The sequence below is a fragment of the Dermacentor albipictus genome, chromosome 2 (genome assembly GCF_038994185.2).
Source record: "Dermacentor albipictus isolate Rhodes 1998 colony chromosome 2, USDA_Dalb.pri_finalv2, whole genome shotgun sequence".
NCBI lineage: Eukaryota > Metazoa > Arthropoda > Arachnida > Ixodida > Ixodidae > Dermacentor > Dermacentor albipictus.
This window is the reverse complement of record NC_091822.1, coordinates 159191405-159263493: the sequence shown is the minus strand read 5'-3', so window position 1 is coordinate 159263493 and position 72089 is coordinate 159191405. Positions and strand designations below refer to the sequence as shown.

At 48.1% G+C, this 72089-nt stretch overlaps 1 protein-coding gene across 1 annotated transcript; it reads right to left on the bottom strand.

Annotated features, from left to right (window-relative positions):
* Positions 1-18322: 18322 nt before the first annotated feature.
* LOC139055789 (probable splicing factor, arginine/serine-rich 1) lies at positions 18323-25724 on the bottom strand. Its single transcript, XM_070533335.1, has 3 exons — positions 25442-25724; positions 24489-24796; positions 18323-18451 (listed from the first exon to the last, which is right to left on the bottom strand). The coding sequence occupies exons 1-3, from the start codon at positions 25722-25724 to the stop codon at positions 18323-18325; spliced, it is 720 nt and encodes a 239-aa protein (XP_070389436.1).
* Positions 25725-72089: the final 46365 nt, after the last annotated feature.

The following is a 72089-nucleotide window of genomic DNA, read 5'->3' as shown; positions in this document are numbered from 1 at the left end:
CAACAAGCGAGAACTTCCCATAAGCTTTAAAAAAGAAAGAACTTGATCTCGAGTTGGCAGCAGTCAAGTTTAATGTTTCGTAAAGCGCTGGTTGTCTTGAGGACGCACAGCGACAGTATGAAACAAATGCGAAAGTTAAGGTAAAAAGCGCTGTAATCAGGGTATAAGCGCGTGCAGTGTCACGGGAAAGGTTGGGCGTCGCCGGTGACACCTGTCCCCCCCGCAGAGTTGCGTCATCACGGGAACAAAAGAGGAACCGGAGGACGACGCAATCGCGGTGTCTAATAATAAACGAGCGCGCATATTGTATGACCCGCGTTGAAAGGCCCAGTGACGCACGCACGTGACAAAGGTGGGCGTAAAAAAAAAGAACGAAAGAAAGAAAAAAAGCCACTCCTGCGCGGCGGCAAAGTGGCTGTGGCGTTCTGTTGCTGAGCGCGAGGTAGAAGGTTCGATTTCTGACTGCAGGGGGCACATTTCAAGGAAAACATTCAAATGCAAAAAAAAGGAAGGAAGGAGAAGAAGCTCTCAAATTTTGAGTCTTGGATGCATGGTAAAGAAGAAACCCGGGTGATGAAAAGTAAACTGGAGAGCGTACTCTCGGCTAAACACCATTCACCCCCCCTCCCCTTCCTCCTTTCGTGACGTTGTCTGTCGGAGTGACAGTGTATCTGACATTGGGGTGGAAAACCCTGTGCCTTAATTTTGTGTCGGGTTTTAAGGTGCCTTCGAATTTCGGCCACCGAAGCCGAATTTCCGTCGAAGCTAAGGGGGCCTAAGGGCCGTATTTCGCGAGGAATTCATTTCATTTGCTGTTCTTTTTTTCAATTTGGTGTCGTACGGTGTGTCCAATCGAAGGGATAATGGCGGTACGGCAGCGTGCTGGCCAATGACAAGGAGCGAAAAGTATGAAAAATGGAATTGGTTGTTAGAATACGATGGCCTTCATACAACTTAGGTTGACATAGACAAAGCACTTTGTTGCAACTATACGCGCAAGGCCACGTGATTTTACTGACGTCATCGCCGGAACCTAGTGGTACGGCGGCTGCCATTGCGACTGTGGGAAAGCATGAAGTGCAATTGACTTGCCAAAAAATAAAAGAAATAAATTTGTCACCGTTTGCTGGGACGCCTGCCACTTGTCACTTTTTTAATTATATAGCTTTTTATTACGGAAATTCTTACCTTAGATTATAGATATAACCAAGGAAATGTGCCGCACTGTGTGTAAAAGTATCTCTCGAAAGTTTTCAGTTGAAATAAAGTCCTCGGATATCTCTCGTGTGTGCAGTTTGGTTTTAGACGCAGGAAAAAGGCACTCAGAGAAGCGTTCAAGGTATTTAACCCTTTCTTGTTAGAATACTTTTAAATAAACTGAAAAGTTTATAATGTGTGCATGTTAACAATAGCGCTCCGGGAGAAATAAAGAAATAAAGCACCCTGGAGGTTGTCAGCAATGAGCTGAAGCTTTTTTTTTTCTTTTCATAACTGCCAAGAAACTCGTAGCGTTGTAAGGAGCACGTCATTCGGCAGACTTCTCAATTCGCATTGACAATGGTACGAATAATATCCTGAGATTATCTTATGACCATTTTCGTACCTGCCGAGGTAGGTTCTATGCTCTAAGCGGCAGCTTCCAAGGATCCGGAGCATAGGTCTAACCTAAGTGAGATGCAACACAAGGACGTTTGTGGAATATCAGGGCAAGCATGTGTTTATCTACGGCACAGAGTCTACAAATTGCGTAAGTATTACCCTCGCTGACGATAACATTTCTGATAATAATTTGTTTGTTTTTTCTCAGTGTCAGATATCTTGCACGAAACATTACGATTCCTACAGGAATCATGGTAGAGGAAGGGTGAAGTAATTGCTTTGTGATGCGTTTTTTTTTTTTATCTGTATGGCACAGGTCTTTTAAATGGCCTCACCTACACAACGATGATGAAACGTCTCTTGAAATTACTGAACGTAAGACATCTCACGCGCTCGTGAACGGCATCGCAGCGGCGAAACTGTCACGGCAACGATGTGACGCTCTGTTCGACAAATGGTCAACGGCTCGACGACGGTGCCTTGCAGTATGTACGTGGCGAAGGTGTATGATGGGGAGAACAGGGTTTAGTTGGATGCCCTACACACTTAGCTCGAGCCGTTCAGTGTAAGCCCATTTTTTTCCCCCACTCCAGTTAGGCCGGCGAATTCAGTGACACACTTTGAGCGAGTACCCTTCGCGATAGCAAGGGTCACTTTGGCGACGCGCTGCTTTACTTTCTCTTGTCTCTTTGCCACCGTCCTCGCTGTATCCAAGTCCACTCAGGGCCTGTGGAAGACATGATAATACCTCTGATGGACCGTGACTTCCTAATTCTGTTTCGTTTCTTTTGTCTCTCTCTCTTTCTTTCTTTCTTTCTTTCTTTCTTTCTTGCTTTCTTCAGTTACTCTCAGAGCGTGAATGAAACGATAAGCGATTTGAAAGCTTAGGGTGGGGGATAAAAAAAAAATGGCTGTGGCTTAGGTAAGGTTAAGCCCAGGATGCGAAGCATACTAGCCTTTATTTTAGTTGTTGAACCACTGTTTAGCCTGGTGAACTGCTGTTGCTTAGCTATATTTGGTTCGGCTAGACGAAGAAACAACTCATGCATTACTGCTTCGCCTTCAAGAGTGGAACGCGACAGCGTTCCCGTCGACCCGCCAAGGGGTGTAAGACAATGGGCTACAGGGCAGCGACTACGCGCCCCTCATTGGACGCGGTGAGCGTCGAGCAAAGCAGCGTTCGGCGCGGCAACGAAATGTGCGCCTGAGCAAGAGACGCACGCCTTAGAAACAGCTCGTTTCTAAGGCAACACCGCATTCACTAGAGGCGCTTTTGTACCGCTTCAAAGCGTCGTACTCGTGGCTCAGTGGTAGCGTCTCCGTCCCACACTCCGGAGACCCTGGTTCGATTCCCACCCTGCCCGTCTTGCAAGAGTTGAGCCAAAGCCACTTCTCCTCTGTCGTGACGTCACGGTGTCACGTGGTTTCATGGCGACACCGCCGCGCCTGAGGAGCTGGGTTGAGCTCTCGTAATATGCTTCGCATAAAAACAAGGACGAATCAGAGCTAGTGGTAGAAAACTGCGACGAGAACCGGAGCGAAGTTGAGCTCAGCGACAAGCCGTTTGTCACGTCGGCGTAACTCCGGAAACTTGTCGCAGCTTTACTAAGAGCCGAAGTTTCTCGCGCAAAAGAAATTGATGACCAGCCTTGCGAAAGCGAAACGTGACATCCATTTTAAATCCCTGCTAAGCAGCATAGTCGGTTCGTTGCAATCAAACAAAATTGAAATTTTTCCGCCTGGTAATAACGGACAATGCCTTGTGATAGAAGATGCGATAGAAGTTAGCCAGTGTGGCGGCTTCGTGCGCGAGAGGCACGCCTGGAACACTGATGATGCAAGATATGCAAAATTGCTCATTGCAGAAACAGAAGGTGTTCGCAAAGTACGTAGAACGCCGAATACGGTGTAAGCTAAAAGCCCACGCACTGAGACACACCCGCTCCCTGACGTGTTCGCAAAAAGTTCGCTGGCCTAATTGATGAGGTAAGAGCTGTTTACGACGTCAATCGCTGCTGTGATTGTCGTTGATCGGCAAACTGCAGTGACGGCGTACAGTGCTCCGCTATTTCATGCCTGTTGTTTACTTCCGAAAATCATTATCAGTGCGGGAGCCGACACGCTAGATGGCCCACAGGTTTCGGGGCTCCGTCTATGAGTGCCCACTGGTTGTTTCAGTACGTGCGCACCACCAGACGAGCAGACCACCGCTATACGTGGTTTATCACTGTACACTACGTACTTCATTTCGAAAGTGGCCGTCTGCGACGGCTTTACACCTTAGAAGAAACTTCGTATGTCACCAGGGTGTGAAACGAAGTCGTGAAACATTGGCGCCGACTGCAAGCACTGCCACTTTCTCTCCATAGTGACACCATCGACATGGTTCATCAATACCGGCCTTCTCAGCGACTCACTGACTATCGAGAATCCCTTGCTAATCTTTCAAAGTTATCATGCCGAAGAGCCACCACAAAGAAGCAACACACTTTAACGAAACACGACACATATTCTGTGTCTTTAAGCTGTGTCGCATCGTTTACGCTTTCTATTCGTTATGATGAATAGCAAACACATATAGTTCACACTTGTATTGTGCTTCTGAATTTTGGCACAAGCAGCCAATAGCCTCTTGTGCTTCCCTAACTAAAATTCTAGGCAGTCTCTTACGGCGTATTCAAGTGGTCGCCTTAGAGTACCCCAGCACAGCTACAAAACACGTGTAAGGCGGCAACTATAACCATTATTAAGGCGAAAGCCATAAGTGGATCATAACCCCGATCATCTGGAAAACGCGGCCTGCGGTATAGGAAGTTATGTGAGCTCGCCTCACGCAGCCACGCGCTCGTGCCACAGCTCTCGCGTTCGTCGTCGTCGTCTTCCACAGCTGGCACCGATGCCGCTAGTCATGACAAAAAGAGGCAAAGTTAATTAATAGAAAGTCCATTAAGGCATTCGAAATAACACGGCCTTTGGCTGGAGAAAACAAGTAATAAGATGTAACAACGCATGCGAATGAGAGTGTCAAGCAATGTAATTAACGTCTCTTGAGCGCGCAGACTTTCGCCTTCAGCCTCTTTGGCGTATGCTAAAGTGACTACCAACTTTTTCGAGACAAAGCGAGTGTCACTGCTTATGATGAAGATTGTTTTTACTCTGTCAGTAGACGCTCATGTTACAAAATAGTTTTTTGACGCCATTCCTTGCAATCTCTCAGTGCTCTGAAACGACCTGTCGAAGGCTTCATAAGATATCTACTTCGCATCCGGTCGGTATGCATAAAGCCTGCTATTGTCCATCGTGGTGAATGCCGTCTCCCCATCGCGCCGATTGCTATCATGAGTGTCAGGCACCCGTGAACGCTGCTTTATTAATAAACGTGCTTACGCAAGAGAACATTTATGGATACTTACCCTAGTATTCAGAAATGCATCTTCAATTGAAGCCCATGCTTTACTTGACCTAAATGACACTTGCCGTGAACGTGCCCAAGATGCTCATTGAATTCCTTCGGCGCTTTCATGACGGCCGTCATTTCGATCAAGTCGAGGATCGACTTCAATTTAAGGCGCCTTTCTGAATATCGCAGTTAGTCTCTGCCTTGTGGAAATCGCGTGGTCATATGAAAGTCATCTGTAACCAAGAGCGCCCCCCTACGTTCCGTTCGAGTGCATATCGCTCGTGTGGTCCAGTCAAGCGTGCTGTCGTCTGCGCAATAATGACGTCATTTGCAGACGACACGACGATAAGCAAATAAAGCAAAGCGCTCATCAGCCTTATACATCTACGCATCTCTCGAAATCGCGGATCGTTCGCGCAAAGTGCGACCTTCGATCTAACACGAAAGCGAGGTCGGCACCCGAAAAACTTCCAACGAAACTACGCAGCGACTGCTCCGGCCGACGCGAGGATCGACCAAAGCCGCAAGGAAGCAGCCTCCCCCCTCTACGTTTGTCTTGGCCAAACAATCGCCGTGCAGCACACTGAGAGCTAAGAGGTGGCGGTTATTCGTGCAGTTGCTACGGTGCGTAGCAGTTAGTACAGCGCCGTCCTTCAAGGTTGGACTGCACTGCAGGCGTATTAGTCAGGGAAATATATAGGTTGTCGTCTAGGGAAGCAGACGACCCTGGCACACTTTTAGGCCTCGTGGCACTCGCATTTCCAGCGTCGTCTGCATGCTGTACACGACGGCAGGCGACGCAGAACAGCTGATGCGCATTCATTCGTAGAAGAGCGCACTGCGTAAGCACGTGGGCACGCTGGCTTTTCTGTAGTGTACCTCTAACGGCTCGCTTTCTAAAGATTTATGAAGACTCGCGTTCTATGAGTACAACACGGCTACGAGAGTCGTCGAAGGGGGGGGGGGGGGCGTTTCGGATCGACATTAACCTCGTGAAGTTAACTTGTGCTCGGCTGGCAGAACAGCCAAAGGTAGTCCCCCGTTTGTTAATGCTGCACTCATCTAGAGCGGCAGGTTGTAACTAAGCCTCGCAGATGAATGACCATAGGATCGTTCCTAACTAACGTGGCAAGACAAATGATTCTCCTCGACGTAAACAACCCGGTTAGTTGCCCCCTTCCCATCTTCTGTCGAAAGAGTCAGCGAAAACGTAAGGAGGAGAAAGCTTTGGTGCTAGCGACACCAAGGTCTCTGCACTTGTTCTGAATAAGTAGAAGAAAGAAAGAAAGAAAGAAAGAGAGACCGTTTTTGTGACGACGCAGTCAATATTTCGACTCGGACTACTGCCAATAACTCTTCTGTTATAGCCCACGTTCACTCAATCTGGGTGGAAAACTGTTATCGCCGGCCATAGTAACTCTCTTGCAGGGTCGTATTTTCTCTTAGGAAACCATCTTCGCTTTTCACAAGCAATTATACTGACCATCGCGCTGACACGGAGGATTCTGATACACTATAGGACATCACAATGTGTAGATCGGAATCGTGTGCACCTCCATAGAGATTGAGACAGTATGTGGATTTCATTTTCACGCTCCAGTGACCAATCGTTCTGGAGAATAGAGAGAAAAAATCTCGAAGTCTATGCTTTCGCTAAAAACATGTGCCCTAAGCAAATTGGGACCCGGAAACACGTCACGGACGATACGTTTTGGGTACTAGCTATTGCGAGTTCCACAACGGCTGTGCATATCCCCTAAAGTAATACACTACAATGTTCGTTGGTGAAATGGCGTTATTAATTGTACTGGTGATTTTCGCGCAAGGATTGACGTCCCTCCCCTTTTGCGAAGCTGGAGTCATGACAAAATATGCTATTCTGTCTCCAGTATCCCGTTTTTAACAATCGGAGGCGATAATCGAGGAAACTGCACATAAGGATCTTTTTTTTTCTGTAGATCCGTAAACTACTTGTATGTTATTGTTTACTTTACAAGCCGCCGTGGCGTTTCGGCTTTGGCGTTACGCTACTAAGCCTGAAGGCGCGGAATCAAACTTTGGCCGCGGCGACCTCATTTCGAAGGGGGCCAAATCCAGGAAGAAATACGTGTGCCATGCATGGGGTAGACGTTAAAGAAACTCATGGCAATCAGAATTAACGCGGAGTCTCCCAATTCGGCAGGCCTCGTAAGCATTTCGTGGTTTTGGCCCGTGTAATGCCCGGATTTCAATTTTTTAGTACATTTGGCAATTAAACGCAATAAGGAGAGGGACACCAAATACGCATACATCGACAGCTAATGCTCTGTGCGTTCCCGTTTTCCCTGTCCTTGTTGCACTGAAATTTATTTGTAACGGTGCCGGGGTAAATGAGAAAAAGAAAAAGATGCAGCTAGAAAAACGATGTAAAAACAAGCACAGGCAGGAATACAAACTCATCGAGTGGGCAAGAATTCATCGCTTAAGACAAGTAGCTCCCTGCTACGTGCAGCTGCTTGAAGAAAATTGGAAGCTGTTTAAGGTAAGGGCGTGGACGCGCTCGTGGCGCAAGGCCTGTGCACGTGTAATCACTGCCTCGCGTTTTTGATGTACGGTACGTTGCCGAATAAATCACGGCTTCGCGAAGTGATGTCTTCGTGTTTCGGAATCGTTAGGAGATATTGCGCATTAAAATGTGGCGTTACCGTGTAAGAGGTGCTTAGGCTACAGGCGATACATCTAGGGTGCGATCTTGTACGCGTTCCAAAATAGAACGGAGGCGGTCCGTTCCACCGAGCCGCACACGGTTGGTCAAATTGAACGGTGACGAACGCCATGACGTCAATTGTGAAGTGATATCTGCTGTCAATCATTCCGTGTTGTCTGCTATCGGACGAACGCAACGGAACGGACCGCCAATTTCGCGACGGAAAGAACGGACCGCCTCCGTTTGATTTTGGAACGCGTGCAAGATCGCACCCCTTGTAAGACTGACATTGTTGACTTTGAACTGCGCAACGATACAGTGTGAGGAGGTAGTTCACTGAAGTACCGATGAACAAGCGAAAATAAAATAAATAGCAATTCACACCCTGCGCATCTGTGACTGCCAGTCACATATGAAAGGAAGAGCGTTGTGTTCACATTACGTTCAAACATTTGGTCTATGTGGTGTTAGCGTGAACATTGTTCTTATCACATCTTCCAGATAACGCCTAACAACTGTATCATCATGTCAGGGGGGAATCAGCCGGGCAAGCACCTCCATCTCGAAGCACTCCCATAAAAAATTGTACTTCTGTTCTGCTTTGCGATTCATTAATGTCTAACTGTGCGCTTACATATAGGTGGCTTGTTTTCTACTTCCAAATCGCTTCCGGCTCATGAAGTCAGCAAAAGCATAGCCTTTGAGATTTGCGTCTGTCATCCGGAGAGAGCCACCACTTGGGCGTGGATCTGGACACCACCTATAGGTCCAAGTAGTAGTCCAAGTTCGTGAGATCGTGCGGAAGCTGGTGTTTCTGGGAAAACAGGATGTGTATGCGGAGTGATCGTTTTTAGGTTTACCGGAATTTTTAGAAATTTCCCGTGGCAGATAGCATAGTTGTTGTCCTTGAGCTGGATCGTTAAAAAAGACGGGCATGACTAGCAAGAGAAATCGAAGCACATAATAAACTAATTTTAAAAAACTTGCTAATTAACGTCTGAATCGTTACTTTACGGCCTATCCTGCAATTTGAGAATTGTAGGCGGTTGATTGGCAAGACGCATCCACTTGCAATGATTCTCTAGGATGACACCAGCGTCGAGACATCATTTCCCAAAGTTTGGTACAGAATACATGGGCGTTCCAGATACTTTTGTGCTTGGATGCATAAAAGAGTGTTTTGTTTAAAAAGTAAGGGGAGCAACAGCGCATTTTCAAGGCGAGTTTGATGGAGCGTGTCTCCTAGCTGGTGTTATTGAGGAAATTCATTCCAAATGTATAAGCCTTGCATATTGCAACCTATAATTCGTAAGTTGCAATATGCGCCTTGAAGAAATCGGTTAACCACTTCATTAGTTATTTTTTATAGGTTTATTATCTGTTTCGATTTCTCGCGAAAGTAATTTTCGCTTCTCTCTACAATCCAGCACATGGACCAGAATTGTGGTATCCGCAGCAGGTGATATCTGTAAATTCTAGGAAACTTTAAAATTATCACCCCTTATTGTGCTCAGTGCCTTGGATATATTATCGTCCTGGTAGCACTGTACTAGAGTTCGAAGTCGCTGCTTCGACCCCGTCTTCCGACGGGGGCCGGAGTCCAGAAACACTCGTGTACTGGGCATTCAGTGGATGTTAAAGAGACCCAGTACGTCAAATAAAAAAAGAGGAAAAAAATCCGGGGCTCTCCCTAGAACCGTGAGCCTCATAATCAGGTTGTAGTTTGGGTACGCAACCCCCTGTTCTCAATTTTAATTCTTCCGCACACGAGTGAATTTACTGAAAAAAAATGAAGCCACACAACAAGAGCGCAAAAGAGCGGGGAGGGGGGGGGGGGGGGGGTTATTCTGTAAGAGTCCACCTACTGCACTGTCCATTTTGGCCGATGCTGATTGGCTAGGGCCCCTCCTCTCCTCCTCCCTCGTACAGCTGCATCCAATCAGCAGCGGCCAAAATGGACAGTCCACCAGGTGGACTCTTTAAGAATCCGGAAATGCGAAACGTTGCACATACATACACGTAACTGCACATATCTATATAACTTTACGCATCCACATACATTTACTTCGAAACAAACCTAAACACCGATAACACATATACGATGTGTTGCATTAAAGTAATAATTAAAAGAGCACCGTGCTATTTTCACAGAAGAGAGAGACAGAAATGGAGGTTTACCAGGAAAAAATGGCCAGTTGCTACCCTGCATAATTTGAAAGGGAAAGGGACATGAAGAGAAAGGAAAAAGAAATATTGGTATCAAAACGAAAGTGGTTTACAAAATTATGCGACAGACCTAAATCTTGTATCGCTTCTTTACTGACGTATAACTTCCACAACAGAGGGGTATCATCTCCCGCTGGTGCCTTAATTCAGAACGATGGCAAACAGATTGAAGCTTAACTCCTCCAAACATTTCATGATTTTAATTTTCTTTTTTTCGTTTTTGCGAATGATCGATCAGACGCACGCGGTTCATTTGAACCGCAGACATACGATATCGACGCTCCTAGTTTCGACACGAATAACCCTGCAGTTCAGGATGTGCGCGTTTCGTTGTCCGTTTGAAAAAATGAGACGTATAATCTCGTGAGCTTATCGTTTCCCGTTTTCAAACTCGGCTGCAGAGTTCGATCACATGTAGCAGACAATAACACCCTTGTTATAGAACTATAAATTCGTCAATCAAAAAAGAAATGACAGTATATATTTCAGGTGAAGTTTTAATCTCTCGATGAAGAAACAAGATAAAGAAGATAGTAACACAGAATTACGTATGAGAAAAGTGTATGAGAATTTCGAAATGGCTTTACGTTATAGCGCCCCTGCGCACAGAGGCGGCAGCTTGGTCGTTTTGTTTTAACGAAGTATGTGCTGCTGTAGCTCCGTAGGACGCTGGCGTACGTGACTGCTACACGAGTCAAGTTGAACTTTCTTTCTTATGTGACAATGAGTTCGTCCGGGGTAATGACCCGAGAAGTACTGGGTCTCTACGTTTGCGGGTGTAAACAAATGCGTGGCATTCTAGTTCTCATATTTAACATCGTAGAGTCAGCGGGAGCCGGAAATTGGCGCCTTGCGGGAAGGAAGACAACTGGACGACGGCGATGTCCCATTGAGTGAAATGTTTCACGGGACACGGCAGTCGAGCGTCATTGAGGAAGTGGCCGTTTCCTGCGATGATATTCTTCGCGTTGCGGTAGGGGACTCCGTAAAGCTGCAATATCCTGAGCGAAATTTCAGGCTTGCGTCTTCTTTGTTGACGGCCTCTGAATGGATGTGAGGGAACGCGAGAAGGACGAAATTGTAGCATCGCACAGCCGAAGCTATCGGAGTTCGATTTTTTGGATGACAGTTCAATCAGCCGACCAGTCAGTTGATCAACCAATTGCAAATATAGGGAATGAGCCAATCTACAAGAAGCATCAATATAGTATATTGTTGAATATTATAATTATATATATACATGTTATATATATTATAATATATATAAAATATATTATAACTATATATGTTATATATTGTAAAACTATATATAAGTGCGTATTGCCCCAGCGTGGCCTGCGTTAAACCAGATCGTGATTTCAGCACCTAAACATCAGAATGTTTTTTTTTTCTGGGTCCACAATCTTACAGCACGTCTCCAGTCTTTTACATTTCAACAGTTTTTTTTAATGTATCCTCATCATCCAAGAGTATTACGGCAAGATGTTCGCATAAAGCGTAAAAAAAAACAATCTTTCATCACTCCCATCCAGCCAGTCGCAGACCGAAATAATATTTCATGGAAGGCATTCCTTTCGAAACACTAGCCTCTTTTTAGGTTTCTGTTGTGCACAGTTTCAGGCCTCTTCAATAAAAAGTAAATATTACGTGTCCGATGTTGGGATTTGAAACTGGGTTGCCTGCAAGATTTTTTTTCATTTTGTTCCTTCGTAAACAAGCTCCTTCCGTCGTTGCACCAGACCCTTCAGTGTGAAACTGTGGCCTATTCTGTGTGGATCAGAATGCTACTAAGATAACAAAGAAAGAAATGTCCTGCAGTACAGTTATTTCGCTGTCTAACCGAAAAACGAATAGTTCTACTAAATGCCTCTTGTTTCTCGCATGCTGCATTTGTTTTCCCGTGGGCACTAGATGAACACGACGCAGAGTCCGTGCTTGCTTTACCATATAGCGAGCTGTCCGTAACTGGTCAGTCCCAAACTACCGCTCTTTCATATCGACTGTATCTGCTGCATCCACGGGATGTGCATAGCTTAGCCTCGGCATGTGAGTCCGCATATCGATTGGAGATGTGCAGTTCCGTGCCGACCACTTCGCTCAATGCCTCTTTTTTTTCTTTTTCGCGTATTTGGCTTATTTGCCTGATAATGGACTGGACGAGGGAATTCCCTTGTCCTCATGTCCTCCCGTCCCCCAACTCATACAGGAAGTTTTGCGGGCTGAACAAACAAGCGTTCTCTTGTGTGCACACAAAGGAACTGACACTAGGGTACAACTTCACTCTTTCATGTCGCCTCCCCCCGCCCCATCCTCCAAAGAAACTCACACGCACACCCCCTTGTGCCGCCCTCATACAGACATCCTATCGCCGCACCATATTGCAAGGGTTGATTTGATTGCTTAGGCGTAAGACCGGCTCCCTTTCTTTTTTTCTGCTGCTAACGCCGTCGGCTACGTAATGTGAGCTTGTTACGAAAGACCCGTCCTTCGGCAAATGCGCTCCCTGACGACTTCAGAGTCTCTTGGAACCCACTTATCCTTTCACAAACTCGTTGACGAGACTGAAAAACTTTTGTACCACTGGCGTGGACTTCTGATTTCAGCTCGACTGACGAGCATCCAAAAATGTTTAAGAGGCAGCTTCATTATATTTTCGTAGCTGTTCGCGCATTACATTGCAGGAGGATATGTGACCTCCAGCCGCCGAGGCTCTGGCGAGGCTTTGGGAAGACACTCTTGAAGCTACATCACCTTTAGCCTCAAAAACTGGAAGCAGCGTTCCCTCTCAGTGCCCCGGTCCTCAGCGGACAGATTCGCGAGCTTTTTGGTGAAAACGCCTGCCAGGTCTTCTGTCGGTGAGCATAGGCTGATTGATAGCATATTTGCGAGATCTAGCGATTCTAGATAAGTCCCCAGATGAGTCTCTAGAAAGCTTATCTAGGGACCTCACACGTGGCTTCCGAAGTGCGATCCTAACGAAGAAAGTAATTTCATGTGCATGTGATGTCAGATGCGCTCGGCAACTACCACAATAGCAAACGTTCAAAATAATGGTCGGTCTTTATGCCTACTAATTATGTGATTTTAGGTTAGCAAGAAAAGGTGGCTCGCAAATGCACCAAAACGTAAGTCAAAAGTAGGCAGGGATCCAACCAAAACTTTATTTCGTCGGACAGGGTCCTAAAGTAGCCAATTTGGCACCGACCTGCCAACGGCAAATCAGCAAGCACGGTGGAAGAATCTGAGCAGTTTATGAACTGCGAGGCAACGACGTGAAGGCAGCTCCGCAGCTCGCTATAGTTCCTAGTGCTCAACTGCTAGATAGCGCGAGTAGTTTGAGGCATTCCTGGCGGGGGACGTCTTTTAGGTTTAGGTAATAGAATATGAGAGCACACGGTGGTGTTGCGCGGGCTTTCCCTATAATGTGCCGAACTTTTTGCGCATAAGGGGGGAAACGTGATTTGGCCCGCGTTGCTATGCGAGGTACAAGTCATGCAAGAAGATGCTATTGGTTTTTTTTCCCAAATATTTCTACTGCTCCAACTGGCCGTCTGAACAGTCCGTTCAATCCCGAGGAAATATCGATTCCTTCAGCCGTCAGACTATATAGATCTGCGAAAAAAAATTTCGAGCACCAAGTCGCCTGCGATAAATGCACATCACAGCACAATCTAGTATACTGTTACTATGCGTAAATGTATTCTATGTTTTACCGCACAAATAAAGCGAATTGCCTTCATATACATGTTCCGAAGCTCTATCTGTGGTATCCGCACGCTAGGTGCACCTGCAAACGCTCATGTTATCTCTGTTCAGTGAACGCCTCTCTTCTCGTAAGTGCCCCCGAAACAAACAAGCGACTTTTCTGTCTTCTTTATTCAATTCAACTCAATTTTATTTTTCTTTAAGAGGGAAGTTTCCGGACTAAAAGCCAGATATTGCAGCCCTTGGTCAGGTACAGAAGCCCATATACGTAGCAGCACTACATTATCGGGCAAAGCAAATGTTGGTTTAAGTTTAGGCCTTCGCATCGAATCAGACAAGGTTAATTCAGGAACTATTGATTCTACTTCCGTTATCTTGAATAGGCTCGTTCACGAGAATGAGGAAAATGTCTTGGACGGATAATTTCATTGCTTCGTGTGGCAGCTTCGTAACTACAGGTTCGAACTCGTTGAAACTGCGTGAGTAATCGAGCATAACTTAAAAGTTTGTACGCGAAGGTCGGAAGTGAAAATTAAAAGTTTGGTTGATTGTCGTGCACTAACTTAATTCATAACTAAAGAAGACATCTGAGCCGACGCCTCGTACAGCAGCTAATTTGTGTTTCACACCATGGAGGTGTTGATATTTACTAAACAAAATGCGGGACGGGCTATGGGCATAATACTGAGAACTGTTAAATACTGACCAGGCACTTTCGAGGTATTTAGGCTGCGTGGAAGTGATATGGGTTTGACTGCTACAGTTCCTCAAAAAAAAAAAAAGAAGAAGAAGAAGTCTGCGCATAAACAGTTGCACAAAACGCATTTTGTGCAACTTTTGTGCATACGCAAGAGCTTAGTGGCGCAACCCTCCCCTCCCCCGTTCCAAAGGGGACGCTCATAACATCCATCCATCCATCCATCCATCCATCCATTCATCCATCCATCCATTCATTCATCCATTCATCCGTATCCGCGGCAGCTGTGACACCAGCCATGCGGAAAAAAAAGAACTATAGAAAGCTCGCCTTCGTGCGTATAGCGTTCGCTGTTAGTGTTTCTCGGTAAAGATTACGGTTGCATAAGCTTCAGTTGCCGAGAATGGGCAGCTTTTATGCCGGTCTTAATATAGCACCGTGCGTCGGGGCTCTGCCACCAGTCGGTGCGGTGACCCGTGCATTGTCTCGATATATCTCGAAAAGAAAACACGTATACAGCTGCGCTCAAATTTCGCATTATAGGGAGTATCGTAATCGCTGGTGCTTATTTTAACTTCATGTTCTCTATCCAAACCAGCTCTCGGAGTAACAGATCCTTGAACCACGTACAGGCAACGAACCTTTGAGTGTATACAATCGTAAAATCACGTACTACTGCACTTCTAGAAGTTAACTAAGCTCTTTCGACTTTCACGTAAGGAATTACATGCACTTCGTTTCGTTTTATCACTACACATATTTAAGAATTGGTTGATTACAAATTATACGCAATAACGACATTGTAAATAAATTTTACAGCGTAGCTGGTAACGCGACTATGAGCGCTCGAAGAGGTTGCGTGCCTGTTTTCACGGTTTTCTAACGGAGGCAGATCGCTCACGAAGTACATATTCGGAGTAAATATTAGGGGTCATATGAAAGTAAGTTTTGAAGCCTGTGTCTTAATTACTGTTTCTATAAAAATAGCTATACCATCGCTCTCGGCCTATATAGAGGCGTATTATGAACCGATTACAACGTCTTCCCGCTTCCCTGCGAGGACTAAAAACGGCAGTGATATCATATTTAATGGACTTTGGGACCATAATGGGGCAGGATGCCTCCGTCACGTTCCCGGAATCGAAAATTATGCTGCATTGTTTCTTCAGAGCTGTAGCAATGCGCACGATCTACAATGATTGCCTCAAAAGAAGATGCGGTATGAAAGTAGGACGTTACTTTTATCATCTCGTTCATTAGTAGTGCACGACCACAGAAAAGTTCACAGCGTTCCTCTCGAACTGTGCTCGTCGTCGGCTGGCAACCAGGAAGAAGCCACCATCTTCAAAATCAAAAGTGCAGGTTCTCGAGGATTTTTGAAGTTGGGACCCAAGTTCTTGATTCAGCCATTCCTGCAGAGTGTCGACAAGGTACACTTCTTTCTCGAGAGTCGTTGTGCCGCATTTCGGAATGCGTCGACTCCATTTCTACTTTAGCGGTGAGACCGTGACGTGCATGGTACTCACCTGTTGGCCGTGGTGGACTACCTCTCCAATAAGGGACTGCGTGTGATCGGGTCAGGAAACGAGGGTTTCTTGATTGCGTCGAAACAAGATGCTTTTTCACAAATGTGCTTAATGGCCGTCAGAAGAAACGTTGGGCAAGTTTGTTTAGATACTTTCTATGTGAAGCCAGAGTGCTTTTAACATGCACCATCTTGAAGCTGGTTGGAAGAATGTTTGGAGTACCATCGCGCACTAACCGCGGCAACGAGGTCGCTTTGCGGGTCTCGCGTACTACAGCGCAAGCTACGTTTTGTGTTGCTTCCGGCACATCTCAAAACAATATTTGTACTAAATTAAACCCTGTACCCCAGACGCACAAGCTCTACGGGTGATATAGTATGGAGCCGTCTGGAACAACATCTCTCTAAATTCGGTGAATCCGAGTTTCTTTGCCTCTGATCTCGCCATACGTCACCCTCTCGCGAGAAAAGGAGCTCCTGCGCACAGTGCCCAAAGCTTCTTTCTGCCTCTGTAACGGCTTTGCACTAGTGTACGCACTGTGTGGCACCGATGGATCTGACGCTGACAACTAATGCCGTTTCGTACGTACGCTGCAATAGTTTTTCTGAAGTGACAGTTTCCAGTGTTCGCTAAACAACGACACTTACCGTTCTGTTTTTTTTTTCAGTCTGCTCTCTGCATATTGAGTAGGATGCATTGCATGTGTACGATACGTTGTAGTTTTAGAGAGCAGCTCTTAGGCGCCCGTTCCTGCAGCGAGCTAACGTTGGCGTGGCGTCCTCGGCGTAACCGAGCGAACCAGCGCAGCGAAGGATGAAAGAGCGAACGTGGAGAGCAGCGGCAGATGAAAGATGGCGATAGCGAAGAGAGCACGAGGAGGAAGCTGGAGGAGGAGGGTGAAGCGTAACCATCTGGCAGTAAGCGTAGGAGGGGGGTATGGCAAGAACGTGAGAAGACAAATACAGGGCCGCGCAAGACGGGCTCTGCGGTGACGATGGTTATGCGATGACGCCAGAGTAGCACACCGTCGTCTTTTCACCTATGGCATGCGGCTGAGAGGGTGCATATACATATATATATAGATGCGTGTGTGTGTGTGTGTGTGTGTGTGTGTGTGTGTGTGTGCGTGCGTGCGTGCGTGCGTGCGTGTGTGCGTGTGTGTGTGTGTGTGTGTGTGTGTGTGTGTGTGTGTGTGTGTGTGTGTGTGTGTGTGCATGTGTGTGTGTGTGTGTGTGTGTGTGTGTGTGTGTGTGTGTGTGTGTGTGTGTGTGTGTGTGTGTGTGTGTGTGTGTGTGTGAAAACAACGCACTGCACGAGCGGAGGTCTGTCTGCGACGGCTGCTGTGAATCGCGCTCACGATTCACACACGCGCTGTCTCACGCACTGCTTCTCGCGATCTCTCGGACTACCGCCTGCATTAGCTAACATCCCCAACCTCAAGCATAGCCTCTACGCAGACGAGATCACCCTTTGGGTCACCGGGGGCAGCGACGGGGACATCCAAGACACGCTGCAGCAAGCCATGAACGAGGTTGTTGCATACGTATAACCACGCGGCCTGCAGTGCTCCCCACAGAAATCGGAGTTCCTTCTGTACAAATGTCCAGACCCTCCCCCCCCCCTCCCGAGATGGAACTCCACGTGCATCAGCAGCACATACCTACTGTACCTAGCATCCGTATCCTTGGCTTATGCATCCAACAAAATGGCAGAAATACGGAGATACTCATGTACACCAAACCAACCGCCTCATTGCACGCATCGCAAAGCGACATCACGGCATGAAAGAAAACAACCTTATACGCCTGGTAACCACCTACGCCCTGCGCAGGATCACCTATGTCGCCTCGTACCTTAGCCTCAATGCAAATGACGAGCTGAAACTCAATACTATGAGCAATAGGGCCTATAAACAAGCCCTACATCTTCCCAACTCCACCTCTAACGAGAAACTGGACGCCCTCGGCCTTCAGAACACCATTGAAGCGCAGCGCATTAGCCAATACGAACGACTTGCCAATTCCACCACGTGCGGGCACATTCCAGGTACCCTAGGCATAACCTACACTACCCAATTCGGACCAATAGTACCCATCCCTCCAAAGATTAGCGCTTAGCTAGTTATCCCGCCCATACTTCGCAATATGCACCATGAACACAATCTGGAGCGACGTCCAGAAAGAGCTAAGGAAATACAAAAGCGCTACGACCAAGCCGCTGACGTAGCCCACGTGGATACAGCGGAATACCCCAACCAAAACGCCGTTGCGGTCGTCGCAGTTGTGGGCTCGCAGTACCGCCTGGCTGCGGCCGCATCAATGCTCACCACGCAACCCGAAGAAGGAGAAGAAACTGCCATCGCTTTGGCCTACGCGGCTACCAATGCACACTACATCATCTGCGATTCAAAAAGGGCCATCCGCAACAACACGAGAGTACTGATAGCGCCCCAAGCGTAGAAGATGCTCTGTGGCACTCCTCCCTCAAGGCAACGCCGCGCCCAGATCATCTGGGCTCCTGGTCACTCGGGTCTGGCTAGAAACGGAGCCGCCCACGGTGTCGCCCGAGCTCTCGTACACCGGGCGCGTCATCCTTCTCCTGAATCTTCTGTTCTGCATCGCGGTCACGTGCGGGACCCAAGGGTCACTTTCAGAGAACTCCTCCTCCACTACCGCGGAGAGCGGTTACGCTACCACTCAGCACACAAAACACTGAATACATCTCAATCCACCACTTGGCGGCTACTTCAGACGCGAACTTTCCCGAACCCGGTGCTTTACAACCGCATTTACCCTGCATTTACCACTATACAACCGCATTTACCACTTTGCAAGGCGTGCGAGGCCCGCGCTGACATCGATCACATTATCTGGCAATGCCCCAAAGCCTCATCCACCAACACCCACTGCACTAACACTACACGCATCATAACTACGGCCGAGCAGTGGGAGACATTTTGCTCAGCTTGGACCCATGCAGAGAAGCAGCTCTGGGCCATCCGGATGGCCAAAGACACCGCCAGAAAGCAAGGACTGGCTACCGTCTGAAGAAGGGGGGGGGGGGAGACTGGGAGTTAGTCTCGCGACCCCCGCCACCCCTGGACCCCATCAAGGACATAATAAAGTTTTATCTCTCTTTCGGAATCTGTTGATTAGCGAGGCAGTCATGACACGCTTCGCACCGTTTGCAACGTGCCGCACGAAATAGATTGTTTGCGCCAGCCAATACATCGCTAAATGAAAATACGTATAGAGCTGCTCTCAAATTTCGCATTAGGGAGCATCGTAATCGTCGGTGAATATTCTTCGGCTCTGAAAGAGGGCGTTCTCGCCAAATATGCCCATCAACATCGCGTTCTCGCTCTTTAAGGACTTTGAATGGGAGATATTTAGATAAGAGGCTTTCGTTGCTAACGGAGCGGCTCAGGAAGCTTGTTAAGATTTTCTCGTTAGGCAGATATTGACGAAGTATGTGTGAGAAGCCTACAAAGATGGCCAGAGTAGCTACGGTGGTCATAAGCAAGAACATATATTCTTGCGCGTATGCTTTTCGGCTCCAATGACGGTGCCACGCTGTCTTCCCTTGTTCCGTGATCGAACCCCCGGCTCCGTAGGTACAGACAGACAGGAAACTATTTGGTCCTAAGGGACTACCCGATGTTCAAATCGTACGTACGCTTCTTTCACGCCGACACCAACTACACAGTCCAGCATCTCTACCCCAACGAACGCCTCTGAGATGAAATGACCTGTACAGCGAAAGATTTCGGAGGCCCCAAGCACTCCGTTTATGAAGGCGTTCGACTGTAGTATACCTCCTTGACACGACCGTCGCGTGTGTACACATCACACATAGCAGGAGCTAGAGCACTTGCGTGCGCGCTAGCTTCCATTCAGCGACCAGAATTCTTTACTTTCTTCTTTACCTCACGAGCGGGAGCGTGTCAGTTTGCCCTATTATCGCCTCGTGGCGGCTAACGCTTTGGGACGGTGTGTTAAACCGCACCCCCGCCCTCGGGATCGGCACCCCTCATTCCCCAGTCCTTTCCTCCTAGCAGAACGCTACGAAGAAGGTCCGAGATATAGTAGTTCTTTCAGGTTCGGCGCAGGTGGCACCGTTTCTTTCTGGATTCCAACAAAAAAAAAAAAAACTTCCGTCGTCAACACAGGCTCGCGTAAAATATGGGTGCTTGTTTTACACAATCCCGATATTCCATCTGGTAACTCTTCGAATAAACCCAAATAGAGCTGGATAACCAGCTACCTGCAAAGGTGTTCCCACAGCGTATGTGATCGGCGTAATTGTTTTTCTGGCGCAGCTATTAGGTGCCCGTTCCTGGGCTGAGCATCGGCGTGCCTTGGCGTCCCAATTAACCAAGCGAAAAATGAAAGAGCGAATGCTGAGCGCAGCGGGGGATAGGAGGCGGCAATAGCGAAGAGATCGCGAGAAGGAAAGCGTTGGAGGAGGTTACAGTGAAAGCATGAGGCGGAAAGTGGAGGAGGAGAGCATGACGTAGGGGTGACACGAGCGTAGTGCCTAGAGAGAGAGAGAGAGAGAGAAAACATTTATTTAGCATCAGTTTGGGCGACTTCCTCGCAGGGTGGAGCCCTTATTTCAGGGCCCCATTGGCTCGCGCCACTCCGCGTGCCCGCCGGATCAGCCGTCGCTGCTCTTGCGGGTCTGAGCTGGTAAGCGCAGTCTCCCAGGAGGAAGGGGAAGGTGAAGGAATAGGGGAGTAGCCCGGAGGGTGTGGGCATTCCCAGGTGCAATGATATACTGTGGGTTTTGCTCCACAATAGGGACAGTATTAGGGATAGTGTGTGGGGTGGAAGAGGTGAAGATAAAAGAGGCAGGGAAATGAATTAGTTTGAAGTTGTCGCCACGCGACGGCATCTTCTCGATTAAGGGAATTATGTGGTGAAGTGTCTCCTGGTGTCTCTGTAATATTGTAGAGTTTCAGTGTAGGTCATTGGTTCTGTCGGTGCGTCGTCTGGGTTGGACAGCTCTTCCAATGGCGCCCGGTTAGCGAGCTCTCGGGCTACCGCATTAGCGCGTTCATTACCATGGAGAGAGGCGTGTCCAGGTGTCCAGACGATACGCACCCTGTGTAACGCTGTGGGGTGTAATGATGTAAGGATGCGGTGTGTGTAGGGTGTCACCTTCCCTTGTGCCAAAGTCCTGCAGGCGGTCTGAGAATCTGTGACCACTGTGATAGGTCCATCCGGCGCCGGCATGGTTGAAGCGTGTACGATGGCTAGGGCAATAGCAGCCTCTTCCGCCGTGCCACTGTCCACAGTGTTGAGCGTGGCCGAAGCTCTCAGAATGTCTGCACTATCTAGTACGACCAGACATAGGGCGCGTTTCTGTGGATAGCGGGCCACGTCGGTGTATAGGACTGAAGTGTTTGATTTGTCATCGCCAAATAGGCGCGCCAGGGCTTGTGCTCTTGCCTTTCGTCGACCTTTATGACGGTCAGGGTGCATATTCCGGGGAATTGGGGCCACGTGAATTTTGTTGCGAATGCTAAGCGGAAGAAGTGTGCGGTTTTCCTGTTGTGGTGTTCTTGGTATTTGGTATCCTAGCCGGGATAGAATGTGGCAACCTTGCATTGTTCGTTGCAGACGTTGCAATTGGCTGTTAAGATGACCTTCAACTAGTTCGCGGATGGTGTTGTGCACCGCCAGCCGTAGTAGGAGCTGCGTAGACGCATGTTGGGGTAGTCCCAGCGCTGCCTTTAGTGCCGTACGGAGGAGGGTGTCCATCTGGTGCATCTCAGTCTGAGTCAGATTATGATAGGGGAGGTGGTAGGTTAATCGGCTAATTATGAGGGCTTGCATGATTCGGAGTACGTCTTTTTCTTTCAGACCTTGTCGGCGGTTTGTAATGCGTTTTATCATGTGCGTTATTTGGGTAACTTGTTGGCGGAGCACGTGTAGGGTATGTGTGGCCTTCCCGTTCTGTTGTATGTGAAGTCCTAGCACACGTAGCCTGTCTACCCTTGGAATAACGTTGCCATTGAGATGCAATGTGATGGCTGGTGGAATATCGGCCTTGTTCCGTTTTTTCAGTACAAACAGGAGCTCCGACTTCTCAGCTGCGCATATGAGTCCTCCGGCTGTTGCATAATCCTGAACTATATTTACGGCTTCCTGTAGTGCATCTTGAATGGCGCCGTCTGACCCTGTGGTCACCCAGATTGTAATATCATCGGCGTAAAGGGCGTGCTGCACGTTCGGAAGTTTGTTGAGGAGCGGTGGTAGCTTTGCCATCGCCACATTGAACAGGGTGGGTGAGAGAACCGAACCCTGGGGAGTCCCTCTGCCGGAAAGTTTTATGATGTCCGACCGAATATCACCTAGGCCGATGGTGGCTGTTCGGTCAGATAAAAAGGCTCGGACATAATCATAGATGCGCTTTCCGCATCGGGAGGATGCAAGGTTGTTTAGAATGAGGTCATGTGAGACGTTATCGAAGGCTCCTTTGAGGTCCAACGCCAGAATGGCTCTTGTTTGAGCTTTACTTGGACCATCCACAACATCCTCCTTAAGTTGTAGGAGTATGTCCTGCGCAGACAGACCTGGTCGATAGCCGAATAAGGTATTGGGAAAGAATTGGTTCGCTTCGAGGTGAGGCTGGAGGCGATTTAGCACTACGTGCTCGAAGAGTTTGCCAATACACGAAGTCAAGGAAATGGGTCTGAGATTTTGGAGGGACAGTGGTTTCCCGGGTTTCGGAATTAAGGTGATATCGGCGTGTCGCCATTCCTGTGGAAGCGTTCCGTTTTGCCAATTGTCGTTGTAGTATGCAGTGAGTTGCCGTATGGACTGGTCGTCGAGGTTGCGTAGCAGTGCATAGTGAATGCCGTCTGCTCCGGGCGCCGTGTTTCGTCTTATGCCGTGTAGGGCTGCCCTCACTTCTGTCTCTGTAATGTTGCCGTCCAATTGTGTTTCTTCCTCGTGTGGATACTCTTTGTACTCCGGTCGGTGGCCTGTAGCAATGTATCTTTGTTGCAGTGTTCGGAGGAGCGCGTCATCATTCATTTGTTCTTTGTGGATGATAGTGCGGACTGTGTTCGTTGTGTGCGTTTTTGTGTGCGTTGGGTCGAGTAGTGCTCTGAGGAGAGACCACGTTTTTGAACTACTTAGTGTGCCATTAAGGCGGTCGCAGAGGTTGTGCCAATTGCTATTAGTGAGGCTGGTGGCGTATTCTTCAGCTTCTGCGGTGATTCGGGCGATTCTTTGTTTCAGCCTACGGTTGTGCCTCTGCCTCTTCCATCGTTTCGTCAGGCCTCTTCGAGCATCCCAGAGATGGAGCAGATGTCTGTCCACATCGGGTGTCTCCGTTGTTGCAGTAATTTGCTTAGTGGCGGCTTTAAAATCTGCTTGTACCTGTTGTGTCCACTCGCGTAGAGATGGCGGGTCGTGTTGTTCAGATTTGGTTCTGTTGCGCCGGAAAGTGTCCCAGTTCGTTATTTTAATTGAACGTTCTGGGGTGCGTGTGGCCGCCAGTTGGACGTCTGTGGCTAGAATGCTGTGGTCACTGCCCAGATTCTCCATTAGGTTGTTCCAGGAGCATTTAGTCAACCCCTTGACCATAGTTAGGTCAGGGCAGGTATCCCTGCTTACACTGTTACCCATTCTGGTTGGTTTGTCAGGTTCTGTCAGCAGAGTGAATTGATGAAGGTTCATGGCGTGTGCTAGACGGCGGCCTTTTGGAGTTTCTGTTTGGTACCCCCAGGCTGGGTGGGACGCATTGAAATCTCCCAAAATAATCAATTTTTTCGCTTGTTTACTGGCGGCCGAAAAAAGCTGTCCGAAGTCGTCTCGTCGCGATTTGGGTGCACTGTAGATATTAAGCAAAAACAAGCTGGTATCATATCGATTCCTAGGTACAATTTCTAAGAGCACATGCGGGATGTGGGAGCTGTCGAGCGTGTGCTCGATCACTGTGATTTGTTTGGACACAAGGGTGGCAGCTAGTGGTTGTTTGGTGGTGTCATGCTTGTCGGTGTATGTATTGTATCCAGTGAGTGTGGGAGTGCAATGTACTTCTTGAAGTGCTATAACGTCTGGTGGGTGAGGACGTGTGGCTAGGAACTGTGTGAGGGAACCCTTCTTCCTTCGGTACCCTCTGCAATTCCATTGCCACACCCGGAAGGTGGTGGTAGTGCGCCTCTTACGTTTGCTGGCCATGATTGGTTGATACCGCCTCGCTGGTGAGGGCAGGTGTTGTACGAGCCGGACGGGTATAAGGGTGCGACCTTCTTGGTTCCCTAGTGGCGTTAGTGTCATGTGGAAGTGAGTCGTTTTGCTGGTTGAAAGTTGAGCTAAAAGTTGCACTGATGAATTGTTTCATGTCAGTCATGGCTTGTTGTATGACCTGCTGTAGCATGTGCTTGACATCAGCCATGATCTCTTCCTTCATTTTTTGCATCTCCGCTCTTAAAACAGTTGCCATTTCCTCTATCATTTCGCACACTTCTTGTTTGGTGCAGGAATTGTGAGGAAGTTTCTCAGGTGCGAGTGTGTGTGTCTGGGTGAGTGAAAGCGTCGCTGTGGGAGACAGTTTGTTTTGTTTGTTCGTTTGCTGTGCGGACGGAGGTGAAGGAAGGGTGGAGGAAAGAGGGGGAAACTGCGCTGACCAACTCACCGCTGTCGCCTTCCTGGGGAGATGGTCGGGCGTTTTCGCCCACGCGGCCTGAGGTTCCTTCGGTGGCTGTTTCTGCTGCGTCAGGCTGCGGCTCCCAGATCGGCTTCGACCGCGTGGTTGTTTCTGGTCCTTGGACGGCATGCGGACCCTGGACCTACTGCGACTTTGGGACTGGCTGTGTCCCCGGGATCGGTAGCGAGGACGACCACGTGTTGCATCAGTAGTCGCAGGTGCCGCACCGTTGAATGTCGTTACCTTGCTAGACTTCTTGTCTTGCTGGAGTTGTTGCTCCGCCATTTTCTGCTGCTCTCGGAACACGTGGCTTTTGTTAAAGGGTTTGCGTTGCCTTACAGGACATCGAGAGTCAGTGGCGGGGTGTTCACCACCACAATGAAAACATTTCAGCGTGCAATCATGTCCTTCGGAAGGGTTGGAAGTTCCGCACGCAGCACACCGGGGTTTATCCGGGGTTGGGCAAACATCTGCTCGATGACCCGTGGAGAGGCACACGGTGCACAGCTGCTGTCGGGGTTTATGAATGTAGCACCGGTATTCTGCTCCGTAATAGTAGATGTACCGGGGAACCCGAATGCCAGAGAACGTGATGATGGCCGTGGCTGAATTTCCCATCATTCTTGCATGCAGGACCTGAGCCATCGGTGATCGGATATTTGTCATCAGCGTTGTCGGGGTTGTGTTCTTTTCGATGCCGGAGATGACTCCTTTGCAGGAAGCATCCGGAGCAGCCACATAGGCCTGAACCTCGTACTGCTTATTTTCCAGGCATATAGACTTGATCAGCTGCAGTCTTGCCGCTAGTTCTTCGTCCGGTGTGCTGACCACTGCGACGTTCTGCTCTCGGCGTATGCGGATGGTTAGCTGGTGGAGCGTGCTCTCGTTTAATTGAGCCGCTGTGCCTATAGCTCTGGCTATAGAGTGCTGCGGCCACTCACCGAGATTCAGTCCATCTCTCGGTCGGAAGATCACTTTCAAGTCGTCGATCGGTAGCGGGGGCAGCTGCGAGCTCTTATTGCGCAATGTCAGATGTAGGTGGTCCTGCTGTGCGGGTTCGGTGTTGGGTGGTAAGCTCGACGTAGCTTGGACCTGTTTCTTGCGCTTGCGGGCCACGAGAAACCAAGTCCCGTCTTCGTTGTCTTGAGTCGGTTCTTGATCCATAGCGGCGGCTGTTGTGGTTTCATCCAATGCTGCAGCAGGCAGGGGGTCTCGGGCAGCCATCGTCACGGTAGCAGTGCAGTGGGCATGTGCGGCACGCGATGCTGTCGCGCCGTAATCGCGGCGCCAACGTTAGGCCTAGCGCTGCGGCCTGCTCGCCTCGAAATGTCCAAGGGCCGAGGTCTCACCGGATCTGGCAGATCTTGGTCTCAAAAGATTTCACCCGTTAAGAGCCGTCGACTGGTGGTGGTAAGCACGTTGTAGAAACAAAAGATCAGCTGTGAGGTGTTCCAAGAGCCGGAGCTCATTCGGAGTTCGTCCTTCACACGCGGTCTTCTTCTTCTTCTCCCAGTGCCTAGAGCATATGCTGGAGTACGATTGAGTTGGACGACCGGCCGGAGCAGCGCATGCTTTGCAGAGAGGCGCCCGACGACGAAAAATACTGTGGTGGCGCTGCGTTCGTAGTGGATTTAAAACCCCTCAATATTGCAAAAGTAGCCCTACCACTTTTGTCCTCCTCCGTTCCACTCTGCCGCTCGGCGCGGCCTCGACAGTGGCGCCGCCTATGTCGACCTTACCGTAGCGGACGATGGCTAACGCGCCACCTAAGGAAATCCGCGGAAAACGTCGTTCGAGGCTTGCGGAGCTGGTTTTGAGGCGAGATTTCGCTTCGTTAGTCAGTAACTGGCACTAATGATGGCGTGCTGTAATTGTACAAATGAATAGCAAGACGCCCATTATTTAAACGGCCCCTGATATGGTTCGGAAAGCTTTTGTAGACGCGTAGGGTACAGCTACAGTTAATCATTCTCACCACAATTTGTTTGAAACGTCTCATTTAAGGGAGCTACGGGTGATTACAAGCTACCCTCCTCCATAGCCATGCATTTTCTCCTCAACTCGTTCGGCGAGGGATCGGGGCTAAGCTCCGCCTTCACTGGCTCTGCGTCGTGATGGCACGTCGTATCGTCAACTTCCGGTTCTCAAGGAGCGGGCGTACGAAGCGTCTCCAAATTCTCCGCCAGCTGCTTGGCTGACGACCCCAAGCGAGACCTATCGAAGCAACTTGCGTTGCGAGCATTCTCTCGAAGCGCCGAACATGTCTGGTATTCCGATAACCACAAGCAAGCTGTGTGTTTCTACGGATGGCTGGAGGCATAAACTCAAGCTGATGAAGGAACATTAACGTACACGTACGTGAGCGGCCTGATCTGTCTGCATGGTCCAGCCACCTGTTGGCGCAGAGCTTAACCAGCCAAACAAAGCTTTAATGTTGCTCTAACCAAGTGCAAAACATCTTAAACGTTTACAAAACAAAGTGTTAACGATTACACTCCTGCGCAAGATTTACACCAGCAGCAAAGAAGAATACATTTCGTTCCTGCCACTGTGTGTAGTTGAGCTCTATGCCACCAGGTGGCTGCACCGTGCAGACCATTCACATTTGCGCTTCTGCTCATCCCGTGAAACGACACGGTCAAACGGCCAGGCCCTGTCCCCTTGCGCTTGCGTTTACCCTAATACCGGTCTCGCGAAACGCTATTGCGTTAGTATTCTTCCGGTGTAAAGTGACGGCCGCAAACGCGCAAATCCTGGCGCCGATCGGATAGGCGCAGTCCGATGCGCTGCAGCCAGTGCGCCCGTCTGCTGCTTTGCAGAGGGACATGATGTCACATCTTGAGATATTGCCATTCGCTACGTTTGCAGTCCACAGCGTAACAAAGTCGAATCATAGCGCTCGCGAAAAGACCGAGACCGATTCTGACCGCGGAGCTCTCGTCAAAATGGAGCACGTTGTAACACAAGCAGACGACGCTTGCTGTGTTCCGGAAGTGCCTAAGTGTAGTGAGAAATTGTTCTTGTGCATTCTCTTTCTGTTACTTTCTTTTTGTAGAAACAAATTAACTAACATTCCAACTATTACATCATTTGTTCACGATAAAGTTGGAAAAATTATCGAAAAATTTCGGGCAGCCAATCGGATAGCTTGCGCTACTGCCGTCAAATGGGTGATTTACGTCATATGGGTAGCGGCGGCTGAAAATTCCTCCGAGCAGTGTGTTGCGATCGGCAGCGATGTACATTTTTAAAACGTGATAAATTACACGCTTTAAACGGAGCACTTAGATACGTCAATTACAGAATGACCTACTCTAACGACTCAGTTCGTTTGTACAAAATCGTCAAAATCATTTAAGGGTCCCTTTAAGGTGAAAAGCGTCCGCACCTTGAGAGTTCGTGTTGGTGAAGCCCGACACATGCACTGGGTGTGCTGTAACAGGCGCCTAATTACCGCACTTTAAGGTATTGACCACGTGAAAGTATTTGAAGGTGGTTTCATAGGTTCACTTACGTACCTGCAGGATGCTTTTGTTCGGCCGGCGCGTGAAAGATTCCACCAGCCAAGTGCCAGCAACGCCTAGCAACTGGGTCGCTTCTGCTCTGTGCTATTTACAAATGTGTGTCGCTCATGCATGGGCTCTGGCGGCCACGAGAAACATTTTCACGCGTTGATGGTATTTATAATGTGAATAACGTACCGGTAGTTTTTCGCCGCACATGAAATCTTATTATTTATTTTATTTATTACAGTGCAAAAGATTGGAATTTGATAGCAAGAATGAACTTGGTGGGAGAACTGGACAGAGGTTCCGAAAGTAATTATCCCCCCCCCCCACACACACACACACAAATTAGGGCCCGTAATAGTTTTGTTGACGTGCTAATTTGCGCTAATTTTATATCTCTATAGGGCGAGGACTCACGGATTTGCCATCTGTCGGATGCGTCTTGCGTAGTATGAGGGATCACGCGGCGCGTTCCTCACGGGTTTGGCTTATGGCCCATCTTAAAAGCACCACGCGGCAGCCCTCCTGGACATTTTTGTAAGTACTCTCAAAGCGAGGGAAGTTTTATGCGAAGCATATTACTAGAGCTCAACACAGCTGCTCAGGCGCGGTGGTGTCGCCTTCAATACCACGTGACACCGTGACGTCACGACAGAGGAGAAACGGGGCTCCAACTCGCGCCGTCGCTCGCGTCGTCGCCTTCAAGGCTGACCACGTGACACCGTGACATCACGACAGAGGAGAAACGGGGCTCCAACTCGCGCCGTCGCTCGCGGCGTCGGTGAGATGCCTCCTGGCGACAGAGCTGCTCGTTGGAATGAGAAGCGAAGGTTGCGGCGTGCTACAGAGACTGTTTCTAGGTGGCTTTGCTACGGCGCAGCGACTACGCGCGCCGCATCGGACGCGGTGAGCGTCGAGCAACGCAGCGTTCGGCGCGACAACGAAATGTGCGCCTGAGCAAGCGTCGCACGCCTGAGCCGACGCCGACGACACCGGCTTTTGTGCGACACGAGCTCCTTAACGCTGTCGCGTTAAAGTAAAGGCTAGTATGCTTCGCATCCTGGGCTTATCCTTAGCTAAGCCACAGCCAGTTTCTTTTTTTAGTGCCGAAATAATAATCTTGGGCAAATTGAAAGTACAGAATCGTTTACAGACGCTATCGCTTTACCGAATGCGTACAGCGAACGCCACTGCGCGCGGTCGCCGCGATGGAGTCTCCCAAACAAGTCTCTCACGTGAAAAGTAGGGAAACGCTGAGGGCAAACTATGTGAAATATGTTCTTATGTACAACCACATGGGGCATAACAGAATGAAGCCTCAATGCAGCGATTGCACGGATTTGCAGCGACCGACTGCGCGTCTGTATGCATGTCGGCGCACAATGTTTCGCTTTCACTGCGGGCACGTTTTCGCACCGTGCCGTGAGCTTTATGTCGCAGAATATGAGCATCCTACAGTACACAAGCAACCATTGTTGAGTGGATGCTATGAGAGCTGTTTGAAAATAATTTCGTTATAGAGACTCCGACGCCTACGGCGACTGTGATGTGCCGTCGCGACGGCTCAATCTTTTTTCGTTCTTCTAAATTCTTGGACAATTCAATATTTTTTCTCAAGTTGCTTCGCACTGTATCTTTGTCGTTCTTCTCGGCGTGCAATTTCCCGCTGCTTCTTTTTCGTAATCCGGTGCATTACTTCATGACACAAACACAACCGTATGCCACGTCTTTATTTTTTACTGTGCTTCTTACCTTTTCATTCAAACGAACTTGCCAGTGTCCAGCATTGCCAGTGTCTAGTGTGTATCGCACTTGTGCCTGCGGTTGAATAAAATTTAATGCGAAATCGTTATGCGGCTCATGAAGCGGAAAATCCGGCGGCGTGTCCGGAGATCGTACGAATTGTCATGCGCTCACAAAGACTTGCTCGTGCCACTGCTCACGCGTTCGTCGTCGTCTTCTTCCACAGCCAGCTCCGATGCCGCTCATCATACCAATGTTCCCAAACTGCCCCTCCCTCTGCAAAGGCGCTGGCAGCATTGGCCCACTACCAGTCAGTGAGGTTATTTCGGTGAGTTCTGTGGTGCACTCGGATTGACGAGCCTTCGACTTCGACGTCTGAGTGAGTAGCTGCGCCCGGCTTCTTTGGACGTCCACGCAAGCACGCGAACCAGGCCGGGGCACCTGATACGAGAAACGATACCAGGCAACGTGACGACAATACCATTACGTCGCGTAAACTGAGTCGCCATCGGAAAGAGGTCGCAATGTTTTCGCGTTCATCCACCTCGGGATGTCTAAGTGCCCTTCACATTTTTTTTTTCGCCTCCCCAATCTTTCTATGGTTTTTCCTCAAATAAAATCTTTTTCTACACACAACGCTTCTATCATGCTCTTATTACCGAGACGCTGTTAGTGTCGTGGGGGCGGTAGAATTTTGTACTTCCCACTTTGGTCAATATCCTTTAGGGTCGTTTTAAACAGTACGAAATACATTATTGACGTATAAACTAGAGCCATTAAACAAATGCTTCCTCTTGAGGCTCTTTCATGCTATTGTCACAGAACAGGCTACGAGGCATGCTCTTCAAAGCAATAGCTTTCATTCACTTCACCTCCCCCGCGCCCATTTTGCCCGGTCGCTCGGAGTAGAGTCGCTCGGTAGTCCCACTATCTGGACTGCGTGTGACTTCCCCTTCACCCCTTGCCTCGTGGAGGCATTCCGATGTCGTCATATCGTTGCCACAATGCCGCCTTCGTCACACAGTTGTTTTATCCGACGCCGTCATCTGCGTCGTCGTAATTTCATAGTCGTCGCTCCGTGGTAATCGCGCCCTCGTCGTACCCCATTGTCAACTCATCGTGATCACTCTGTCGTGATAACTGCGTTGCATATCGACGGAAAATATGCGCAGAATGCACACACGAACAGCCAAGTGGGGCTTCTTTTCCGTCGATCTGCAATGCGCACCATCTTGCCCGTATGCAGGTGTTGTTAAACTGCGTTGTCGTCATGGCGTCTTTGTCTGGCTCCTTTCGTGACGCTGTCGTCACGTCGTCTCCGCCGCTTTCGTCTTGTCGCTGCCGTCACACGTACTCTCGCCTCACACACAGCTGGATGTCTCTGAAGATTTACAGCACGAAGCTATACCGCTTGACTTAGGCAATTATTGCCTGTGGGTTCTGCTTATTTTCTTTTAATGCCAAGAAAGAGAGGGAAAGAAAAGGCAGGAAGGGTAACAGAATTTGTCCAGCTAGCTCTATATCCTACAGGTGGGGAGGGCAACACGGAGAGAGAGAGAGAGAATAAACTTTATTAATGAATGGCCGGCAATTTCGTTGTGGTGGCCTCAGGTGGCAGCTCTAAACCCTTGGACTCGGGCGGCATCTTTGGCTTGCCGGACGGCCCAGAGTTGGTCTGCCAACTCTGAACTTTTGAGAGCCGCCTCCCAGCGGCGGCGACGCCGATGGAGAAGGTCCCCGGCGGGCCCCGCAGCTGGGGCGGCGTCGGGGAGAAGCGAGCTCGAGGCTTCCCGTACTGTGGTAACGGCCGCGATTACGGACGCGTCGCGAACGGATGTGGTCCCATTACCGTGGTTGCCGGCACATTCCCAGAGCATATGTCGCAGCGTTGCTCGCTGTCCGCAAGCTTTACAGGCATCTGTTCGATATATACCTGGGTAGAAGTGATGTAGGACCGCGGTAATTTCCACGTCGTAGCTGTGCGTCTGGAGCAAGCATAAAGTTACAGCCTCATTCCTGTTTAACTTGTCGTGTGGTGGCGGGAATGTGCAACACGGAAGTGAAAAATATAGAGAAGTCATTAGTCCAGAACGTTCACACACACTATGCGAGGTGCAGCCCATCTAGAGTCGGGCACTCCAATCCAACGCCTTCCTTTACTGCAGAAGAGTTCGTGCGGCTTTCTGGACTGATGAGCTATGGGGCTAGCTAAGCTCCGAGGACGCTCGTTTATGCAAAAGGCCGATCATCCAGGCTACTCAAGGCGCACGGGAGAGTCTGGCGCTGTTTGTCGTAGCGGGAACACTGGCGCAGGAGAGGATCCCTAGTATGTTCACAACTGCATTTAGCGCACATGCATGGGTGAATGAGGTATCCCAATGCGATAGCTGTGTCAGTCTGTTGAGGCAACTCCAACCCACAGCCGACACAAAAGTGTTGCCTCAAGCCGTGAAGGCTTTGTTGGCGACTGCTGTTGTAATAATGGGTCCAGACTGCATACACATGACGGTTGGAGTTTTGCGGAATATTCCAATGACTCTGCGTGATGTCACACGCGAGACGACGACACTCCCTTGCAGCGCCCACTTCTGATAAAGCTAAAGGAGCGTCAGAGCTCCAGTGTGGGCACATCGAGCATAGTCATCGGTGAGGGGGCTACCAGCGTAGTCACAATCTCCTCGCAGCCAGTGAAAGATGATACCTTGCCCCTTATGTGCAATCTAATGGCAAATTTCCTTGATTTGGGTCGCCTAGCTGGTCGTGATTTCCACGTCATAAGCTTGACATGTTTTCAACGGCTGGATTAGAGTTGCATAATATTGCGCATTTGCAAGGTGCTAAATTTTCTTTGCCTTCCTGTCTAGCGTCGTCAGATAATATTTGTTTTAATGCTAAAACATTACAATATGCAATATTATATAATATAGTAAGAATTATAATATGATCTGTCGGCGTATTCGGCGTATAAATGAAAGTTGGTACCGGAAATTGCCGACGGCGCAAAGAGTAAAAACGTGTCACAAAAAGCTTATATTGAAGTGAAATTTCTCAGAGAAATTCCTACAAAAAAATTAAATTGATGACTTTGAAAAAATTGGAGGACGCTTAAGCTTCGCGTTCAAGAGTGGAACGCGACAGCGCTCCCGTCGACCCGCCAAGGGGTGTAAGACAATGGGCTACGGCGCAGCGATCACTTACGAGGCACCCCGCATCGGACGCGGTGAGCGTCGAGCAACGGAGCGTTCGGCGCAGCGACGAAACGTTCGCCTTCAGGAGCAAGCGGAACGAACCAAAGAACTCGGCGTCTCGGAGCCCCGGGGAAACGATGCATGCCAGCCAAACGTCGTGATCGGCACGGGCAGAGAGATAGACAGATAGTGATCTAAAGAATGGAAGGACGCTTGATTCTGCAACCCGTGAGGGAGGAAGGAGAAACGTCGTCAGGGGAGAGGAGTCCGGGACGCGACGCGCCTCGCACTTGTCCCCGCACAACCCCAATGCGCGCGTGGCGCGCCACCTGTCGGAGCAGCGCCGTACATTGAGAGAAGGGGGTCTTCTGTGTTTGCCGCCGCATTTCGATGGGGGCGAAATGCGAAAACACCCGTGTGCTTAGATTTAGGTGCACGTTAAAGAACCCCAGGTGGTCAAAATTTCCGGAGTCCTCCACTACGGCGTGCCTCATAATCAGAAAGTGGTTTTGGCACGTAAAACCCCAAATATTATTATTATTATTATGTGTTTGCCGCAAGAAGGCTCTGCGTGTGCGGAAAGCGCTAATGAAATGTAGCGGAAACGCACTTCGCTACTCGTGTAACTGCAACTTCTGTAAGTTACATGGTCATAATTACCAATATACACCACAGTATAACTTCCTACGGCTCGTTTCTACGGCAACACCGCATTCACTAGAGGCACTTTTGCACCGCTTTGAAACATCGAACTCATTGCTGAGTGGTAGAGTCTCCGTCTCACACTCCGGAGTCCCTGGTTCGATTCCCACCTAGCACATGTTGGAAGTTGTTTTTTCTTCATGAAGTGCCTGCCGGGATTTATCGCTCATGGTCAACGCCGCGAACGCCGACACCGACGCCGACGACACCGGCTTTTCTGCGACACGAGCTCCTTAACGCTGTCACGTTAAAAGAAAGTTTTGTAAATTTCCACCTGGGAGGTAATAGAACTCGGGCGTCCGGGTGCGAGGCGAGCACACCTCTCCGACGCCACGACGGCTTCACAGTTCTGGCTGACTAAAGGTGTGCCTAGTGCGTGCGGCTTTGGGCACGTGACAGCGCAGCCAATGGAGAGGAGGGGGAGCCATCTCACGAGTATATAAAACGAGTGTGTAAAATAAAAAGCATTAATGTCCAGTTAAACGGCGCTTAGCAGTTCTTCGAGTTGTGAAGTCCTCGCGGGCATTTGAGCGCGCTCGGACGCTTGGCATTTTTTTATGTTTCCTCACCCAGGCGCAGTTACAAAGCTGGGAACAGCTTGCGCGCTCAAGGAAGAACGCGCGAAAGAAACATTTCACAGAAGTGTCTTTGGCACTCCCACACGTAAGCAGTCTTAAGTGCCTCTGCCGAACTTTTTTTAAATACGCAGGTCTCACGCACTTTGGCAATCTGTATCGTGCAGAACATTTTGCAGGTATAGCTGGTCGTACAGCATTGTTTAGGATTATATAAAGCGTAACTGGCCGGAGGCACGCGTTTGTCTAAAATGAGCCCATGTGCGTCCGCCGCCAGTGTGTGTTTGTGACGACAGAAACAAGTTCCTGTGGGTGGGCAGCGCAACCCGGACGAAGGACGAAAGGAAGTACACAACACGAGCGCAGTGTACTTCCTTTCGTCCTTCGTCCGGGTTGCGCTGCTCACCCACAGGAACATGTTCAACCACCAACTCGCCCAGCTTGCCGTCTTAAGACAGAAGCAAGGCGACCATGATGGCGATGACATCGTACATGGCGGTTATGCGTTGATTGTGACAGATTGGTCTTACTCCAGCCAAGAAACGTTATGCTGTGGCGTCGCACCAGACACAGTATTAATCTCGTCCGATGTTTATATGTTTGCGCTGTGCGTAGTTCGCAAACTGTGTCGAAATGCAGACACCAATTTCGTCACGCTGGTGAAAACCTTGAAGAAGACAAGTCCACGTGTAGAAACGTTGGCTTCTGCTTTCACCCGCCTTGAAGAAGACAAGTCCACTTGTCGAAACGTTGGCTCCTGCTGTCACCTTGTTCACGTTTTGCTCATCGTCTTGAATTTCCATCTCCCGCTTTCCCCGTGTTTTCCCTAGACACCTGTTAAGACGGATGCTGTGTGGGACGTTGATGTAGCAGTGTGATGGGGCTAAGGCGATATACGACGCTTGACGAGGGAAGATATGGTGAGCATGCAGGGAATTACGACACATAATGTACGCAGGCATTCTGTACCATTTGTGCCACGGTGGCTCATACGCATCCTGGAGAACTGGTTGATGATGGGCGCGTACCCAGCGGCACCAGAATCGCGGCAGGCTAAACGGCTAAACATAGCAAATTTAAGAATAACCATGAAGCTGTTGAACATCATGCGCTTTTGTATTAAAATGTATGTGGAATTTAGATATACAAATAAGCCGACATTATATGTGCAAGAGCTATGGAGTCATTTATTACTCGAGAACACAACATCAATATGCGCTCGGTGGCAGTATACCTCGTTGGTCGAAATTTGGTCCTATATAATCCGGAGCGTAAGCCAGCCGTAGCCGGAGCATACTCGGATGCTGCAGCCTATATATGGGAAGTCGCAGAAGGGGTCGGATGCCATATTCCATAAAGATGTCCGTGTGCCTCGGAGATACTTATATGAAGCGACATAATATGTGTAGATTTTATGTTGTAGTTCATTGCTTTATTACGCATAAGAATGTCGCGGCAAGTAGTGCTACTGGTAAAGCCCGAAAGCGAGAGTTTTAGAATGGGGGCCCCAAAGGTTTTGCGGTTCCCCGAAAATAGCGTGCACCGATGCGCCAGACGCAAGGAGAGTTTGGCGTTCGTGTCGGCGACGTTATTTCATGCAAATAGGACACCGATCTTAACTCGACGCGAGAGGTTTCGCGATCACGAGCACGGCGACATCCATCGAAGCGACGGCTCTCGTCTCGTGCCGCATTCGACCCCAGTCCTCGTACACCTGCAGCCGTCAAAAGCAGTGAACGATGTCGTAGGATTTCACTTTCCCTCATTTCGTGTTAAAAAGCAATGTATAAGCGAGACATCATTTTCGTTTCTTAGATTGTACAGCCGAACTTCAAGGCCACCAGGCCTAACACAAACGCGTCTCTTTGGCACTTATTGAATTCGGAACTTAACGGGACACAGTTTATTACGAACACTGTACGTCAGTACTCGGACTTGTCGCTAATGATGACACGCGTATCGAATGAGCAGTTATGTTGGTGTGCTTTAGATTACATTTTGGTGAAGCTTGCACAAAGAGCAAGCGCTAAATACTGCACTTTAAAACTCGCTGCTCTCGCGTGACGCAAAAGCCGTGTGCGCAAAGCTCTTTGAGGCCGCAGATGTAGGGGCACGCTGTTCGCTCCAAAATGTCCCAAAAGCCTTGCGTCAACAAATATGACGACACCCGTCGAAGCCACGGCTCCCGCCTTACTCCAAGGTCAGCTCTATTCCTGGTAACTTGTAAAAGTAATTAAGCAACGAGCGGCGATTTAGGCTATCGGCATGTCCCATCTCGCGTGAGTGACAAAGCTTGATCGTTAAAACGCCGCTTGTTCTTTTTAGTTCGGTTGTTTATTTCAGACCTGAAAGGCGTGGGACGTAAACGCTTTGGTGATGTCAAAATAGGCGGCCGAATCCTGCGGCAGAGCCAAGCTTGTGGCCAAGTTTGGCCGAAGCTTGTCGTAGCCAAAGTTCGGCGACCATTTTCGGAATGTCGGCGCCAAAGAGGACAGCATTTTCGCGAACGCGATTTTTCCCAGAAAGATGACATGCCTTTCCTGCGGGTCTACGCATTATCAAGTGACAGCTTTCTTTGGCGCTTAACACGCTTGGCGCGTTAGGTGCGTCGCATAGGAAAAAAGTGCCTTCTGGGATTTATCGCTCACGGCCAACGCCGCGGACGCCGACACCGACGACACCGGGTTTTCTGCGACACGAGCTCCTTAACGCTATCGCGTTAAAAAATTTACTTCTAAAAAGTGAGCGCTGGCGATGAAGAGCGAAGTTATGGCACGCGCACGTCCTCGAAATTCCCTGTGCGTTTGTCATTCTATACTAGCGATGTGGCGCGTTTCTGCAAGGTCAAGCCACGGCCACGCTACACCGTTCTACATAGTAAACTGATTTACACCCTTATGGGTGCATAAGGGGGAATATCAGTATTCAACTTACGCCTTTACTCCCGTGGAGAGTGTGAGTTCTACACAGATTTACGCACTTATGCCCCCTTAAGGGTGTAAATTAGTTTGCAGCGTACCACAGTTCTATCGTGCCAGGGCGACCGTTGTCGAGTACCATCACGTGTTGTTATTCAACACGCTTTATTGCTGAAAGGAACTATCGCTTTCTCTCCAAGATTCCCCGTGGTGGCTCTGCACTCTCATTCGCTTTTCAAATCTAGACTTCCGCTGAAAAGCCTATTTCTCCGCTTCAGTGTTGAACAGGTGTCAAATCAACAACTTACGCTGCAGGGGATGGCGCTCTCGATATTCAAGGAAAATGCCTTCCAGACCACTCACACTGAGCTCTAGATAAAAGAGGTGCTCACAGAGAACACCTATACCCGCGATCGGCGTAAAGGATAACGCGAAGCTCTGAGCTTTGCGTCGCAAACCCAGCACAATCCGCGGCTGAGGGTATGAGTGCGCGCACACTTGACCTCGCGGATGCTTTTTGACGGCGGATGAGTTAGTCACTCAAAATTAAGCGCAAAAATGTTCTGCATGAGGAATATTTAACCAGCGATGACTCGGCGACTTGGGAGTTATGCTGCTCAGCATGATGTAGCGGATTCCATGCTCGGTGGTGGAGGCCACATTTCGATGGCGTCGAACGCAAGAAACTGCCTGGTCACAGCTGAACATCAAACTCCTAATTAAACACTAAATTACTTAAGCCAAAACTACTTTCGTTATTATGTTTCATTTTGCCGGTCATAGTAGTTTTGCTTTGAAGCAGCAGTGGCAATGCAAGCGTGAGACGCATATTGTTCTGCAACAACAACAACAACGCCCAGAAGCGATTTGGCGCACCGCAGTGGAATGCCATGTAGGTATAGCTATACCGACGGGTATAGCTATACCCATAGGTACTGCCCGCCTTCCAGAAGCGTTGGGATTCAAAGAAGATGGGAGGATTAAGGGGTCAGCAGTCGAGATAAGTACGAAACGATCGAACGGTTGTCAAAGTTAGAATGGCTAGAGCCTTTGACAAAACAAAGATAATTTTGATGTGATAACAATCAGGCTAGTTAGTAGATATTACAGATGCCTTTCACGTGCTTATTTTTAGAACTCAAGTATTCATAATGAATTATTCTCGCTAATAAGGTAATAAAGAAGAAAAAGAAGGATCATGGTCTACAGTTCTATACTCTGTTGGCATTAGTACGAGTTAGTATCATTAAGGTACCTCACGCTCTTACAGGGGACTTTCTATCTATATTTGCATCTAACCGCCTTCCAAACTACATGGGTGATTGTGTAGTCCGTGGTCGAATGAGTAGTGCACCGTGCCGCTGTGCTGAAGGAACAGTGTACGAAACCGACCGTCGAACCAACTTGTCTCGCTCAGTACTTGGCGATGAGTACATAAGTGTTGCTCTTCATCGAGCTTCTTTTACACCGACATTGGTCACTGTAGTGCAGCTCAGGACAGGTACCATTATTTGAGGAAACTCTGGCGCCTCCTCGCAGCGCTAGGAATTCGCCACTCGTTCTGTGCTTCTCTACCTCCTTGATGCCAACTCGGGTCGGTTGCGTATGTGTCAGTATAAGTGTGTGCCGCAGCATCAATGTACATTTTGACGCCAACTTGGGTAACTAGATGTAACTGGGAACGTGCCGCTCTGCAATGATGAAAAAAGACCCCGTAAGTTACGTCAGATATCGCATTGAATAGAACCAACGTAAGAAGGAGTTCCTCGAAGACAGCCCAACGACGCACATGTAGGCTGCGCAAAGACCCCACACTGGGTGGGGGGTTTCTTTTAAATGCGCGCCTTTCGCGCAATAACCTTATAGAGAGCTGAACGATGGTGTGTAACAGCTGTGTCTCACCAGTACTCAGGTACGGGGCAGAAACCTGGAGGCTTACGAAAAGGGTTCTACTTAAATTGAGGACGACGCAACGAGCTATGGAAAGAAGAATGATAGGTGTAACGTTAAGGGATAAGAAAAGAGCTGATTGGGTGAGGGAACAAACGCGAGTTACTGATATCTTAGTTGAAATCAAGAAAAAGAAATGGGCATGGGCATGGGCAGGACACGTAATGAAGAGGGAAGACAACCGATGGCCATTAAGAGTTACGGAATGGATTCCATGGGAAGGGAAGCGTAGCAGAGGGCGGCAGAAAGTTAGGTGGGCGGATGAGATTAAGAAGTTTGCAGGAACAACATGGCCACAAATAATACAGGACCGGGGTAGTTGGAGAATTATGGGAGAGGCCTATGCGCTGCAGTGGGCGTAACTAGGCTAATGATGATGATGATGATGATGATGATGATGATGATGATGATGATGATGAACGATGGATGGCACTGCGTGCTCGCTGCTCAACTGCGACGCGCGCACTTCGCGGCAGCGCCACTACATGGTGCAGCTTGTCCAGAAAGAAGCGCAAGAGCGGAGCTCGGTGGTCGCATGGCACGTTCTCCACGCACCTGTGTGCCACGCATTTCGCAGAAACGCGCAGGCTTCGCTATATTGCGGCTAGTGTTCTCAGGTAAACACGAAAAAGGAATCTCGTCCCGACGGAAGCAATACGCTGTCTCCATATTGATTCGATGCTAGCACAACTCTATCGACAGTCATTGTGAGATGGGTTCTGCCGCAATTTTTTATGCGTTAGCACTTTTTGGGTACTTGACACTCTTTCCAGAGGTCATCTATATTTGTATGTGTGGTGTCTGGCTCAGACCAGGCTCATCACACTGGACCACGCAAGCGCAGTATGTAGTACATTCCCTTTATTCGTCACAGTAAAGCCACTTATATAGCAAAACATATTGAATGACGATGACGATATGTACACTGAAAGAAACGAAGCTGAAACAATAAAGATGGATACAACAGCATGTTTGTATCCAACTGTTTTCCCGCCTATACTGGGGTCACAGGGTGGTCGAATCGTTATCGCAACAGGTAAGAGGGTTCAAAACCAACCATCTGACCAACTAGGGTCACTGAGTATGTGGCAGTGTGTACATACGTGCTGCACTTTAATGAACCTCTTTCACGCCTACTTGGGTCACTGTACATGCGGAACTGGGCATGCACTGCAGTTCCAAAAAAACTGGGATCCCGTCTTGGAACTCGCCTTTTACCATATCACCGCAGTGATATAGTAAACGGCGCTTTGGCGAAGCATTTGCCGTCCTTGATCACCTGGCTCCTCCCGTCACCTCCCGTCGCCGAGCCGGAATCTTGCATATGTCGGTCACAGTTCTGGTGTGGGCCGTACAAATAAATGGAGCATTCATATAACGTGGTTTTTCTTATATCCGCAGAAAAGGGGCACCCTCCCTAGGGCGTTCGTTTAAGGATGCATACCTACCTGTTGGTATATAACGCACCAAAAACATACCAACGCTGGGTATGCGCCACTCGGTCTACGTTTGTCTTCGATAAACCTCTTTGAAGCCAACTTGGGTCACTGAGTAAGTACCACACAGTCTGGGCTGGCCTTCAACGAACATTTTTTTTTTGACGCCAACTTGGTTAACTAGATCAGTATCGAAAACTAGGCGTGTTGGTTTAGCATATTCGGAGTTGAATGGTGCATAAACGTCGACACACATAAGATATCTAGATACACACGCTAGCTGCCATTTCCAGCAAAATTTATTCCCAGAATTCGGGATTACTTCATGCACGGAGCGCTATCACCGTTCATTGGAGCACCGTCGCGTTCAAGAGCTCGCTCGCTATATTGATTCAATATCGGGAAATTTCACAGCCATCGTTAGATGGGCAGGCCAAGGAAGCAGGGCACATGCTACTAAGTTAGCACGTGCCCTGCTCTGCTTGAGCGTTTGTGAGAATCTGTTGAGCTTTCACCGCCAAAGCCCAGTCAATAAGTTGTCAGCATATTTAGAGATCTGCATGAGCTGCTCTTGCGCGATCATATCCTCCCTCCGCGACGTTCTAGAAGTTTCCCTGCGCCTACATTCTCACCGGTGCAGATTTCAGTGATCAACCCAAACGCAGCGATATCGATCCACGACATCAATAGCCTTGAAATACTGCGCGATTGAGTGGATCCTCACTCACAAATGTGCAATGAGAATTGTGAAACCTACGCCTCCCGTCGCCGAGCCGGCATCTTGCATATGTCGGTCACAGTTCTGGTGTGGGCCGTACAAATAAATGGAGCATTCATATAACGTGGTTTTTCTTATATCCGCAGAAAAGGGGCACCCTCCCCAGGGCGTACGTTTAAGGAGGCATACTTTTCGTAATTGTCTCTCACCTTGGCGGAAAGACCGGCAGAACGGCATCAGAAAGTTGATGAGGGCGACCGGGGTGCCCTCATCAGGTGTACAGGTGTACGTACAGGTGTACAGGTGTACGTACAGGTGACGGGTGTACGTCGTTATGTGAGGGTCAGGGAGCGCGTCTTAGACCATGGGACACTCAGGCCCGGAAATAGCCGCACGGACATCTTCAGAGATAAAAGGAAAACATTTATGAAGCTTTAACTTTTTTTGTGGCGCAGACATGTGGATAGCCGCTCGTGTCTCAATGGCTCCAGCATTGAGATATTTTCCGCAAACATAACGCTTGCTGGAAGTGACGTGAACTGCGTGGCGAGGCTTAGACTGCAGCTACCTCAAACATAGTTTTGTGATTCTGTGATTATTGCGAGAGCCTCGGCTGGCATCCGAAATGCATGGCGCGCTTGTGTGTGCGAACGCTGACAACCGTCATGCGGCAGCCAGGCTCCTGTCTCGCGCGAACTATAATAATGAATAAAGGGAAAACCAGATCATCCACCCGTTCGTAGCAATTGCTACAAAGGAAAGCTTTGTAGCAATAGCTACAAAAGTTTCAGTGCTATAAAGGTTTCCTTTGTAGCAATTGCTACGAACGGGTGGATGTCTGGTTTTCCCTTTATTCTCCAAAGCATATATATGCTTTGGTGAAGTAGTGCACCGGGCCGCTGTGCTGAAGGAACAGTGTACGAAACCGACCGTCGCACCAACTTGGCTCGCTCAGTACTTGGCGATGAGTACATACGTGTTGCTCTTCATCGAGCTTCTTTTACACCGACATTGGTCACTGTAATGCTAGTCTGGGTAGGTACCATTGTTTGAGGAAACTCTGGCGCCTCCTCGCAGCGCTAGGAATTCGCCACTCGTTCTGTGCTTCTCTACCTCCTTGATGCCAACTCGGGTCGGTTACGTATGTGCCAGTATAAGTGTGTGCAGCATCATCAATGTACATTTTGACGCCAACTTGGGTAACTAGGTGTAACTGTGAACGTGCCGCTCTGCAATGACGAAAAAAAGACCCCTTAAGTTTTGTCCGATATCGCGTTGAATAGAACCAACGTAAGAAGGAGTTCCTCGAAGACAGCCCAACGACGCACATGTAGGCTGCGCAAAGACCCCACACTGGGTGTGGGGTCTGTTTTAAATGCGCGCCTTTCGCGCAATAACCTTATAGAGAGCTGAACGATGGTGTGTAACAGCTGTGTCTCACCAGTACTCAGGTACGGGGCAGAAACCTGGAGGCTTACGAAAAGGGTTCTACTTAAATTGAGGACGACGCAACGAGCTATGGAAAGAAGAATGATAGGTGTAACGTTAAGGGATAAGAAAAGAGCTGATTGGGTGAGGGAACAAACGCGAGTTACTGATATCTTAGTTGAAATCAAGAAAAAGAAATGGGCATGGGCATGGGCAGGACACGTAATGAAGAGGGAAGACAACCGATGGTCGTTAAGAGTTACGGAATGGATTCCATGGGAAGGGAAGCGTAGCAGAGGGCGGCAGAAAGTTAGGTGGACGGATGAGATTAAGAAGTTTGCAGGAACAACATGGCCACAAATAATACAGGACCGGAGTAGTTGGAGAATTATGGGAGAGGCCTATGCTCTGCAGTGAGCGTAACCAGGGCTAATGATGATGATGATGATGATGATGATGATGATGATGAACGATGGATGGCACTGCGTGCTCGCTGCTCAACTGCCACGCGCGCACTTCGCGGCAGCGCCACTACATGGTGCAGCTTGTCCAGAAAGAAGCGCAAGAGAGGAGCTCGGTGGTCGCATGGCACGTTCTCCACGCACCTGTGTGCCACGCATTTCGCAGAAACGCGCAGGCTTCGCTATATTGCGGCTAGTGTTCTCAGGTAAACACGAAAAAGGAATCTCGTCCCGACGGAAGCAATAGGCTGTCTCCATATTGATTCGATGCTAGCACAACACTATCGACAGTCATTGTGAGATGTGTTCTGCCGCAATTTTTTATGCGTTAGCACTTTTTGGGTACTTGACACTCTTTCCAGAGGTCATCTATATTTGTATGTGTGGTGTCTGGCTCAGACCGGACTCATCACACTGGACCACGCAAGCGCAGTATGTACATTCCCTTTATTCGTCACAGTAAAGCCACTTATACAGCAAAACATATTGAATGACGATGACGATACGTACACTGAAAGAAACGAAGCTGAAACAATAAAGTAGGATACAACAGCATGTTTGTATCTAACTGTTTTCCCGCCTATACTGGGGTCACAGGGTTGTCGAATGGTTATCGCAACAGGTAGGAGCCGGGTTCAAAACCAAGCATCGGACCAACTAGGGTCACTGAGTATGTGGCAGTGTGTACATACGTGCTGCACTTCAATGAAGCTCTTTCACGCCTACTTGGGTCACTGTACATGCGGAACTGGGCATGCACTGCAGTTCCAAAAAAACTGGGATACTGTCTTGGAACTCGCCTTTTACCATATCACCGCAGTGATATGGTCAAAGGCGCTTTGGCGAAGCAGTGGCCGTCCTTGATCGCCTGGCTAAACCTACCCGTTGGTATATAACGCACCAAAAACATACCAACGCTGGGTATGCGCCACTCGGTCTACGTTTGTCTTCGATAAACCTCTTTGAAGCCAACTTGGGTCACTGAGTAAGTACCACACAGTCTGGGCTGGCCTTCAACGAACATTTTTTTTTTGACGCCAACTTGGTTAACTAGATCAGTATCGAAAACTAGGCGTGTTGGTTTAGCATATTCGGAGTTGAATGGTGCATAAACGTCGACACACATAAGATATCTAGATACACACGCTAGCTGCCATTTCCAGCAAAATTTATTCCCAGAATTCGGGATTACTTCATGCACGGAGCGCTATCACCGTTCATTGGAGCACCGTCGCGTTCAAGAGCTCGCTCGCTATATTGATTCAATATCGGGAAATTTCACAGCCATCGTTAGATGGGCAGGCCAAGGAAGCAGGGCACATGCTACTAAGTTAGCACGTGCCCTGCTCTGCTTGAGCGTTTGTGAGAATCTGTTGAGCTTTCACCGCCAAAGCCCAGTCAATAAGTTGTCAGCATATTTAGAGATCTGCATGAGCTGCTCTTGCGCGATCATATCCTCCCTCCGCGACGTTCTAGAAGTTTCCCTGCGCCTACATTCTCACCGGTGCAGATTTCAGTGATCAACCCAAACGCAGCGATATCGATCCACGACATCAATAGCCTTGAAATACTGCGCGATTGAGTGGATCCTCACTCACAAATGTGCAATGAGAATTGTGAAACCTACGCCTCCCGTCGCCGAGCCGGCATCTTGCATATGTCGGTCACAGTTCTGGTGTGGGCCGTACAAATAAATGGAGCATTCATATAACGTGGTTTTTCTTATATCCGCAGAAAAGGGGCACCCTCCCCAGGGCGTACGTTTAAGGAGGCATACTTTTCGTAATTGTCTCTCACCTTGGCGGAAAGACCGGCAGAACGGCATCAGAAAGTTGATGAGGGCGACCGGGGTGCCCTCATCAGGTGTACAGGTGTACGTACAGGTGTACAGGTGTACGTACAGGTGACGGGTGTACGTCGTTATGTGAGGGTCAGGGAGCGCGTCTTAGACCATGGGACACTCAGGCCCGGAAATAGCCGCACGGACATCTTCAGAGATAAAAGGAAAACATTTATGAAGCTTTAACTTTTTTTGTGGCGCAGACATGTGGATAGCCGCTCGTGTCTCAATGGCTCCAGCATTGAGATATTTTCCGCAAACATAACGCTTGCTGGAAGTGACGTGAACTGCGTGGCGAGGCTTAGACTGCAGCTACCTCAAACATAGTTTTGTGATTCTGTGATTATTGCGAGAGCCTCGGCTGGCATCCGAAATGCATGGCGCGCTTGTGTGTGCGAACGCTGACAACCGTCATGCGGCAGCCAGGCTCCTGTCTCGCGCGAACTATAATAATGAATAAAGGGAAAACCAGATCATCCACCCGTTCGTAGCAATTGCTACAAAGGAAAGCTTTGTAGCAATAGCTACAAAAGTTTCAGTGCTATAAAGGTTTCCTTTGTAGCAATTGCTACGAACGGGTGGATGTCTGGTTTTCCCTTTATTCTCCAAAGCATATATATGCTTTGGTGAAGTAGTGCACCGGGCCGCTGTGCTGAAGGAACAGTGTACGAAACCGACCGTCGCACCAACTTGGCTCGCTCAGTACTTGGCGATGAGTACATACGTGTTGCTCTTCATCGAGCTTCTTTTACACCGACATTGGTCACTGTAATGCTAGTCTGGGTAGGTACCATTGTTTGAGGAAACTCTGGCGCCTCCTCGCAGCGCTAGGAATTCGCCACTCGTTCTGTGCTTCTCTACCTCCTTGATGCCAACTCGGGTCGGTTACGTATGTGCCAGTATAAGTGTGTGCAGCATCATCAATGTACATTTTGACGCCAACTTGGGTAACTAGGTGTAACTGTGAACGTGCCGCTCTGCAATGACGAAAAAAAGACCCCTTAAGTTTTGTCCGATATCGCGTTGAATAGAACCAACGTAAGAAGGAGTTCCTCGAAGACAGCCCAACGACGCACATGTAGGCTGCGCAAAGACCCCACACTGGGTGTGGGGTCTGTTTTAAATGCGCGCCTTTCGCGCAATAACCTTATAGAGAGCTGAACGATGGTGTGTAACAGCTGTGTCTCACCAGTACTCAGGTACGGGGCAGAAACCTGGAGGCTTACGAAAAGGGTTCTACTTAAATTGAGGACGACGCAACGAGCTATGGAAAGAAGAATGATAGGTGTAACGTTAAGGGATAAGAAAAGAGCTGATTGGGTGAGGGAACAAACGCGAGTTACTGATATCTTAGTTGAAATCAAGAAAAAGAAATGGGCATGGGCATGGGCAGGACACGTAATGAAGAGGGAAGACAACCGATGGTCGTTAAGAGTTACGGAATGGATTCCATGGGAAGGGAAGCGTAGCAGAGGGCGGCAGAAAGTTAGGTGGACGGATGAGATTAAGAAGTTTGCAGGAACAACATGGCCACAAATAATACAGGACCGGAGTAGTTGGAGAATTATGGGAGAGGCCTATGCTCTGCAGTGAGCGTAACCAGGGCTAATGATGATGATGATGATGATGATGATGATGATGAACGATGGATGGCACTGCGTGCTCGCTGCTCAACTGCCACGCGCGCACTTCGCGGCAGCGCCACTACATGGTGCAGCTTGTCCAGAAAGAAGCGCAAGAGAGGAGCTCGGTGGTCGCATGGCACGTTCTCCACGCACCTGTGTGCCACGCATTTCGCAGAAACGCGCAGGCTTCGCTATATTGCGGCTAGTGTTCTCAGGTAAACACGAAAAAGGAATCTCGTCCCGACGGAAGCAATAGGCTGTCTCCATATTGATTCGATGCTAGCACAACACTATCGACAGTCATTGTGAGATGTGTTCTGCCGCAATTTTTTATGCGTTAGCACTTTTTGGGTACTTGACACTCTTTCCAGAGGTCATCTATATTTGTATGTGTGGTGTCTGGCTCAGACCGGACTCATCACACTGGACCACGCAAGCGCAGTATGTACATTCCCTTTATTCGTCACAGTAAAGCCACTTATACAGCAAAACATATTGAATGACGATGACGATACGTACACTGAAAGAAACGAAGCTGAAACAATAAAGTAGGATACAACAGCATGTTTGTATCTAACTGTTTTCCCGCCTATACTGGGGTCACAGGGTTGTCGAATGGTTATCGCAACAGGTAGGAGCCGGGTTCAAAACCAAGCATCGGACCAACTAGGGTCACTGAGTATGTGGCAGTGTGTACATACGTGCTGCACTTCAATGAAGCTCTTTCACGCCTACTTGGGTCACTGTACATGCGGAACTGGGCATGCACTGCAGTTCCAAAAAAACTGGGATACTGTCTTGGAACTCGCCTTTTACCATATCACCGCAGTGATATGGTCAAAGGCGCTTTGGCGAAGCAGTGGCCGTCCTTGATCGCCTGGCTAAACCTACCCGTTGGTATATAACGCACCAAAAACATACCAACGCTGGGTATGCGCCACTCGGTCTACGTTTGTCTTCGATAAACCTCTTTGAAGCCAACTTGGGTCACTGAGTAAGTACCACACAGTCTGGGCTGGCCTTCAACGAACATTTTTTTTTTTGACGCCAACTTGGTTAACTAGATCAGTATCGAAAACTAGGCGTGTTGGTTTAGCATATTCGGAGTTGAATGGTGCATAAACGTCGACACACATAAGATATCTAGATACACACGCTAGCTGCCATTTCCAGCAAAATTTATTCCCAGAATTCGGGATTACTTCATGCACGGAGCGCTATCACCGTTCATTGGAGCACCGTCGCGTTCAAGAGCTCGCTCGCTATATTGATTCAATATCGGGAAATTTCACAGCCATCGTTAGATGGGCAGGCCAAGGAAGCAGGGCACGTGCTAACTAGCTCTGCTTGAGCGTTTGTGAGAATGTGTTGAGCGATTAAGCCCAGTTAATAAGTTGTCAGCAACTTAGAGATCTGAGCTCTCTGGCACAGTCCTGTCCTCCCTCCGCGACATTGTAGAAGCCTCCCTGCGCACTACATTCCCACCGGTGCAGATTTCAGTGATCAACCCAAACGCAGCGATGTCCATCCACGACATCAATAACCTTGAAATACTGCGCGATTGAGTGGATCCTCACTCACACATGTGCAATGAGAATTGTGAAACCTACGCCTTCCGTCGCCGAGCCGGCATCTTGCATATGTCGGTCACAGTTCTGGTGTGGGCCGTACAAATAAATGGAGCATTCATATAACGTGGTTTTTCTTATATCCGCAGAAAAGGGGCACCCTCCCTAGGGCGTACGTTTAAGGAGGCATACTTTTCGTAATTGTCTCTCACCTTGGCGGAAAGACCGGCAGAACGGCATCAGAAAGTTGATGAGGGCGACCGGGGTGCCCTCATCAGGTGTACAGGTGTACGTACAGGTGTATAGGTGTACGTACAGGTGACGGGTGTACGTCGTTATGTGAGGGTCAGGGAGCGCGTCTTAGACCATGGGACACTCGGGGCCGGAAATAGCCGCACGGACATCTTTAGAGGTAAAAGGAAAACATTTATGAAGCTTTAACTTTTTTGTGGCGCAGACATGCGGTTCGTGTCTCAATGGCTCCAGCATTGAGATATTTTCCGCAAACATAACGCTTGCTGGAAGTGACGTGAACTGCGGGGCGAGGCTTAGACTGCAGCCACCTCAAACATAGTTTTGTGATTCTGTGATTCTTGCGAGAGCCTCGGCTGGCATCCGAAATGCATGGCGCGCTGGTGTGTGCGAACGCTGACAAACGTCATGCGGCAACCAGGCTCCTGTCTCGCGATACTTTCTGGACACGCTGCGCCATCTGGTGGCGTTGCCGAGAAGCCCGCGCGTGGCCTCTGATGCGGAAAGCCTGGTGGCCCGATGCCGTCGAACGTTTAAAATCCATGGTTTAAGGGGCGGAGCTAAGTTAAGACGGGACGAACAAAGACCCAATCCTACGGACACGGTTGGAATTGTTTCCTCTTTTGCTGCACACTCAGTGGCGCCCACTCGGTGAGCCAAGTTGACGAGAGGGTAATTGAAGGGCGGCACATAGGAAGTGCATTCGTGGCGCAGCTCCCTAAAGCGTTGGCATGAAAGGCGTTCATTGAAAAGCGGCACGTACCTTTTTCTCGTGTAGTACAGCCAGTTAATGCGTCTGGTTGCTGTTCTTGCGAAGTCCTTGTGACCGGTTCGACTATGCTCAGCATCGTAAAAATTTAGGGGATCTTTTTCGCTATTGTAGAGGTGGCACACTCCCACTGGGACATAATTAGTTACTCAAGTTGGCGTGAGATGCGTTCATTAAAGAGCGGCACTTACTGTTACATACCCAGTGAGCCAAGTTGGCATCAAAAAGTTTCGTTGAAGACCACCACGGACTGAGAGGCAAATATCCAGTGCTCAAAGTCGGCGTGAAAGAGATTCTTCGACCAGTGGTACCTACCCAGTCCCGCATCCAAAGTGTGACCCATGTCGATGTGAAAGACGTTCGTAGAAGAGCGGCACGTAAGTACACATTGTTACGCACTCAGGGACCGAATTTGTTCCGATGAATGGTTTGGGGCCCTGTTCCCTCAGCAGAGCACCCGTTGCGCTATCCATGCATTCGACCACGGTCTACCCAAAGACCCCGGTAGGCAAGAAAACGGTTATACAGACACAGACAGACAGACAGACAGACAGACAGACAGACAGACAGACAGACAGACAGACAGACAGACAGACAGACAGACAGACACAGACAAACAAAGACAGACATAGATAGATAGATAGATAGATAGATAGATAGATAGATAGATAGATAGATAGATAGATAGATAGATAGATAGATAGATAGATAGATAGATAGATAGATAGATAGATAGATAGATAGATAGATAGATAGATAGATAGATAGATAGATAGATGTATAGATAGATGTATAGATAGATAGATAGATAGATAGATAGATAGATAGATAGATAGATAGATAGATAGATAGATAGATAGATAGATAGATAGATAGATAGATAGATAGATAGATAGATAGATAGATAGATAGATAGATAGATAGATAGATAGATAGATAGATAGATAGATAGCCCCCACAAGGTGGCCTCCAGAAAGTGCGTGAAGTACCTAAAGAATGCTACCGCAATAAAAGAAGTGGCCGATCACCGCTTTCAATGTATGCCGTTCGTGGGGGCTATGTGTATGGGATTAATCGATGAGAGGATAGGGAACGTTTACGGTGGTCCTCTACATGTCTTGCAAGTGATGATAAAATCAGTAGCGATAAGCTTTATGGAATCGTTAGCAGTGTCATTCTTCATGTGCCACTGCGTGTGGCCTGATTCGCCGGCTGCAACGCGCCGCAGTGATTGTGAACACCTACTCACGACGTAGCACTCGAGCATTCGGATTTTGCTTATAGTAACGGTGTTTTCCATTCCAGCTTAAGCTGGACGTTTTGCCCCCACTGGTGGTGAACTGGTTTTGTGGTGGCCACCGGCACTGGTCCATTCCTACAGAAATTAGGGCATTTAGTTAAAGTGAAATGGCAAAATGTTGCTCTCGTAGTATCTGCGCCCCGTGTTAGGTCTTTTTGAAAAATATTTCTGTAATATACATTCCCCAGAGGCCCCATACTGGCCCCAATGTGTTTTTGAGGCTTCAAAGGAGGGTGGTTCAGAGGCAAATTTATGGCAAAGGTGGCTTTGTCTTCGCGTTGTAGAACAGTAATTCATTAAAAGATCCCAGTCCCAAGGAAACGCAAAATTAAGGCGAAGACAGACGAACGCAACATGCATGAGAGACTATACGAGCGTACATGTACAATAAATTGTACATATTTATATTACTTCATTCGTTATTCCTCATTCCTTTTTCATTCATTCCTCATTCCTTATTATTACATTCGTGTGTCAATATATTGTACATATATTTGACACACCAAAGCATATATATAGACAGTGTGTTTTGTTGCCTGAATTACATAACTTCCACTTTCACTGTCTTAATGAGTGATGTTCGGGTAACGGTTCTCTTTTCTAAGTTTCAAGTGGTAAAAAGAAAAAGATGACGACTTAATCTGTGCTGCTTGTATGGATCGGCATTTTAGTGTTCACGTGTAAAGAAGAAACGTTCCACATGTGGTACCTCACAGAACAAACATTTTCTCTCAAAGAATTGAGGAATACAGTTAGTCGCAGTATAGTAAGGCAGAACAGAAGCCTGGACATTTCGAAAAAAGTTCAGCTTCAGCAAATTACAAATTTAAAATCAATGTCGCTGCAGATTACAGCAAAAAATTGTACTTATCTGTGCTTGAAGCATGACACGCATTTAAGTTACTTCAAAAAGTGTGTGTGTATGCGTGCGTGCGTGCGTGTGTGTGTGTGTGTGTGCGTGCGTGTGTGTGTGCGCGCGCGCGCGTGTGTGTGTGTGTGTGTGTGTGTGTGTGTGTGTGTGTGTGTGTGTGTGTGTGTGTGTGTGTGTGTGTGTGTGTGTGTGTGTGTGTGTGTGTGTGTGTGCGGGCGTTGTGTGCGCATAATAGGTCTGTTACGAAGGACAGGAAGTTTCTTCGGCTCTCTTGCTCACTGGTACCAAGACGCGCGAAAAACTCTATAAATAATAGCAATAAAGAACAAACAACTTGGCATATGTTTAATTCTTGATTCCTAAAAGCGTTTCCAGTAATTGTGTTGGAGCGAGGCTTGACGAAAACAGCTCACTGATGTTGAGATCGTAACAATGCCTAAAGTTCCAAATTTCAAGCCATCTAACGCGTGGTTGGGAAAACTCCCCCGGACGGCTCATTCAAGTGCTGCCATTTTTATTTGTGCGAAAGAGAGAGAGAGAGAGAGAGAGAGAGAGAGAAAGGCAAGGGAAAGACAGGGAGGTTAACCAGAGATTGTCTCCGGTTGGCAACGGTGTACTGGGGGAGGGGAAAGGGGACGCAATAGGTGAGAAAGAAAGAAACACACACGCACGTACACACGAACTATTTCTGTGCGCACTGTCACGCAGCCCGCAAAGACATTCCTAGTCTTACGCAGTGTCACCGTAAAGTCCTACGCCACACAGTGTACTGTCACAATTTGTCAGAAAGTCCCGTGTCTTTCAAGTATCGCAGTGCGAAAGAGATGTTCAAGAAAGTAAAGGTATATTAACCAAGGAAATATCACATGTTTTGAGTGAGATTTTCGTTCTGTAATGCTGCATTTATACATAAGTATGGCTATCAGTCATCAGATAAGGCTTAAGGAGGACGCACACACGCAGAAAGAAGAAATGTTGACCCAGTTCGAAAAAGCTGGAGCAGCAGCGCGACATGCAATAAGGGACAAACTCATGCTCTTATTTATTTTCACGGTATTCAAGCGGGCCTACGTTTTATGGCATCTAAATAGCATGCATGCAAGCACGCATCTTCACTCACGGTAACTGTCTCTTAAAGAGAAGAATAAAAGCTCTTATGCGCGAACTCGCTACTCAGCTATTCCGCAAAAGAGCCACGGTTAAGAAACGGCTGGAGAGTTCGCAAAGGAACCTTCGCTTTAACATGATGTAGCAGCAGCAGCCGCAGGCCTTGCGCGAAGCTAATAGTACAACTTTGACGATATCGCCCATAATGAGTCGTGAAAACCGTTCTGTTGTTCGGAATCTCAAGCTCCCAACACCTTACCTCCTCCTCCCTTCTCTCCCCGCCGTAGGGTAGCAAACCGGATCTTTTTCTCTGGTTGACCTCCCTGCCTTTTCCCTCTCCTCTCTCTCTCTCTCTCTCTCTAGCTCCCCATTGTTGTCAAGCCGCGTGAAAAAAACACGCGAATCGCTTTTGTGAGCCTTCGGCTGTCGTGACTTGATGCAATTTCTTTCCCAGCATTTGCCTGCTTTATTTAACCCGCGCGATGACTCGGTGAATTGGAGTTCCGCTTCCCAGCATGAAGAAGCGGGTTCGACACCCGATCGCGGCGGCCGTGCTTAGATGGCAGGAAAACGCGAACAGGCCCATGCTCCGCACGATGGTTGCACGTTAAAAATAAGAGCCAGGTGGTTGAAATAAACTCGAAGCAATCCACAAAACGGCCGCCCTCACGGCCCCTGTGTTAATTGCACTGGAAGTTTAAATGTCAGTCAGTCGAGTGAACGACGGATGGATCAGTAAGTCAATAACAGGGACAGAAAAGTATTTATTGAACCCTGGGGAGTAGTTTCGCGTTTCGGCATACAAGCATGATAGTCCAGATGACTATCAGGAAATGATATGCACGTCAGAGACTCGACACACACACGGAACGCGGAGCACACCACAACATGCCTGAAAGAAACAAGTAGAGATAGAGAGAATAGAAAGATAGAAACAATCAAAGAAACAAGCAAGCAAAATGACCTCATTAAGAGCAGTGTTTTTAGGAAAGAATCAATCAATCAATTTAGACGTAACGCAAAGCAGAAGCGGACTATAAATCGGCGTTACGCTAGATCAGAAGGCAATGTTTGTCGGCGACTGCGTCACTCAGAAAAGCTGAACTAAAAAAAAAAAGAAGAATGAAGAAAAAAAATAAACGCGCGTTGACAGAGACTCTCGGAAATGTGGAAACTGAGACACGAAGAGTTCTCCGATCTCAACGACCGCTTTGACTTCACCAAAAACATCAGCATATAAACCGCACTGCTCGCCATTGATTTCCTTCGCTCTACATTATGGCCGAGGATAGTGTGAATAAGGGTACTACACGTGGCAGACAGCGCTAGCGCGGTTCCTTCCTTACTCAGAGGAGTCCCGTCAGCGAAATCTGCTTCAAGCGTTTATCGAATAGGCTCAATACGAAAACATGGCGTTTGCGTAACCAGTCGTTATTGCGGTAAGGAGCCTGCTGCAGGACACGACAACGGCCGAAGGGTTATCCTCCAGAATGCGTCACTGCCGTGCAAGCACGAGATGTCGCAATAGCCACAGCTCAGAGCGCGTCTGCTCCGGAAAGCGCTGTAGAGACGGGACACGAGCCCTCATAACACGTCGCCAAGGCAGCGAGGTTCCTTTCGCTTTCTTTAAGTTCCGCTGCGTCTATGTGTATCGAAAGGGCGAAAGAGTTGGAGGCGTTTATGGTCGACCAACCATGCGCTGAGTAAATAATTCGGTTGCAGAAAGCAATGCCAGTTGCAACATGCGTGTAAGGCTGTAAAGTGCCGAGCAATTCAATAAACACGCCACGAGGACTGAGCCGACGATACGGTTGATGTCAGCGTGTGAACAGACGGGGCATTGCCGTTATATGGGGTGCATAATCATTAGCAAATGTTGGCAGGAAAATGATGCTGGGAAGCTCCGGCCTCAGTCGGTCCGCAAAGATTGTGCCATGCATCATCATCATCATCATCATCATCATCATCATCATCATCATCATCATCATCATCATCATCCTAGTTCATGCCCACTGCATGACGGAGTCCACTCGCTGAAGTGACAGGACTTGCACCTGGACTTAGTAATCACGTGCACGGGAGCATAGTGAATGTGAACTATCATGTCCACGATTCACGCTGCTGATGCTGAAGCTCTACAGTGAGCCCTTCAAGAACTACGCGGCAGCCTTCCAGCGGACGCTTTTAATAATTCGCGCCCCACAAACATTTCTTGTAAAGGGTCCGTGTTGTGGTTTAACGGGGATCCATATGTGCAAGTCCCCCTCGGGTAGAGTTTATGCAGTCAGTGAAAGCTGAAAAAGTTTAACGAAGGAAGTGCTGTGGACTGCAAAGTACGTATGTATGGAGAACGGAAACAGGAAGTGGTCCCTTGATTTCAAGCGCTTATTCTTGTTCGGCTTTTCGGCAAGCAGAAAGAGCTTCCAAGCGCATAGAATGCTAGCACTGCCCAAACGAAAGCACACAGAGGAAAGGAAAGCTTGAAGCATGAAATCATCTGAAGGGAAGAGCTTCGTTTAGAATCACAAAAAAAAACAAATGAAACTTTAAAAACAGCATAACGGGGCCGAGCGCTCTGGAGCCGCTCCATTTTCACGCCTAATCTGCGGTCGCCCGTAAGTATGAAATGACGTCGCGACGACAGAGACGTCTGCTGGCGCCTGTCGAGAAAAATGTACCGCTGTTCTCTAGAGCAAGAGTTACGTAGTACAAGAAGGCGTGTACAGTTATATTGCAGTGAGGGTAACTACTCGGAACATCGCATTTCGAGAAATCGTGGTTCGCCTTTATGGCTCTGGGCTGCGTCACTGTCCTACTCCGCCTTCGGCTGTGTAATGAGCCCGGAGTTGTGCGGTGGGAAACATATGCGTCTGGTGGCTGAAAGTTTTTTTTTGTCATGCGTACGTACTTCCCGCCATAACGCAGCGCATCGGCGAGTTCTCTTTCCAGAGGGGCGCTTTACGCATAAATCATCCCTCGCAATAATACCATGGGTTAATTTCTGCCACGCGTTTTTGTTTCCTCCAGAAGTTTCCTGCAAACATTACTAGAAGGAATACTGATGCCGTGATGGTCCAGTTACTATTGCAATCACGTGAATTTGGGCACCTGCAAAGTACACCCAATGTGTTCTACCTCTTGTTCTAAGTTTTACCGTTGCGGCTTCAAACGAACGTACTCGTGATGTTATTAATACCATTAGCATTCTTGAGATACATCGTGCGGTTCTTGCTCTGCGACCGTCTGAGCGTCTAATCGTTTCCCCGTCATCTTCTATAAAAGACGACATCCTTCAAAATTGCTTCCGTTATAGGTGTTATAGAACCCACGTCACACGTGTTTCTCAGGCAACGCAGCCTGACGCTTTAGTGAGCTGAACCACGAATGCATTTCGTATGCGCCACTGGGTATACGGCCAGCAAGGGAAGAATTGTCAGCTTTCGCACGCACCAGCATGCCACGTATCTCGGAGGTCATGCGCGGACTTCTCGGTGGTTCGGCTAGATGGCGCAGCGTGTCCAGAGGGAAGCGGGAGAAAGGATGACCCGGTCTACACGCCTCATGCACGAGGCATTGCGGCGGTGGCAATACGTTTTGTCGCCACATTGCTTGAATACTAATCGCATTTCGACTGACGACAGCCATGATTTGGGTTCTGCGGAATCCGTATTACGCGTTGATCTTTCTAAATTTTGTAGAAATCGTACTTTTCCTCTGCGCACGAAGGCAGCAGGTTGCTGTGCTCATGCTTCATTACTGCAAAATAATAAATTTATGTAGCAATACTTCTTGAATTTGTAAATTGATCACTTTAACAAAGCCGGCTGAAGCCAGAAGGACGAAGTTGAGCCAAGTCCATGCACTAACCCGTTATTCCCAAGCTGGATGATCGACCATGCTTACAAATGTCGAAGACACGAACGCTATTCTTCTGTGCAAGAAGTATGGTGTTGTTTCTTCTTCGTCATCAGCCTGGTTACGCCCACTGCAGGGCAAAGGCCAAGGCCTCTCCCATACTTCTCCAACTACCCCGGTCATGTACTAATTGTGGCCATGTTGTCCCTGCAAACTTCTTAATCTCATCCGCCCACCTAACTTTCTGCCGCCCTCTGCTACGCTTCCCTTCCCTTGGAATCCATTCCGTAACTCTTAATGACCATCGGTTGTCTTCCCTCTTCATTACGTGTCCTGTCCATGCCCATTTCTTTTTCTTGATTTCAACTAACATATCATTAATTCGCGTTTGTTCCCTCACCCAATCTGCTCTTTTCTTATCCCTTAACGTTACACCTATCACTCTTCTTTCCATAGCTCGTTTCGTCGTCCTCAATATAAGTAGAGCCCTTTTCGTAGGCCTCCAGGTTTCTGCCCCGTACGTGAGTACTGGTAAGACACAGCTGTTATAAACTTTTCTCTTGAGGGATAATGGCAACCTGCTGTTCATGATCTGAGAATGCCTGCCAAATGCACCCCAGCCCATGATTGTTGCGTTCATACAGGAGGTTGTGGCCTAGTACTGCACCAGGGTGGCCAATCCTGCTCTGGTGAGGGAGTGCGTTACCGGTTCTGGTCACCGGGATCAGGCCACACTCCAGGCCTGTTTTTGCAATTTTATCAACACGCGGATTTTTTTTAATATGCGGTGAAAAATTGCACGGCACCGGGATTCGAACCACGGACCTCTTTTGCACGCGAGGCGGGTGTTCTACCTCTACGCCACCGATGCACGCAACGTGCGTTGCAACGCACGTTGCAATTTATTGCAACGTGCATCATTTGTCGGAGACGCCACCGGGCGGCGGATCAGTCAGAATAGTTTTACATGTATTTAACGATCACGGCACAAGAGGAAGATAAGCACGAGCTGGGAGGCGTGTGCTATCCTAGAGCGACGACAAGGTCATCCCCTTTGAAACCGAGTTATACATCACTCGCTTTCAAAAGGAATGATTGTATCATCACTTTTGGAAGCCTTCATGAACTCTGCTTTCACTTATAGTACCCTCGCTGACATAAGGTACGGCGCATGTAGGTATTAGACAGTGTAAACTGAGAAGTAAAAAAAAAAATGCTCGCATTCGTTATTGCGTAGTTTAGATGAGGCCACGATGGGGCCACGTTTAGATGAGGCGTCACAATATTATCGTAATCTGTTTATCTCGGTATAACATCGTGCGCACACACCATGTCACCAAGCTTTCATTTTTCAAGGACGCTTGCGACGTTGTCGCCTCATTAATGACGACGCCTTGTTACTTCGGGAATGTGCTTAAATGTTGCCAATGATTGAACGCTGTTTCCGACACCCGATCGATCACTTGGCGATGACTCAACTTGGAAAAATTGTGGACCCACTTTACTTTCTCTAATGTGTGCTTTTATATATTTTCTACATACCTGTAGCATCTTTTCTTTTGTGGCTTACGTTCTTTTCGATTTTCTGCTAAGAGTAGGAAGTAGGGGGGTGGGGGCGGGGCTAGTGAGAAGGTGGCACAGACGCATACATTTGACCTAAAGGGCTCATAGTCGATGTATAAGAGTTGGCCAATCGTGTATTTTTTTTTTGTTTACTCAGGTGCACACAGTGACGCTCAGTCTAATGTCACGTGGTCGTGGTGGGCTGTGGCCGGGAGGCAGGCAGGTTGGCAGACGACTAAATTGAAAGGAAACTGTTTACAACGCAACACGCCTTATAGGCCGACTACAACGAAATTTTGGTTCACGTAAAAAGCCAAGCGTTAGATAGTGTCTACACTGAGCAGCTTTCGTGCGACATTTTACGCTTGAGACAGGAGTCATGGGGCCACGAAACGATCACAGAAGTTGACGTTTTCGAGGCTAAAACTGGGGAAAAAGATATAAAAAGATAACGTCGCTACTAGCGTTTGCTGGAAGTGACGCTTGGCTCAAAACGTGCGGCTCTTCAGCCTGTCCTCCGAGATTAAGCCCAGCCACGGATTTCCTTGAAAGCTGAAAAGACTCGAAAGTGACGTGCGGAAATTACGTGAATCACGTGACAAACAGGGGGCGCGCGTCGTCTGCTTAGGTCTTGTTTAGAGACAGCTGATACGAAAGTTATAAGATTGCCAGCACTGTGGTTTTGCCATGATTTCTTCAGTAGTGTATAGAGTGCCAGCTGATGCGACCTTCACACCAGAAGGCGATGAAGGCACTGCTAGAGTTCGCCCGGTCAAGCGAACTGTTTGAACGACTGTGACACTCCTGATTTCCTTCGTGTGTGTGTGTGTTTTCTTTATTCTCCCTCTATTTCTATCTGTGTGCATTTTTCTGTATCTTTCTGTTTCCCCTTACCCCTTCCCCAGTACAGGGCAGCAAACTCGATATCTATCTTCTGGTTAACCTCCCTGCCTTTCGCATCTCATTTATCTCTCTCTCTCTCTCTCTCTCTCTCTCTATAGCACACTAATTTATAACCAATGAAGCAAAGGTTTAATTTCGTTGTAGTTAGCCTTTAAATGGTGGTAATATATATAATATATATAGATAGATATAAATATAATATATCTGGACAATTTCCAGCTCTGCAGCTTTGCCATGATTGCTAGTGGTATGTACTGCTCATTTTTTACCAATTTAGCCAAAGTGAACTTTTGGTGCAGTTGGTCTTTAAATGGACGCTAAAGATTAATACTAAGATTACCTCTATCGATGATATCTGTTTCTGCAAATTTCTGCCTTAGCAAAACGGCCACGGATAGCGTTAAAGGGCGCTTGATAAACCTGAAGAAACACACAAATGTAATAGGGGTGTCAACACCACTACGATGTTTTGGTACCGGCTCGCAATGAAGTCATGGATTTCGACAGCGCCTACCCTGGTTGCAGTTAATTGTGCTTCGCTAAAGAGAGATTACATTACGCTCCATTGAACAAAAAACTCACCGTCAGCTAAGCCTACAACATTTCGACGTCTTTCTTAAGCAACATCGCTCCAAATGTCAGAAAATGTATTGAAATAATTGAACTCACGATGACCTAGTGGTGCTGACATCTTCCATATTCATCTTTGCTTCTAGCGTCCTCATCGTTTTGCGCATAATTATGTCAGCGAAGAGGCGTGGTCAGCGCCACCTTTAAGCATCCATATCTCCTTTGTACATCTACTAAAGAAAGAAGTCTACTCAAGATGAGCAAAATTTGTAATTGTCAGCTGCTCAAGAAAGTCCGTGCCCCTAGGTCTCTTATTCCTATAAGCAAAAGCAAGATATTATCCTAAGTTTCGCCAAGGGGAAACAGTTCGTCTGGAACTAACAAGCGTAAGAAAACAGTTCGCAGAAGCGCTGCTCCAGAAAGCCCACGAACAAGGCCTTCCACCGGTGCATCTGGCGTTAATTGCTGCTGTTGCCTGTCTGGAAACCAATTGTAGTCAGAGCAGGTTAATATTTTAGGCCGCTTGGTGGAACTGTTAATCTAGTCTTGAGACCCTCTAGGCATTACCCAAATGTGCTAAATTGTTTAAGAGCAAAGGCACGGCCTCTAGGCTTGGAACAGATTCAGTTATCGTGAGCTTCAGCTCTTCGCTCATCTCTACGCTCCTCTTTCGTCTCCTTCCTCGAACGCGGAGTATGTAGTTTGTTAGAAGAATCCACCCCAGGCCGTTCCTTCGCGGTATTTCATCGAAGCTTTTTCTTCTCTCCTGCATTTTTAGGACTACCACGGTTATTGTCTGCTTACCTTGCTAACTATTCTTTTTTTTTTGTACCTACGACAGGTGTTATAATATACTGCAAATTGGTATTTATCCGTCCGTCTGCCTTTACCATTGAGCTGTCTTCGTCATGTCAACTCGTCACCTTCAGCTAGACTTTCACCTTATGGCAACCGCAAATCAACTGATTGAAAAAGGGAAAGCTTATTGGTCAAAGTTGTCTGGGGCATTGGGAAAGTGAGCAAAAATGAAATTGAGGTTAGGCTGCGAGTTGGAGGCTATTGAGGAAATCCGTTTATTTAGCGTATGCTACGAACGAGTCTAAAGCTTTCTTGGTGTGATTACTATAGAGCCGAGACATAAATAACTCTTTTAAACCATTTTTGGTCGGTGTCCAGACCTCTTCCATTTAAGTATACTATAGAACCTACACGAAATGGAGTTTAGGCTGCGAGTTGGAGGCTATTCAGGAAATCCGTTTATTTAGCGTATGCTACGAACGAGTCTAAAGCTTTCTTGGTGTGATTACTATAGAGCCGAAACGTAAATAACTCTTTTAAACCATTTTTGGTCGGGGTCCAGACCTCTTCCATTTAAGTATACTATAGAACGCACCCAATGGGTTGATCTAGGCCTCGTAGGTTGGGTGCGGTGGGATTGATTGATTGATTGATTGATTGATTGATTGATTGATTGATTGATTGATTGATTGATTGATTGATTGATTGATTAATATGTACTGCGGATGGCGCATCCGGGGCAGCTCAATAAGCGTCCCAGAATTGGTAAGCGGCGCTCGGTCGCCACCGCTATCCACTGAGGAATCGAGGTCCATTGGGGATTCGAACTCGTTTTCATGCGGCAGTGTGCCGTCGGGAGCTGGACGACCTCAACGCCGAGTCATCGCGCAACATGAGCGCTTGGAAATCAATGAGGGGTCTCGTGCATCACGCAGACTCCGGCAGGGGTGGCGCCCGTGCAAGGTATTGGGGACGCCACGTCGAGCAATATACTGTAGCGGATGAACACGGTGTTTTGCGCAATGCAAGGAAGCTGTTCTCGGGACGATGGGGGTGCCCGCTTTTATAAATTGCTATTGCCACAGTGAATGAGTAAAGAGCCGGAAATATCTCTGGTCTAACAATTCTTCCTGTATTCTTCCCGCGCCTTCTCTTTCTGCTTTTGTTTTCTTTATTTCTTTCTTTGACTTCCTTTTTCTGTTTCATTGATGTTCCATTCTAGGGTTTGAGGCAGTAAACATAGCACACCTCTCTACAAATACTGCTTCACTGCCAAGCAGTTGTGCATACCAAGAAGCCAGTACATCACTAGGGGCATGCCAGGAAGGCGGATGAGTGAGGAAACCGACACAAAAAAGAAAAAAAATAATTCGGCAGCATATTGTACTCCTGTAACGCGTGAAGGCGAAAGCCTGCCGCACGCGTGGCAATGCATTAAGTTATGCGATCGGAGGTGTCAAACTTCTTGCAAGACATAACGAGCCGCAGTGTGAAGTAAACGTATGGCGCTGTACGTCGCCCTCTTCAACGACATATGCGAGCACTTAATGCGCCACCAACAGGTTTTTCTATTCCTTTCTTTCTTTCTTTCTTTCTTCCTTTCTTTCTTTCTTTCTATCTTTCTTTTTTTCTTTCTTTCTTTCTTTCTTTTTCGTTCCTTCGTTCGTCCTTCTTTTCTTTCGTTTTCTTTCTTTTTTTCTTTCTTTCGTTTCACCACTCATGTTCAGCTAAGGCATTTTTGCTTGCTTACGCGGGTATGGACCAGTCCTGATGATGATATTTTTCACATCACCAATTTTTTTTTTTTTTATTGCGATGAAGGCTTGCCCTTAAGGCATAATTGTTGGAGCGTATATGTGTATTATATGTGTGCTGTGAGGCCTGTGTTGTGTATGAATTGAAGCAGTGTTTTGTGAAATCTGTTATCATGTATCCAGCGGTCATAGCTGGTTGTCACACTGTAGCGGAGGCCGGCTTGCAGTAGGTGACGCGAGCGTTCCGAACTTAAACCCGTACATGTCCATATTAGGTGGTATGCATCTGATTCCACCACAGGAACGGAGCAGTATGGACACGTAGCACCCAGTGGTAAATGCGACCAGTTCCACCTTGAGACAACAGCCGGTGTAAGGGCCACCCCGGCCCGAAGCCTCCTAAGCACAACTTCCTCCGCCCTAGTAAGGTGAAGGGGGAGGGAGCAGACACACGGTGGGATAAGAGCGCGTGTGTCCTGCCGGAGAACATTTTTACGGGCTCGCAGCGAGTTACGGGGTTGGGGTGGGAGGGGAATAGGTGGAGGATCAGGATTAGGAGGGCAGTGTGCCTGCTGGTCAGCAGCAATGTTGTGAGGGTTCGCTGAATGGCCTTGAATCCAGTGTACCTTGACGCAAGTAGCTGTCTTACTATTCATAGTGTGTATTCTCTCGCAGATTTCCATCGCCTTATCGACCTTCTTGAGTTCCTGCATAGCCGCTAAAGAATCCGTGAAGATGTCTAGTTGCTTGATGGTAGGCAGCTTAGATGTCGCATCTTGCATAGCGTCGTGGATGGCTTGAAGTTCCATTACTAGAGCGCTGGCTTCCGTAGATAAATAGCGCTGGTGGCCGCTGATGAAGTTATGCGTTGTACTCAGGAATGATGTCCTTCCGCCGTCTGGGAGAATGGCAGCATCCGTATAGACTTTGCAGGTGTTAACGCATGATGCAGCGACGATGTTGTGTTCGTCAATAGTACCTGTTGTATCGCTGCGTCGTAACTTCGTTGGCTTATTAGTTGTGATGCTGGTGAATTCCCAGGGAGGCATTGGACAGGGCTGATTGTCAATCCGAGAGCCGCGGTGAAAATGAGCATGCAGCGCAGCGACAGCCGGAATAAGTTGCTTTTTTATTTCACGTGCTTTTTCACGTTGCAAAATTAGCTCTGCAATTGTGTTGAGCTGGGCATGTTCCTGTAGGGCTGGTATCGGAGTGATGCGGGGCAGTGCTGTGATTGTGCGCATAGCATCGCGATTAATCGTCTCCAACTGTGCTAGCTGTGCCAACGTCAGCCGTTGAAATTGTGCTTGATATAAAATTCGTGGCTGCAAGACTGCACGCACCAACCGTCGAGCTACGTCAGTACGAGCTCCAGCTGCTTTTGCTGCAATGCGACGAATAAGGTGAAGTGTTTTTGTCGAACTCTGTCTGGTTTTACGGAGCCAGTGTGCACCACTGCCGGATTGGTGAATATCGAGACCCAGTATGCGGACCTCAGAAGCCTCAGGGATTGTTACTGCGCCGAGTCTAAATGTAAAGGGGTGCTGCGTGATTCTTGTGCGTCCTTTCTTGTTGGCCACCACAACATAGCTTGATTTTTGGGCGGAAATGTCCAATCCTGCTTTCCGAGCGTAGTTGTTCAGCACATCAAGGGCTTCTTGAAGCTGTTGAGTTTGTCTAGATATATCTTTATGCACGGACCACAAAGTGACATCATCTGCATAGATTAAAAACCTCACATCTGGAATCCGATGTAGTTGCCAGGCTAGAGGTATTAGAGCAACGTTGAAGAGAAGAGGAGCCAGAACCGAACCTTGTGGGACTCCTCTGTTCGATGTGAAGTATCCTTCTTGCCTTCCATCTACTCTAATCGCAAATGTGCGATTCTGAAGGAATGAGTAGATGAATCTTATCACCCGCGGTGGAAGTCCCAGGTCGATGAGGTTGGATATAATGATTTCATGGTCTATATTGTCATAAGCTTTCGTTATGTCTGTTGCTACTACCGTGCGCACAGCGTGACTGTGTGGAGAAACCTGTAAAACATCGTCTGATAAGATAGAAAGTCCGTCTTCAGTTCCCAAGTAAGAACGGAATCCAATTTGAGCAGGATGATATTTATCGTGGCGTTCAAGCCACCAGGAAACTCGTGTGGCCAGCATCTTTTCAGCGAGTTTGCAGACAGTTGAGGTTAGTGAAATTGGGCGTAAAGATTGCAGGCTATTTGGAGACTTTCCTGGTTTCGGAATCGCGACAACAATTGAGTGCTTCCAATCAGGTGGAACGTTTCCAGTCTCCCATACTTTATTAATAGCCTGAAGAAGTGCGTCGAGAGCTGCTCCTTCCATGTTCTTGAAAACCTCATAAGGAATACCATCGGGACCAGGTGTTGTTCGTTTCTTAGAAGTTTCAATCGCCGCTATTAGTTCGGCCATGGTGAAAGGGCTGGATATATCGGATATGGAAGTTGTGTCACACTCATCAATTTCGGGGCAGTTTATAGGTGACGCTTGATCGTATTTCGGGAAAAACGCTCTAGCAGCGTGTTCTGCAAATTGATGCGGCGAACTCTGCATCGCTAACCTAACGCTCGCTGCAGGGTCAGGTTGCTTATGACCGCGTTCCATTGACCGGAACGTGCGCCAAAGTGCTCTGTTTCCAATGCCCGATCCAAGATTCTCGCACCACTCATACCATCGTCGTCGAGAAAGTTGCTTTTCGTGCTGACGCGCCTTCGCCGCTATATGGTTAGCACGTGCACGGCTACCTGGTGCATCGGGATTTCTCGACGCATACAATTCTGCCTGACGTCGCTTTGCCCAAAGCTGCAAAAGGGTGAGGTCCGGTTGAGGTTGTTCCTCGTCAACTGTGGTTACAGTTACATTGGGCTCGGTCAGTACTTGGGAGGGAGATCACCAATTTTTTGCTCACTGGACTAAACGCCGCTTTTTTTCTGGTTTGAGCCACTTAGTGAATAAACTTTACTTCTGAGACCAGGCTGTTGATGCCCGAAGGTGGGTGGTCACCATATTCCAGATAGCCGTGACCCTGTGCTGATAGCCGGGACTTCTTCACCAGCCGTAGTAGGTCCTCAGGTTTTGGGCTTGTCAGCTGTGCCTGCCACTGGTCTTGTATTGGTGCTTGGTTAGGCGCTGACCGCGGGTTCCTTTTTTGCATTCCCAGACCATGTGGTGAAGGGTGTTTGATGTATTGCCGAATGAGCCAGTGCAAAAAAAATAATACAATTCGGGCATACCGTAGCTGCCACTAATCGACAAAGTACGCGATAGCGTGCTTTTTGAATTTGAGAGGTAGATGTTTCTCACATAGGTACTATGACGTTAACTCCAACGCACATGCTTTAATCTTTGTGAAGTGAAGCTTTCGTAATGACGCGGTTATGTTAAATGCCACAAATATGTTCCAACTTCTTCACGAAATTTAGCAGTATGGCGATTACCGGGTCCAGTCTAGCATGACAGCGACCCAGTTGCACAACCTCCAGGATAGGACCACTACTGCCGGCGCGCGGTACACAACTCGACAGACGCGCGCGTGGTTGTGCCCTGGGTGAGCTAACTCGCTCTCATCTATCAAGGTGCGATCTCTATCACCCTTATCTCTTGCACACATGCGATTTTGTGCACAACGTGAAGTGCTCGGGGGCGCCATCAACTCGCCTCGAGTTTCTTGGCAGATACCTCCAAAATGGACGAAGTCGGTGTGCAATGCTATAAAGAAATGGGTGACCGATTGTGAGATCGAACGTCTCCCTTTAGATCATGGCAGCCCAAGGTACTAACCATCGGGCCACGATCGGGCGCATGCCTCTCTCGTGCCAAAATAGCTCTTTGATGACTTTTGCGCGTCTGTCAAGTGACAGTGTCTCGCATGCTTCTCTCGTGGCAGCTATAGCTTTGAGACGCTGTGACAGACTGCACTGCCTTCGTAATGGACCCACATTCTTTTCGTCACGGGGACACAATACCTCTAAAGAGGGTGAGGTAAGTCTATAATGCTGTCGCACTAAAAAAGAAACAGCAGAAATTTAGAAAGAAGTAAGTTTCATAGTGCATCGCCTTTTTTTGGAGGGGTGGGGGAGGGGTGTTGATGTAGGTCAGTCCTAAAGGGAGTAACGTGCACAAGCGAGAAAACGATGGAAGAACAGGAAGACAGAAAGAACAAATCAATGAAGGAAACGTGAAATGACGTGACGAAGAGTTTTAAAGGGCTTGGCTGATGAAGTGGTGAGCTGATGTATTTATTGATGACTGACGAATTTACTCCATTTTAATACCAGAGACTCAACTACGTTCAACACGCAGCAACGAATGATCATTCCGTTCATTCCTTCATTCATTTTGCGTACCGAAGATACTTCAGGAGACTCCACCGCGACCGGTACCTCAGTCGAAAATGAAAGTCGTTTGCGGAACGGACAACCGACACCTCACGAATGACGCAACCCGCGGTCCTTTTGCGATGTTCTACAAATCTCGGTACCAGTTAACCATGTGCGGTTAAAAAATGTAGGAACGGCACACGCAGGACATACGTCTAGCTCCGAAACTAAACTGCCGTGTCGCGCTTGTGCGCACGCCGCGAATCACGCACATTCATTCTCTTTTTCCTCTCGCGCTTTCTAATTCTGGAAGCCTCCTATAGTTAATGCCAAGTGATCTCCGTTCACTGGTCACGCAGCAGGAAGTAAAGGGCTGGTTGAAAGCCAAAGACATAGTAGAGTTAGCCGCAAATTTCGAAGACAGCCTGGACATTAGAAGGCAAGGCAATTACCGAGGTGCTGCATCATGAAATCATAATTATAGGCCACAAGCTAAACAGGCCGCAGGGTCGATCTTCAGCCCTAATACTGTGGTGTGTTTTGGCTGTGGACAACGGGGTCACTTTAAAGGAGATTGTGACGCTTCACATGACACTACTGCCAAGAAAGCTGAAGTTTCGCGGGTAAGCTCCCCAGAATTAGAGGTCAGTTAAGAGCCCTGCCACACCACCGCGACACACCGCCTTTGGGAACAACCCACTGACGGGTGACCCGAGAGTCGAGATTTTAGTGGGAGACAAACGCTGCGTCGCACACATTGATTCAGGTGCAGATATCACGGTGATAAGAGCGAATGCGGTATCGACTGAGGTTTTGAGTCAAAGCAGCGGCAGAATAAAGCTAACTGGTGCTTTTGGAACAGGCTGTCACCGCGCACCTAATGTATGTGCCTCTCGGTCTTCCGTGCTCGTCGGGGAGCGCTACTCAGCGTGTGCCATTGATTTGCGCAGTAACTAATCAGTTAACTACCAGCGCGCCAGTTTTACTTGCTCCGGAAGATTACGAATGCCTTCGTCACTGCCGGCAAGATCTAGTAAATGATCTGCTGGAATGTGATTGGGGTATAGACTTTAAAACAAAGGAATTGGGAGCGGAGTTTCGAGCTTGGACTCGGACAGACGCCTTGGTGTTTGAATAAAGCGCTGCCACCGTGCACTCGAATCATCGAGGGGCGCCGACTTCGGCCCTTAAACACCTTCCCTCCTTAACTAGTGTTCAAGCTACCAGAGAACAAAGGGAAAAGAAATTGACTCTCCTTAAGTTGTCGGAAGAGGGTACTACAAAGGTTTACTCTCCAAGAGGCTACCATCCTTTCACAAGTTGGAGCTGGCTCCGCCTATACTCACAAACATGAATGTTTAAGACTGACCCATCTGCATTTTTTTTTCAACCCAGATCTGGTGAGATTAGTGATGTGAAACACTTGGTCTGGCTTTGACCGCACTTGAAAAGGAACGAAAATTGTTGCTTCACGACCCACAAAAGAGGGCTCTTGCACGTGGGGGACTGCAGGACGTGTATATAGTGTTCACGAGGAGGCACCCGGAATAATAATAAAAGGAGCCATGCGCCTTTTCACCACCTTCCTTCGAGACACCCAGTTGATGGACATTTGGCATCAAAACACCCATGCTATCGGCGTAATCGGCGTAAGAGACGCTCAGGCTTAATAACTGACGGTTGAGCACGTCACACTAACTCTTGCTTTTGCAACTGCAGCACCGTTCAGGTTTTTTCGATGCTGTTTCGGAGTGGCATTTTCGACACTGTCCGGTTCCGCTATATTCTTCAATTCGCCGCCTAGACAGCCCTGATTTGCCGTCAGGGCTGCTACGGCCTTTAGGATGGCTCAATGCGCCACCAAGTTTGCTCTGTCCAAATCAAATCAAATCAAATCAAATCTTTATTCAGCATTCTTCCGCGTATGAAAAAAAGATTGCTAAGACAAGAGCAAAAAAGCTACTACAAGCAGCTTGACGAGGCCCTTGCCCCTGTTTGACTGGCAGCGCAAAGGTTTCAAACTCATAGTAAATACATATTGTTTTCATATATGTGTTGCATCTCACAGAAAAAAAGCAAGACAAATGTATTCGCGTACAATAGCATCCCACGTACAGGCCAACATGTCTGAAAACATATGCAGGAAAAGGAATGTATGACAAATGTATTCACGCACAATAGCATCCCACTAGAAGTCCAGAAGTGCACTTGGGTCGAAAAATGCATCAGTCATGTAGACAACCATGACTTTCACGCTTGTCAGAGCAGTCGGTGACGTTTGTTCTCTTGAGTGTATACTGTAAGTACAAGCGGCTATGGATCACTTCGTGTCGTTACATTTCTCGCAGTTTGCACTACAGCGTCAAAGCTTCGTGACCTCAGTGTTGCCTATAGGAACAGACACATGAAGAGAGAGAGAGAAAATGCCGGTTAAGTCATCGCCTTTGTTATGTTTTTTTTTTCTTTCTTAGATACCATTCGCGGTGTCGGGCACTGGGAAATACCTGGTGATTACAGACTTCATGAAAATTCCGCAGTGGGCTAGTTGGCTGGACATACTTAACTCAGGTATTGTGCATTTTTTTTCTCTCGCATGAGTCCTGTCCCTTCGTCGCTCTGCGTAACAGTGTTAAGAATAGACTTTATAGACTTCATGTTTGGTGATGGTTTTACTTGAGTGCGTGTGCGTGCTCCACAGAAGAGCGTGGCTTCTCCAGTCCGTGCCGCGGCTTGGCGTGCTAGGTGGCTGTCAATATTGAAATCGCAACATGCACCCATCAAGTAGTTAACCACAGACGATGATGATACGCGACATTGAAGCGTAGACGCTTTCGTTTCTTGAGCAGCCGCCACCTTGAAAGGAGATTGCGTCGTGTGTGGATAATCGGAAAAAAAGACGCGTGACGGTCACCTCGCGAAGGCAATTTTCTGAGGAAATGTCAACAAGCGTCAGTTCGGAGACACCACGTGCGCTGACACGGACGCGCCGAACGGGGGAGGTGGAGAGGGGGGGAGGGGAGGGGGAATCGCAACTCAAGAGGAGTGCGTCTTTTCCGACACCGAGTCGCGAGCGACCACTCTACGGCATATTTCGTCGTCTTCATCGCGTCACGAAATGGTCTTTTCCGTTTATCCCGCACCCCCCGTCTCCTTTCTCCACAAACCAACCGAGGGTATATCAAAAGGCATTTGCAAGTACAATTGAGGCTGGAGTGCGCATTACACAAGAGCAGCAGAAGCTAGAGGTCCCTCTGTAACTGCGACGCGGAGATAAGAACTGTTGGCACAAAAACAGAACGCACGCGTTCTTGCTTGCCGCTGCTATAGCCGGGGGAGCACGTAGCTCTCGTGTATGCAAAAAAGAGGCCGGCCAGCCGAAACGAAAAGGGCTTTCTATTAGACAGGGCGCTTCGGTTACGCGGAATCGTGGCAAGGCCTGTAGACATGAAAAAGCCTGCTAGGATATTTCTTGCTTTTCTCTCGCCTGTTCCTGCGTACTGCTACCAGTCGAACGTGCTGCCAACCTCGTAAGGTGCTACGGCACCTCTGGGTTTACCATATGACTTGAGGGTCATTGCTTTGAACTTCAAGTTGCTCTATAGGGATCAAGCTTGCAGGCCGCCTAGAGGTTAGACATCTTTTTAACGCGAAAGCGTTAAGGGCCCCGTGTCGTAGAAAACCAGGCGCCCGGAGTTGTCCGCCGTGAACAAAAATTTTCGTATATAATTCGGTGTGTGTGTATAAGCTACGCGTTGCTATGTGACATGCGGTACATGTCGGTTACATTGCCACACCATTCTATCACTAAAGTTGCTCACGCCTTGTCTTGCAATTTTGACAAAGTTATTCCTGGGAATTTCGAGAATGACAGCCCGCAAAACAAATGTCACGAAACAAAACATCGACAGTGCAGGCATTTTATATTAAATCTTCTCAGACTTAAATATTAAAAGGGCGAAGCAATAACGGGAACCTGCAAACTATTTAAATCAGGTTTAGTTTATACTTTATGTGTGCGTATTGCTGTGTCGTTACTTTTTATGAATCGTTGAAAACAATTTGTAAGATTTTGTAAATGATTGTAAAGATGTTGTAAGAGTCAACGTTGATTTCACTTTTTTGTTCAACACTTTTTTTTCCCACTCCTGCAATAGCCCTCCTATGGGGCTGCTGTATGTACAAATAAATAAATAAATAAATAAATAAATAAATAAATAAATAAATTATGTAACTTTTTGTTTTTGTTTTTGCGCGGCTGCGCACTACCTCCGGGACCGGACCACGCAACGGGCCACGTTTCTACCAGAAAGCTCGCCTTCGGGCATAGCGGTCGCCGCCAGCGTTTCCCGGTAAACATGACGGTTACATAAGCTTCAGTTGTCGGTAAGCTTGAGAAGCAGTCACCGATTATTTAATGCTATCGCGTTCCACTCCTAAAGGCGAAACTTAAGCATCCTCCCATTTTTCATTTAACGCTTTCGTTCGTTCCTTTGTTAGTTAGTTAGTTAGTTAGTTAGTTAGTTAGTTAGTTAGTTAGTTAGTTAGTTAGTTAGTTAGTTAGTTAGTTAGTTAGTTAGTTAGTTAGTTAGTTAGTTAGCATGTTTGTTTGTTTGTTTATTTGTTTGTTTGTTGTTTTGTCTTTGGCCCTGCGCACGAATATGCAGACTATTTGTTGCCTATTCCTCACCTTCTCTTTCTATCTTGACATACATAGTTAAAGAAATCTGAGGCGCTGTAACGTAAAGCTATTCCAAATTTTTCTATTCCGATTCTGCAATCGGGCCTCCGCGATTGGCCCAAAAACTTTTTTGAACCACCCTTCACTTCGCCTCTCCGTCACGCGACGTCACGAAAACCGCGATGGCTCCCCATCTGATACGACGCGTAAACACGGATTGTGCATCATTGGGCCGAACAAAAGAAAAACAGTTACTTCTGGTTCGACGCCTCTTCGCCATTGGTCTCCTCGGCTATTAGTCAAAAGTTTTCGGGCTGCGCCCACTTCACCTGCCTGTCATGCGACGTCACAAAGCCACGAAAACTCACTGCGTCAATGTGGCGTCCACGCATTAAAGATGCACTAATATGCCGAACAAAACTGAAGTTTTTTTCTGAATAGCCGCAGGCTTCCCCGTTCCGAAAGGAATAAAAGATGGCTGCCGCACATGTCGGAGGGCATGGGTTTATTTGCGCACAATAAAGCTTTTTGCGTGGCCCTGTATCGTTTTCGGGTACTTTCGGCACGTTTACGACCTCGCTCCGCCAACTCTTATTTGCTGAGGATCCGTATTAGCGGCATTCTTAGCTTTCCGTTGAATGCCGCGGCGATTTTGGACCAGCCATCTCAAGCTAAGTAAGGAGCAGCGGACCAATCGCAGACGCCGCTACCACCCTCTTCATGTTGCTGTAGATTTTCATTGCACTGGCTAGGCCACATCGAATCCCTGTCCACTTGAGCGTGCTCTTCGCCTTTTGTCAGCCAATTATATAGTACCACACGCTCACTGTAGGCAATGTTATTCGTTTTTAAAGCAAGCAAAAGTGACCGCCTCTAAACGAGAAGAGCGTTTGAATGATCTGTTCAGACAACCCTGCGGGTCACCGCCCGATGCTTGCGTCGGCGGTTACGCAAATTTGACGTCAGGAGATTGGAATAAAAACATATTGGAATAGTTTTACGTTATAGGGCCCCTGGTAACTTGCCTCTGCGTACTCTTGCAGCGACGAAAAAAAATTAATGTTTTTTGGCTCTCACTTATCTGTCCATGCGGCGTGCCAAAAGCTCATCATTAACATGTCGTCGCAGCAACGATATATTAAAAAATATACTCAACAAAAGAAAAC

Excerpts from the sequence above, each read along its gene's own strand:
- LOC139055789 (XM_070533335.1), bottom strand. The coding sequence starts at position 25,724 with ATGGCTGCCCGAGACCCCCTGCCTGCTGCAGCATTGGATGAAACCACA. Across the intron at positions 24,797-25,441 it reads GAGAGATGGACTGAATCTCG|AGCAGCAGAAAATGGCGGAG; the intron begins GTGAGTGGCCGC and ends ACGTGTTCCGAG. Across the intron at positions 18,452-24,488 it reads TCCCCAGGAAGGCGACAGCG|AACAGAAGATTCAGGAGAAG; the intron begins GTGAGTTGGTCA and ends ACCGCGATGCAG.